Consider the following 64,232-nt stretch of genomic DNA (forward strand, 5'->3'; position numbering starts at 1 on the left):
TTAACCCTGATCAGAACAGTCTTAGTGGTCGTCTTTTCTTATAGTATAAATTGGGACTGATATAGATTTGTATGTAGAGCCTCAGTCATCAACTCTGCATAAGAAATGTGCAATTGATTGTGTAACAAGTACTTGATTTATCAAGTTGCCCAAGTAACTTTATGTCAGTATAGAATACATTCATATATTTCTGTTCAATTCCTGCAGCTAGCAGCAGGGCACCTTGACTTGCAACCACACAAAGTTCTTGAAGACACACAAAAAAACCAAACTTCCACAGAAGAAATCTAGGTTTCAGAAAAAGCATCAGTGCAATTGATTAATGAGAACAGCTGGAATCACATATTAGACCAAATTCTGCTGGACCAAACTCAGCATGAGGACAAATGAAATTCAAAGAGTGAGATCCACAGGTTTCACGGTTTAATAGCCAACCTCACCTTACACCTTCCCTTCAGGCCTAGTGCCAGACACCTGAGATGCTGCTACACAGGAACTGAGTCAGTTCACCTTCCACCTCCATGAACCAGTGGAGGACAAAGGCTAGACCCCCTGCAGGGCAGCCTGCACATAAACTGGATTTAGATTGTGGCTTGCATTACCTTATATAACCGACCCGACGCTTTCATGCTGAGGTAACCCTATGACAGGCTCCCATATCGTTTAGACTGGTTCTTCTCGAGCCTTTAAGAGGAGAGAGTGCTCTCATCAATAATTCAGAGCTGCTCTTTACCTGTGACAATAAATGACTTTCAGATCTGCTGCATCACTTCGCAGCACCGCGTTCCGTTAATTAGTCTCGATGATTTCCGGTAATCATTCAACTAACTCAAATCTTTTCAGTGTCAGAAGCTGCTGTTAATTAGCTGAGGCAGAGAGTAAAGGAGGAAAAGCTCTGACTCTTCTTCTCTACTAACGGAATTTATTTTTGAACGGAATTAAACAGCGAGAACTCACCTGGACGCGGACGCGGATGCTGACAGGTGCTGGTGGAAGCAGCTGCAGCTCTCACCTGATATATCAATCACCATCAGATAGGCACCTCCCTCCGGACAGCAGCATCATCCCCATCCCACACAAATGAGCTCGACCACAGGTGTTTTATGACCGCTGCACAGCCTTTCACAAACCTGCAGCCAGTTCCTCTGATGATGGCCATTTACCTACAAGATATTCAGAGGCCTGCAGCACAGTGGACTGCAGCTATTGGTGTGTGCATTTTACAAAAGACCTTCTGACCAACCATCAATCAGACACAGTACTCAGTCTGCTTCTGTTTAACCAATTCCATATAATACAAGTAAAAGAAAAGTTTTAGACATGTTATGATTCATATTCCTGCTCCAGGACCTTCAGTGACAACAGATTCATTCTGCAGTGAAACAACGATGAAGAACAAGCAGTTATTTGTTGAGCAGTAGAAAAACTGCTCAGACAGGACAACATCCAACATAGAGTGAAGAAAGGAGAGAAGTATAAAGGGTCATATCCTTTTTATGTGTTCAGATGCTCATATTTGTGTAAATAGCCCATGTGACACACAGAGACCCAAAGCTTTAGGTAATCTCGTTGTAAGATGTTGAAATGACAATAAAAAGTTTATCTCTTAAAGTTTCTCTCTAAGCCTGTGTTTGCACGCTTAAAGACAACAGCTGAGTGAGCATTTCAGTCTCAAGGCCAGATAAGAGGAATCATGAAATGTATTATCACTTTTTAACCTAAAATAATACAATCTTAATTCAGTGAAGCTCCAGAATAAAGCCTAACATATAGACTTTACACTTAATAACTACATCCTCTAGATTTACAATAATGAGAGCAGAGGGTGGAAAAGAGTGTTTGCATCTGCTGGTCCAGGCTGAAAAGAGAGTTGCAAGGCCAGACATGCAAGCTGTCAGACCAGTTGGACTGCACTTCTTTTTATTATTGAGTTGTTAGTCAGCCGTTGTAGATCAAAACAATGTTGAGTTTTGTTTTCGAGGTATAAATGAATGTCAAACCCTTTTATTTAAACATTTGTTATTAGTATAATATGTTTACTATGTAAACCATGCTTCAGCCTTCAGCCACAGTCTTACAATGATCACTGACAATGAGCTGTTTTATCATCAGGAGCTTTACAAAAACCCAAAAGGCCGAATGCAGCGCTGTGAAATTCTTTATTTACTGTAAGTGTCGTTTGAAAAACCCTGAGGTCATTCTCTTATGTTTCTGTCATACACTAGATTCACTGTTTGTCATCTGTGTTGGTTTTATTACATCCTTTGCTTATTGGGTGTGACTAATGCTTTCCGGCAACATCATTTGCAATTTAGTGAACGATTAAGTTGAAATGGCAGTGAAACTTATCTAGGAACACAAATAAAATGCAGGTCACTCAAGTGAATGCAAAACACAGGTGATTTACATGGGTATCTCCAGGTGGTCAGTATGCTTTATGGATATTTGCATGCTTCAAGTTAAACATTTGACTTGGTGCACAAAACTAAATGGTATTTGATATCTGATAGTCCTGCAGGAAAAACGCAACAGCAGCTATGAGATCATTGGGTGAGGCTCAAGTTGCTATTCATTAAAAGCACACAATCAAACATGCACTAAATACTCTATACATTCATCGTACCTTTGAAACCAAAGACCTTCTCTTGTCAGGGGACACAATTATTACAGTAGATACAGTGTGGAAAACTTTCTTTGACCAGACGAACCTGACCAGAACAAAAGAGAAACCAAAGCAACAATCTAAGATTAGTGATCAGAGTTACATTTCACATATGCAGAGGTGAGGAAATGTGCAGGCCCTCTACTCATTGTTAGTCATCATCTGTAAGTCACTCTCACACTTTCTATGACAAAATCCAAGTTCAAGGGTGTCATCTACTGGCCACAGACAAACTCTGCAGATTAACAAGCATCCCGACAACACGGAAAAGGGGACTTCTTCTTCGTTCTTACTTCTTTACACAACCCTGACAAAGAACTGCATGTAAAATTGAAAGAAGAGAAGTCATTTGGAAAACACATTCATCCTGTGACAAATCAGAACATAACCAGTTAATCTTTCTTTGATTCATACATTTTTCAGATACAGTACTTGTTGAGGCTTAATCACAGTGTTTTATTGTAATATTTGTTTGTACCAAATGTGCAGCGTGTAATGTGAAACGACTCTTTGTTTTAAACCATTTTCAGTTCATAGTTTTTCAGTTGTGGTTAAACTAAAGAACCAGATTCTTCCTCAGCAGTTAGGGAGGTCAGACCAGTATTAAAGGAGCTAATATGGGATTGTATGGGTGAGTACATAGCACAATAATAATAATAATAATAATAATAATAATAATAATAATAATAATAATAATAATAGTTATCCTGCCCCCTAGTGGCTCAGTGGTTTTATTGAAAAAATGTAAAAAATATGAGAAGAAAACTGTAACACTACTTAGACAAATATCACACATACATTTGGATAAAACAGATATTTGGTCAATGAAGGATTCAGAGAGTCTCTGTTCATACCTGTAAAAAGTGAATACAGGTGCAGTTGACTAAAACACAAGAAGGTCTGAATGAAGCAACTTCAGATAGTAGCACTGATACAATTACAGATGTGATGAGCAATAAAATCTTCTACGCACTTATTTTATCATATTAAGACATGCCACTCTTGTACCAGTCTTAATGACTTTTACTGTTCTGAGAATGTTCAATATTGTGTTTATGTGGAGGAAGGTGTTGCTTTATGTGGCCTGTGCGGCCTTTGACTTGGCTGTGGGACTTCAGATTTGGGATCTTCATGGTCTCATACCTCTAAAGGCCAAGGATGTAACAGCGAATGGTCTTTTCGCAACGTTGCACCTGTCACCACATCTTCCTGGCACCTTGCTTGTTATCCAGAGTGCAACACGGGAGACCTCATTTGAGACACTGCATTTGTGGCCTTTCAGTGCCTGTCAGCAGAGCACCTGGCCCGAGATGCTCAAAGGGAAAGCAGAGCAGATGGCATCAGTTTGGCCCTCAGGGATAACATGGCAGAATGCTATGGGCAGGGACGGATCGTGTTATCATCTGTCATCATAATGAGGAGCAGGCTTTTGCTCCCAACTTGGCACACAAAAGGTTGTCTGAGTTCAGGCCATTACTGAGACAATATTAACAGAATGTAAGCAACTGCAGAGTTTTTCTTTTCTGACCTTTTGGTCAAACTGCCACTAATGGGATCGGTCTCTGATTTGACAGGTTGTCATTATTCCCATTAGTTTCATTTATGGCTTCTTCTTCTTTGTTCACATTAGGTGTCACAGCGTCTGGAGTCTCATCCTCCCTGGGGTAGGCAATCACAGAAATGCCTCCCACAGATGAAGTTCTGTTCCTAAGACTTTGCGTCTCCTCACAGGTCATTGTTGGCTTGCCCAGAACACTTTTCAGCTGCAACCAGAAAAACGCCTGCTGGTTCACCTGCTGCGGCCACTCCAGGTATGTCTTAGTACTCAACATCTTCTTAAGTCTGCAGTACTTGCTGGGCAGGGAGCGAGGGTCAATGGGCTCCTTCACCACTAGGATAACATCACTGAAAGTCTTTCCCATTGCTTTCTGCTGGGCGAAGTACAGCTCATAGTTGCACCACTCGCTGTTAACAAAGCTTCGGGAGAGGACGAATATTACCTGAGAACAGAGACACAAAAAAAAGGTTGAAAACATGCACTATAATTGCACTTTACCTAGCCAAAAATAATCTCAGTGTCTTATGATCCTAATAGAGGCCCAAGTATGTACTGTAAGTTATAATTCTCCTTGAACCCTTTAAGACTCAATATGACACCATAAGACTGCAAATACTTCCGATTTCATTGACCAGTACCAAGAATCTTAGCGGGGCATTTTTAAAGAGGAAGTGCTGAGGGGGTAGATTAAAGACTTAATGTAACACTAGTGTTACAATAACACACCAGCTTAGTATATGTGATGCCACTTCCTCAAAAGCTGTCTGCCCAAACTAGCTTAGAGATTTCACTGAGTGCACTCCCTTTAAATGTTAATTGCAAAAAATGATGGCTTCCTAAGTTGGTACATTCTTCAGCAGTTGTGTATTTCAGAAACACTTTATTTTGGCAAGTAAAAGTCTAGAATTACACAACTACTGTACATTTTGGTACCTTTCGACTGCTTTCAATGTTTTCAATGATGTTATCGATGATCCACTTTCCTGGCATGAAATCCCTCTCGTGAATACACAGACGGTATGGGTTCCTGTTGTTCTCCAAACATGGCAAGAGCTGGTCCCTTACCCAGTCTGCATCAGAGTGGCTGTAGGATATGAAGGCATGATATGTAAAAGTCCCAGATTCCACTGCTGATTTTTCCTTGTGAGCTCTGTATTTGGCCCTGATTATCTGATATGTGGCCTTAGTGTACCATGGGAGGTCAAAAATATAGCAAATCAGCATTAATATCAATATCACTGCTGCGGTTGTTGCAACACAGATGATGATAACGAGTCTGATATCACAAGCCACTTTACCTGGGAAGTATTTAGACACAAATGTGTTGAGAAAGGCCTCTGGGTGGTAACATCTGTAGTTCTGAGGCCAGTCTGTGAGGTTAACCTTTCCTTTTGAAATTGTGTCCTCAATAAAAGCATGGAGCTCACAAGTGCAATGGTAAGGATTGTTCCCTGCACTCAGCTGAGACAGCTGAGGCATATCCTGGAAGGATGCCATGCTAACGAGGCCAAATGAATTCCCATCCAAGGCCAGTGACTGCAGTGATGGACTTTTCCACTTGGATGGGATGAACTTAATTTTATTCCCACTCAGCAGAAGCTTTTTCAGGTTGGTGGTTTTCTCAAAGTATGTGATGTCCAGCTGGTCCAGGTTGCAGTAGGACAGGTCCAAGTAGTGCACAGTGGTGGGCAGACAGTGGAGAGCTTCGCTTACAAATTGATTGTGATGAGCTATAACCCGAGTTATATTTTGGTGCCAAACACAGTTCTGACTGTTTATTGCAGATCCCAGTTGGTTGTTACTAAAATCTAACTCCTGCAGCTGCTTGAACTCCTTTGTTAGCAATGATAAAACTTTTAAACTGGTCAGGTCATTTGTGCTTGTGTTGAAGGTACGAAGATTTGGCATGCTGCCCTTATAATTACAGAGCTGGTTGAAGATGAACTCATCCTTTAGTCGATTATTGGAGACATCCAGAAACTCTACACCTTCCATTTCAACCCAAGCATCACAAGGCACCGAGTTGAAGTACACATTCTGAATAGACAGTTCCCTAATTTTGTTAAACCAGGTGAAGCGCCAGTCAAATCGCAGCACATCAGGATTGCTGATATACCTGCAGAAAATAGAGAGAGTCTGTAAATAGTGATAGTCCAAAAATAAGAAACTCTTAAATTCAAAGTCAAACTATAGTTACAGGGAAGTTTATTTTGTTTGTGCAAGACTCCAAACATTCTTGGAGTTTCATCATGTTTGAGATTACTCACCAAAGATCCAACTTATTCAGTGCCAGGTCTGTGATGCTGGAACCTGCTCCGCTGTCAACAAAGGTGGGTGAACGAGCAAAGTCAATGTACTGTAGTCTCAACATTTTGATGGGGGCGATCTGTAAGTTCATCAAAGCCATTCTAAGGAGATTCTCATTGAATTTACCTCTGTGAAAGGTGAGCTGAGAGGCAGTAATGTATTTTAAACCCTCAAAGATGTCTTCCTTCCCCATGTAGTACGTAAATTCAAAAAGGTTGCGGAACTGGATGAAACTAAAGGTCTTGTTGGCAAGATCACGCAGCATGTAAAGGAGAGCATTTGGCAACTGATCTATGGCCATGTCAAAGCCCATCTGCATCGTCTGAATGACTTCTAAACTTCCAGGCTCATAGTAACTTAGATTTGAGGAACATTTAATGGCAAAACTTTGTAACTTCATGTTTTTCAGTGGCTGAAAATCTGCTTTCTTTAGACCCATCACCAGAGGGCCCCCCATAGACAGAAGCTGGAGTTTGAGAAATTTGGAGAAGCTATCAGCCAAAGTGGCATGTTTGTAAAGGTTGTTGGACATATAGAGCTTTTTAAGATTCAGGAGGGGAGTCAGAGCTGTGGCAGGAATTTCTTGCAGGGAGTTATTGAAGATGTCAAGATGTTCCAGCAGAGCGTTGTTTTTAAAGGCATTATTGTCAATGTGTGAAATGTTGTTGTATTGCAGCTGAAGGATGCGAAGCTGTGGGAGGTGCGCAAAGTCATCAACATGGACAGCTTGAAGTCTGTTGTAGGAGAAATCTATCTGTTCCAGTGTAGATGGAAATTGCCTCCGTGGGACACTGTAGAGCTGTCTTCCCAGGCAGTCTGCAGAGCGGCCAAAGTTGTAGATATGACATGGTCGTTCCTCAGTGATGGGGGGTGATGATGGAGTCGGGGACGTGAGCGCTCGAGAAAGTAGAACGCATAAATTAATCAACTTCCAAATCATCTTGATAGATCTGTGAACAAACAGGAATAAGATAGATTACCTTAAAGCATTTTCTTTACGCATAGATGCATAATTCTTTAAATTGAATCATATATACAGAACAAAAATAAACTGTAACATTCATTTATACAATAAGGAAGAAAATAAGTCTTTTCCGGTCAGATAAAGAAACCCCAAGAGGGAGGTAGCAAATCTTAATCTCAGCCGCTACAAGAGCTTTGATAAATTTTTCCATCATTCCCAATCAAATCATAAATGTTCCTCAGTGCTGGAAAACACTGACAGTCTGCAGGATAAGTGGATCTTGCAGGACAGACAATAGCCGACTGACTACACACATCACTCCACAATCATTACGTGCACTCAGGCAGCAAATCTGCAGTGAGAAAGACATCAAAGCTCATCCACATTAAACAGACACTTTCATTGCTCTTCCACCATACAATAAGATTTACAGCATGAAGCGTGGTACGCTATGCTACACTCACCCACTGGATCAGCTTCCTGCTTAAAGCTGTTATTGCAGACGCTTTCTGATTCCCACTTATCTCAACCTTTATTTATATTGCTGGTCCAATGGCACACACTGTGTAGACCCTTACAGGACTGAGCCATCCCTCATTTATCACCCATGTTAAACAAACTGACTCAGGTTTATCTGGTCTATAAGTGACGTGACTTGAATGACTTGAATTTTGCATTTCTGCAAAGACATATACTTCTATACTACCTATTTCTGGGTAGTATAAGATGTTTCTCCTCTAATTTTAGCTTATTAATGGTCATTACAGTGTATAGTCTGTTAATTACTAAGAGCTTGAAAAACCACACAGTGTTCATAAAGTAAAGCAAGAATATAATTTTTAGTTTTACTCAGAAATATAACTTAATAACTTTACAGTAGCTACTGTACAATAACACTGAGATAGATGGTAGTTCAACAGTGGTCTTTTTATAATGTTGTATTGACAATAAGGATATGTGCCACCACAGATCATTAAGGGAACCAGAAACACTCTTTATCTGTCTTATCTGGTCAACAGTGGACAGCTGTTCCTGGAAATGGACAGTAGATCAATAATATTGACACAGTGAAACAGTGAAACTGTTGTAAAATGATGTAGATTAATACAACCTGGCAAAAACAGAGATATGGGAACCAACCGTGTTTTGTATTCACCCGATGTGCTTAACCACATTTGATAACTTCAGCACCTCATAATGGACATTGTAGGGAAATTGTTGAGTGACTGACAGTTTTTAATAACAAGTTGGAACTTAACAAAGTTAAGTTACATGTCACGCTCTCCCTCTCTCCTTCTATGTTTCTTCTCAACTGTCAATCTATCCAAAAAGGGCTAAAAAACATGGCTGGGACAGAGCACTTTCACTGCACACGTCTAATATTAAAATAATAAAATATTCATGCTGGGTGTGTGTGAAGCCTGTCTGCTAGTATCTTATTTTTATTTAAATCTCAAATGTAAGACCCCACAGTGCCGTAACAGTGATGTTGCAGGTTTGCTGTGTGGAACACTGCACAATATTTGTGTAATAAAATGGAAACAGTCTGTGTCAGATTCTGTTATATCAGTTTTAAAGAGGCTATAAAGGCTAAAAAACAACAGCAGCAGTCTATTCAGTAAATGCCCATACGTTATATGTTTAAAAATCAGGTGAGGAAGCCCTCTAGCAGCCAGAGAGGTAATGACCCCTGGCCTTCCAGAGCAAAGGAATAAATAGTGTAATGTTGTTAATAAGCTACCAAGTCCATGGAGGGAGAAGAGAGATGAAAGCAGCAAAGTTAGAGACAAACGCTGGTCACCTGTTTCCTCCTGACAGTTTAGGTTTCTACCCCTGAAGGCATATGTGTGCCTACACCTGAAAAAAACATTGACCCTAAGGCAGAGACAGTTACATGTGTTTTTATAGGAAGGAAAAAGATGTTTTTGTTGTTTAATTTAGAGAAGCCCAGTAATTAACTGTCAAGTGGTTTTAATTTGGCACATTTAAGAAAATCTATTAACATAAAATCAGCTGTCTTGTGTACATTTTGTGTTATGTTGTGGTAAGTCAAATGTTGGATAACATATAAATGTACCCACAATTAAAATTAATACTTTTTCCACTAGCACTATGAGGTTTTTATTGTTTATTCTCAATAAAAGATCAGAATATTATTGTGTTATTATTTTAGGCACATGCTATTTGTTGATGGTCTTGACTAAGATTAGGATCAGATCATGTTTTATGACAATTCAATGCAGAAAACCACAAAATTCCAAAAGGTTCACTTACTTTTTTTTTGTCTCTGTACTTGTGCAAAGAAATTCTATTTAGTGTTCTACTGTATCTGTGTCAAAGTGTCCAACCATTGATTAAAGATAACATTATCACATTAACAAACACAGTGAAGAAGAAGATCACGTCTCTGCAGCATGGGAATTTTTTATCCACCATCGATCCGGTGACTTTTTTGTCAACCGTCTGTTGAAACAACCTTGGCTAAATATAAAATACTTTCAGCCAAAAGTGGATTTAATTCTCTTGATTCAAGTGAAAAATCCTGAAAGCTCTCAGGTGAATTCCTCACTTGCATGAGGTAAGTGAAGTCAGTCAAACCTGTGTGTTCCTACCCTACAAACCTCTAGAGTTTTCAGTTCATGACCTCCACCTAGTTTGACATTAACCTGCCTGGTTTCTAGCGTCCGTCACAGAGAATGCAGTGGTTGTATTTATGTTCCGCTTAAGCTTGTGAAAACCTCCCTGTTCTGCAGTGTGCAGCCTTATCTGTGAAAGGAATGTGCTCAAATAAGCTGACATTGCTGCAGGCTGTGCTCTGTTCAGAACAGTTGAGTACAATTTCCTTCTGCTTCATAGATGAAGCTTTGCAATCACTTCAGTGTCAACACACATTAAATTAATGGGTTTTCACTGGTTATACAATCAAAAACACCAACCCTTTCAGCTCACATGCACAATGTGAGGCTTTCTCTTACTGTAGGTCAATATTTTTCACGTGCAGACTAGCCAACAACCAGGTTCATATAACAGGAGCGGGAAAGAAAACTGGGGACAGAGAAAGAGGAAAAATATTTGTTTAGCTTTCACAAATGCGTTTTTTTTAAGCTTACGTGAAGCTCTGACATCTTTTTTATGTAACACTGATAATGTTTGCATCATTAAACAAATGTGTTGCGAGAGAGCAATCTCAAAACGTAACTAAAATCATTAGCAGGCCAGCTCCTGAAGCAAACAGAAAGTATTTGGTCTTTGTAAACAGTTTGTGTTGGGATGGAGCAAATGTGATGCACCGGTAGCTCTAAAAGGAATGCTGTCGAAGTGGGACTTGGGTCATGATTTGAAATCATGCTAAGGTGAGGCAATAAGTTTCACAGCAAAAATATCTTATTCAAAAAACAAACACACAACAACCCCCCCTTAATGCTGGGAAGTGTAACTGCAATAAAATGATGCATCAAATGAGGGCAGTGACACACCAAGCCGACGGCTGGTATCTGCTCCGCTGCCACTGATCAGAACCCCATCATTCAGAAGATGTACACCCTGCTGGTGAGACACACCAAAGTAATCCTGGACTTCTGTACACATTTAAATTGACGGGGCTCTGTTATTGTGCTTGATGTTCACCCAGCAGTCAATAGTTGGTGGCAAACAGCACTTTCATTAGCATGTATTGGTAGCTCTGTGCCAAGCGCCCCTGTGCAGCACATTCGTCTGGCAGCAGTTGTTTTACTGATGAGCGCTCTTTACTCAGGTTTAATGATGCTCCGTGTTTACGTACTACGCACAAACACAGCTGCATGTGTGCTTGAGTTGTGAACACGCTGCTAGGCGGATATATTCATCATGTCAAGTGACAGATACTCTACGAGATGTGGTTGTTTTTCTATTTTTTTTTTTTTTACTGGACTGATGCCTTATAAAGACAAAGAGCAGTAATGACTAACTAAAGGTAAAATAAAATAGCTGTTGAGCCAGACAGCAGCTCATTCAAGTCCAGTGACATTTAACCATGCAGGTAATTGTGTTTATCCGTATTGTGCAATAGCCCGTTCAGTGGTTTCTGCTTCCACCCCCACATAGAGCATGAAATTTAATTTCTACTGCTAAAATAATTTTTCAACTGTCAGTGGTTTTTGAATGACAGAAAACTGTGTGCATCACATTGAGTTTAACTTTTGGGAATGAGAACAAACAGCAGAGGAAAGATAGTGTGTAGCTTCCTGAGGCTCTGGTCAACATGTTTCCTCACATCCCAAATTAACCTTTTGTCTTGTTTAATTTGTCAAAACAGAAAAAGCATAGGTGTGACTACACAACCAGCATTCCAGTCAGAATAAGTCACTGTCACTGTCAATGTCTCATGGCAATAAGATAGAAACCGACTGCTTCATTAATACATTTGGCCACAGATCGTCTATGTCTTCATCTGACATAACAGAATTAATAACACCATTAAATTCAGTTTAGATGTGTCAGAATGAGGACTGTTATGTTATATTCTGACTCATTGTTACAGCGTCCTGCACTTACATGGAACAGAGCCATCACTTTATTGTCATTAGTTACACCCAGGCATTTCCTGTCATAGCCACTCAAAATACCCACTGTGTGAAAGGTTGAGTGTATTAGACCTGTGAGGAGAATTCAGTTAATGTCAAATGTCTTTGACTCAGCTCTGCAATAACAATTTGGTTGCTTTAATGCAGTTATAAAAGTACAGTAGTGAAAGGTTTAAAATGTATATCTGGCAAAGGATGTGGGAAAATGTTTTCTTTACAACTAACAACTGTTGGACCAAAGTAATGGTGTTAAAAATTTTCAAGCCAGTGAATCAAACGAGCTTCCCCAGGAACTGAAAGATAGGGAAGGTTAAAAAAAGCATTTAAGGTATTATTTCAAATAGCTGCTGTTCCAACATAAATAAAAGCAGTAAAACACGCAGACAAATGAGCATGTGCAAAATAAAACTGTCTGGAAGACACCTGAGAGTGTAAAACAGCAGCAGGTATCCAGTGTCTTCAGTAATCAAAGAAATCCCCAGGAAGCCACCAGAGCCATGGTTACAACTTCTGCTCACTTGCAGTAACAACCTGCAGCTTGTAACCCTCTAAAAAGAACAGACACGGTATCTGTGCCTCACAGCGGAGTAGAGGAAATACTACAGACATTATCAACCAGGCGGCACCGACACCAGCAGCTGCTCAACACTGCCTGAAATGAGCTGATTTAGCATCGGTGCTGATTTAGCAGGTGCCAACAATTAAGCAGGGTGATTGCCTGGGGAGATGGATGTCTGGATGGATGAGTTGGTTGTCAGAACTGTTTCAATTATTATCAACAAACCCCGTTAAAAGAACAAAACAAAAAGACTGAATTGATCCTACTAAAAACTTTTGCCTTAAACATCAAAATGCCTCAGGGCAACAGAACGTTGACAGAATCCAAAAACTCTGACCTACATTATTTGTTGTAAAGAAGAACTCCACCACTGAATGCTGTGATTTAAATATACAGTAGTTATCTTCACACAGACGAAAGGTACAGTGGGATGTTCATTTGTGGTTTTGTTTTTCCACTGAACCATTGATTAAAACAAGACTAGGGTAATGTGGTCCCTGTGGAGGAGTGGTAGAACAGTTCCTTTATTTAAAAAGACATTTGGTGGAAGAGGTTTTACAGAAGTGACAGAGAGGTACTAACTTTTTTTTTTTTAACTGTCTCCTACAGTCCTAACCCTAAACAGCAATTATGTTTTACAGGGAACGTGTTCTCTGACTGAATTGTGTTCTGAAGCAACAGATTTTATTAAATAAATGATTATATCACTGGAGTCATGAGGAGGTCTGTTGGTTGGTGTGTGATTGTGGTGGCAGGCATACAAATAATGTTTGTCACACCTGTGTTTAACTCCAGAGTCTCACCTGTGGCAGGTTTAGGCAGCCACAGACCACAATCTTTCCCTAACCTTTACCAAGTAAAATGTAGTAACACTGCAGTCAGACAAACTGTAAGATGTACTACAATATTGGACACTATGGCACACTGTGAATGAGAAAGTAAAGTGCTTTGAGTCCACACCTTTTACTATTTGTGCATTAGCTGTGGAAAACCCAGATCAGTCACATCTTCCGTTATATGCTCTCTGGAATGTTTTCCTCTTGCTGATGGAGCAGATGCTTTTTGTCCATCTCCTGGCAACTCATAATCAGTTAGAGACTTCTGGAATGAAACACCTTCTCTTGTGGTTGCTATTCGGGTTGTTTGCTCTTCAATTTGATTTGCATTTCAAAAGTGTGAGATGTAAGGTAGATTTTTTTTTATTTAACCCAACAATTAAAAGTTAAATTTCTGTATGTTTTTCTTATCTGCAGATATCAGTTACAAAGGTGAATGTCTCATGCTTAGCAGATCTAACATCCTAGAGGAAAACTGTCTAGAGCAAGATAAGCTGGCTCAGGAACTAGAGGAGCAACAGAAAGGAGGGTATTACCCAGCTCCTCTCTGATTGGCTCAGTCTGACAATGGATTGACTTACACGACAATCAGATTCACCTGAGCAGGAAATGTGGCTGTGTCTTTAAAATGCCTGTTTGGTTTGTAGAGCTCAGTCAGCGCAGAGTGCAGCTCTTTGCTTTCACTAGTGTCTCAACTTTTAATAAAACGTTCTGATTATTGAGTTTTCAGTCAAACAAAAGTGGTGAACACACTCAGACTAATGTGGCAACTAAACTAGTTTCTGAAGTTGCTCTTAATCGTCACTGTTATTATCTAAAATCTCCTGCTGTTTTCTCTGCTTCCTGTCAGACAGGTACGCTGTCCAAGACAAGTTTTTGACGGGAGATGATTTTAGATGGAAAGGATTTTCTGTCAAGAACACAGTTGTCAGCAAAGACTGGAAACTTGTCATGTTGACCTACTTCAGTACTTGTACTTGTTACTTGTTTGTTTTTTTTTTTGTTTTTTTTTTAATTTCACCTTTGAATAAATGAGCTTAAAAATAAAGCTCCAAATGCTATTTTGTTTAAATTCTCAAAGCATTAATTCCTTTAAAACAACTGGATGACAGACATCTGTGTGATTTAATTGACACAGATATTGTATCTTGGCCACGTGTTTAGCAATCCAGAAGGATTGCTAAACATAATAAAACCTTTTGGCCATGATGACGAATGACGCCTCAGCTTGTGGACAGTCGGATTTATCTGATGTATCCAATAACGGAGTGCAAGTGCTTTTACCACAGCTGTATTTAAAGTCCTCACTACGTCCAATAGATGAAAATAACAAAACAAAAAGACAAGTTTGAGACAGACCTGAGAGACAGAAACATATCAACTCACCTTGAAATCAGTGGTCAGACTCGGCTTCTGTTCCTCAGTTTGATTTTCCACAATACATTTGAACCTGTGCTGCTGGCTGCACGCTCGCTGAGAAGTGATTCAACAGTGTGTGAGTTGGTCTGTAGCAACCCTCTCGGCTCGCTTCTCACTTTCTCTCCTCCTCTCACTCTCTCCTGTGTGCATTGCTCAGGAATGTGCAAAGTACCAGTGAGACAGGATATTTTTTTCTTTCTCAGACGCTAACAACACTTTTGTTTTTTTTATCTGCCTTGCCTCGGCTGGAAAAACAACTTCTAGGCAACAGGGAGGAAAAATGTCATGCATTCAGTAATGTCAATTCTTAACAGCCACTGGAAACCATTATCCCTGCTTTGCAGTAAATTCTGGATTCAGTCTGGTTTTGAAATTTGAATTTGTGCATCCAAGTTGATATGCAGGGAATGAACAGTGGTGTTGCAACTACAGAGATTTAAAAAAATAAAAAAAAAATCTGAACACTAAACATGTATTCAAATGTGGTAAACTGTGGCTGAAAAAATGAAAAAAGAGAATAACTGATGACATCTAATGTTGTTGCTCTTTCTTTTTAGCACCAACATACAGTAATCTCAGTCCTAACAGTCAGTGAGGAACAAAAGCATCTACTTAACATTTCCAAATGGGGTTTAAAGATTTGCTGAATGTGGAAGAGTTGACTGAAAATTTGAGGAAGTGCGATTGTGCACTTCAGTGCATGGGTTGGTCTGATCTGAGAACATAGTCTGTTGAAAATAAGCACTGAGCATTTGGACGAACTGAGCTTGTTTAAGACTCGAGCTCCAGGTCAGGACATTGCTCTTATATTAATGGGTTGGGTTGGGTCCAGGGCCTCGAGGTCACTGCACATGCTTGAGAAATTAATTTGTTCTGTAAAAAATCAATGGTATGTCTGGATCTTTCCAACTTGTATAAAGTTACCATTAGAAAACAAAGTGTAGTAAGTCTGTACCAGGTTCTGGGAATGTGCACAACTCTGGCCTCTCCCATCTTGCAGCTCCTTCAGTGTGAGGTTTAGTCAGTCCCATTTCTAGTAGCATGTACCCATCTGTCTTGGATGATCAGCTGCACTTTTTTTTTTTTTTTGGTAATGTTAGTTCAAGCTGTCACCTCAGACAGCCTGCGTCTCTGTGAGAGGTTAATCTAGTTCACTTAGATAAACTACTAGACTGTCATCCGGTCTGTGGCATAGCTGAATTGGTTAAATCAGGTTCTGGATTCACAAACTTTATGGTTATTGGAGACAATTCATAATTGGTTTTAGTAACTTTATATCAAAAATATGAACAATCATGGGCTGAATTCTTATCAGCCCTGTCAGCTGAACTTTACCCTGTGTATTATCTGCAAAATACCTTCCCATAACCTAACCTCAGGATTAACATCAAGATACTGTATCATAGGGTAACACTGAGACGGGAAGAGAGCATGCAGTGAAGGTGGAAGGTACAATGTCCCATTTGTACTCGTCAGCAGTTACAGGTAGCAGTGACTCAGCCTTACCAACAGCCTTCATCAAGTGATGACTGAAGAAACTATTTGGAGTAGTAGGAGTCCAGTTTCCATGAAGCAGCTCCCAGACATCCTCTCCCGGATGATTCTTCACTGTTTCCCTAAATGAGAATGTGTGGAAGCCACTTTTCGTTTTACATTTTATGAAGTGTACTGGCATTTACCAGTAGGTGATGGGCCCTGTTAAAGGTGGGGGAAATCCTTAGGGCCTAAAGTGTGTGAGAACCAACACATAAAACACAGTGTCAACTGTTTTCATAGTAACTGTCACAGTATGTGGTAGAAGGTCCTATAGTTTGATCTAATCTAAAACGCTCACTAGAGTAAAGGACAGTTTTACTGTAATGTTTTGAAACTGCAAACTACTTTGTTTGATCCAATACCATTCGACTACTGTAGTATTGGTCTATAATGTTTTGAGATATGACATCTGGAACAATTACAATATAATATTTTTCCTAGCTACTGCTTGAAGGTTGTTTGTGTCTGTTTTGCTGCCACCGAGAAGACTCATGCATGGATGTCTTCTCTGGCTGTGTATACACACTTGTTTGCATGTGTGTATGCTCCTGATAACTGCAGAATAATGAATGTGTCAAACCAACTGCAAAAAAGGATTTGTATTTAATGCCTTCTTGTGCTAATGTGTGCCTAATTTCAGTTGGAAAATAAGCAAAGAGGAGGTGGGCAGAAAATAGTTGGAACTGTGAGCCTGCTGTGTAAAACAAAGCCACGTCCTTACGACGCATCATAAAAGCACTTTGTTCTTGGGATTAGGAATGGACTGATTTGTGCAAAGTGCTGATTTTGTCTCTAAAAGAAAACCTGTGAATGAGATGAAGCTTAATTTCTCAGAAAGTTGCCTGTGGTGATATTGAGGATTTTCTTTAGAGTGGTGCATGAGGAAGGACAGTGATTCATTAAAACAGTAATGGGGAGCATGAATGTGTGGATTTCACTGCAAAGTGTCCATTAAATGTGCAGAATCTCAAAAACATTAGCATCATAAATGCAGCATATAAGAAAACTCGACAATGATGTAGAAGTCCAAAGTTTTTCACAGGAAATCTGATGAACACATAGAATGAACTCTGAAAACCAACAATATTCATAGTAAATGTGCTGTTAAGGATCTCGTCAGGAGAATGTTCTGTGTTTCCAAACATCCTACAATGTAGTTTTGCTGTTTAGCAAGAAAACTACTTCTGGGTAAAAGCAGAACTGAGCCTAAACTTTTGTGGCCATGCCAGCAGCTTTTTGGGTCTGTACTTGTGCAACACGTCCGCAGTGGAAATGGGTAGCATGAAACTGACAATTTGTGGTGGTGCTGGATCATGGACCTCTCATCATCAGAGGTCCATGAATGTAAATTCTAACACATGTTTAAACTAAACACCACTATGTGCGGTGTCATAGTTTCTCTTTTACTTTCTGACTCATCATCTTCAGACGTTCATTCCTAGAAAATGCTGCGTTTATATTGACATTGAGGCGTGGGGAACTACCTCTGATTCAGCGCTGCTTCACCCTCTGTGTACTTGTGTCTGCCTGTTGTGCTCATTCACTTAGTCATAGGTTTTTGTCAGCTTCTTATTATGCTGTGATGATCTGGAAACGTACCACGCTGACTGGTTGGAACCTGTTTTGCTTGGTTTCCTTTTTTTTGGGCGGAAAACACAGGTCATTTTCTCCACTGACCAGATGAAGTGAGAGTTAGCCTTTGTAGGGGAGGGGCTGTACTAAATGAGTTCACTTCAACAGTAGTTGAAGAGGTAGAGTTTCAGCCAGTACAGACTGGATTTAAGAGTCATGTCAGAGAATTTTAGATGGCTTTGAGGGAGGCAGAGCAGTCATCTACCAATTGTGGGATCAGTGGTTTGATTCCCAGCTCCTCCTGTCCTCCTGTGCCTGAATGAGAGGTGAATGAGCAACAGCGTAGAAGCTCTATATAAGTGAAACCTGCTTGTGTTGCCTTTTTGACAGTGTCAACCATTTTGTGATCTGGTGTTTAGATTCACATATTATTCATTTACCGGTAATTAATTTTGAAAGGGCACTGTTGTCTCAAACACAGTTTACTTCAAAATTAGACACATCAGAAGTTAAATGTACTAAAAAGATAAAAAATGGTTTTATAATAAATATCATTTGTTATTTCTTAATGTCTCATAGACAGGTCTCAACTATAAAACAGTTCATTAAAACAGCCTCAGTTAATTCATCTAATTTGTGGTGTAGAAAGAGATCCTTTAATCTGCTCATTATGTTTCAATTACAAAACTAAACCCTTTACATGAACATAAAAGCCATGAAATAATAAATTAAATGTTCAATTTCTATGGGATATGCCTCCCCACAATTTACACATGAATGTGAAATGTTATCTATTAATTAATAATTGTAGGAATATAGAATGTTGAAATATTTTCAAATATAAATGTAATAATTTTAGTGAAAGTATGAGGTAAAAAAATTGTTAAAGCAAGGATTATAGTGTATTAATGGGTATTACAAAGGTTTTCAGCACACATTTATGCATTTTATGTGACTGCAATAAGCTCTAAATAAAGGGATTCAGTGTCATGGTAATTCAAGTAATAGTGAGACAATCAATTCTTTATTTATACTTTTATTAATTTTCACTGCACATGTTCAGGGAAACACATGTGAATATGAATTTGTTACATGAATATCTATTGCACTATAGATATTGTTTAAAAATACATGTTATGGGATGGCATTAAACTGGCATGACACCAATATAAATCTTTTTTTTTTTTTTTTTTTTTTTTTTAAATAATAGTTTGTTGTATGTTACTTTTAAAATTAGTTATATCAAGACACAGAATTATGGGCACACATCATGTACAGTAATTGACACTTACAACCCCAGAGCGAACAAAACAGCAACCCGCTTCTCAATGTCATTTATAGCAGATGGTGTGATCCACCAAAATGGTTTCCTGAAGGCAAATCAAGCGCTTGCTTTGAAGGAGATTAGCCTTTATCAGACTGGCTGACGAATGGGAGTCAGTGATAACTGAATTTCAATAGGGCAGCCATGTGATTAACCGTATCAAAGCAGGGACTTGAACAGGCTGGATATGTGGTTTGAAGACAGCAAATGTTATACGTCTTCAGTACGTTAGCTGAGAAAGTATGGATATTAAAACAAAGCCCTGTTGAGTTGAGGATGATGGCTGGGTGAAAAGCAGAATAATGAAGGTCTGACTCCACCTGCCTGAGGAGCAGCACTGCTTCTCATTAAGGGAGGAAAATGGAATCCGCTCTTCACAGACAAATCAAATCACCAACCAGTTTAATACTCTCTAGATTTCTCCTGGTGAGAAAACTATGTAACAAACCAAATCCAAAATATGGCCTAGACCTATATGTGTTCATAGCACGTACTGGAAAAATGACAAAGCATAAAATTCCAGCATACAAGCTAAAGTTGTTTCAATGTTGTTTTGATTGGCATTAATACAGTGTATGCAAATGTGGAAAAAAGTATATACAAAAACTGTGTTCAAATTTTCAGTACTGTATTTGTCCCATATTTAGTTTGTACACATGTCGAACTATTCATAATTAAACTTCATAATTAAAGCTGCAGTATGTAACTTTTTTTTTTTTTTTTTTTACTACTAGATTTGCTCCTTAGCTTATCTCAATGTGCAGAGGTGCTGTCAAACTCTCTGACATAGACTCACTGAACAGTTCGGCAGCTCTGCGGATATATTCACCTCTAAACGTTTTTGAGGTTAGGCGATGCCACAGATTTTGATGCCCTGGGTGGATTCATTTCAAGACTAGCTTCATTTAAAAAAGTTGCATATTGTAGCTTTAATTTCAATATTTCAATATAAAGTAAAATCCTCATACTTAACAGGGTGGGGGGGTCTAATTAGTCCTGAATATCATGGATCAATCTAAGTTCCCCAAACTACAGTTCTCTGAATCTAATCACATCCACACACACTGAACATCTAGCCGTAGTTACATTATAAAGGTTATACAGGAAAATGCCACAGAGCATGTCTATGTACTTCAAACTAGCTTCTGCCAAATGTCTCTGGCAGCGTGGCATTTGTTAACAGCCTCTATTAAATGTTTACCAGCACTTGGCTGGTGGCTGGTGTTAATTTCCCACCCTGGTGGTGACACAGAGATGATTAATATGCATGTTAGAGCTGCAATAGGTTTTGTTTGTGGAGAAGACCAATGTTGTACGCACGCTCTGGGCTTCTCTGGCACCACACAACATGTGAGGTAAGGAGCCAGGGATTTTGCAAATGAACATAAGAGGAAACAATAAGTGTCAGGCGGATGAGGTGGCTCAACATAGCTTTGTTTTTCTTTTTTCAGTCTTTTTTTCATTTTTTGCACAGTGACCAGCCCGCGTCAGTGCAATGCAGAAGGCGAGCAGATCCCCGAGCAGCAACACACAACCACTGTCTCGAGATTTTCCCAGCTGAGAACATGCTCGCTGATCATATCCATGATGGTGTAAAATAAATTCTTTAATACCAGGCATGACGGGCCAACTGCATTGTCTAATTAGCTATTAATGACATTTCCGCCACTGTGGAAGGCGCAGCATGGGCAGATTTATGTAACATTACTGAATGATTATTCTAAAAGCTCTGGAGAACAAGCTAATCTGCTGCATAATTCATCACAGCACAAGGCTACTTCTTCAGTCAGCTGATCAGTATTCATACAGTTTGGCATAGTTTTTGAAATGTCACTGCAGCTACATTCACATTCACAACTCTTCCCTTTTACAATCTGTTTAAAATATCTGTTCTTAATAAATCTATGGTGATCTGAGGACAGGTTAAAGAGCGATGCAGCATGATCAATCATCATATGTTTTTGGTGAAACCTAAAACCGAAGTTCTCGCTGGTGGTTGTGGTTACTGCTGTACATCAGTGAAGAATCATGTTGGAATCTGTCAAGCCTTTTGTTTCACAGCATAAATACACAAGTATGCAAACATAACCATTTTCTTGTCTATTTGCACTGATGTCCTCTGGCAAACAGGCAAAGTAGTTAATGCATACATATCACATTCTAACTATGGCATAAAAATCCAAACCATCAATACAAACTGTCACATACGTAGGCAGCCATGGTAGAAAACTCAATCTGCAGAGCAATAAAATACAGAACATACTTCACAGATCTAAATACAAGCCTTATTTTTTTTGTCCTGGCAAACTATGAAATGCAAGTCTACTATGCGGTTCCATATAGCTTTATCTGCCCTTATCATAATGCAAGTATGTGTTTAATAAAATGTGTATAGCACAACACCTTGTTCACATCTTTACACATTGTCAGCTTGACAGAAATTGGATGTCATGTGTTGCTGTCCGCTATATGTTTTTATTAGTTGGGATTTTCTGCTAATGTCATGCCACCAACTTACCCAGAACGTGCTAAAAGATCACAGCTTGCAACCATCATTTCTCCACAATAAATAACATATCAGGAAATATCCTAAATCAGCTTTCGTGTAGCTTTAGAGAGATGGGTTTAATTATTTTAGTTCTATGCTCGTTGAAAGATTCTGAGGGCGGCTTGCTCCTTATTGCTAACATTAAGTAACTTTTTTCCGAGATAGTTGTGGGCGATACTGTGTTTTCAAAAGTGTGTAAGTGCGAGTCTTTTGCTCTGATGCTCTGGGGAGGAGAAAAGACATGGCATGTAAAAAGAAAAACAACGGACAAAGCTGTGAACAAGGCGTAATAACGATGCTCGATACCGTCTGATAAAAAGATGCAAGAAACTGCCTCGTCTGAGGAGGAGGTGCTGAGCCACAGTGATGTTCAAGAATGAGCTCTTGCCCATCCACCTACTTCCTGTCAAAAAATTGACACTTCCTCCCAACGATGTTGTAAGACTCAGCCGCACTAATTATAGCGCCAACCGATTCTGCAGTATTCTGCCTCGACTGCAAAATTGTGCTTAGGAGTTTATGTCCCAGAAGTGTTAAGGCTTTTTAAATTTCAATACCAGACATTTTTTTCTAAGTACTAATGAGCTACACCAATAAAGTTTAATAGGATGAATGATAATGTACAGTAGGAGCGGTATTAAAGGTTTACATATTCACAAATAAGCACAATCAAGTCAATTTTAAAATAGGGAAGGAAATGGTAAAAAGAATTGGCCTGGTATTGGTGTTTCTTTTAGCCCAACTCATAGGATATGTTTATTTTTTTGAGTCAGAAAGGAAAGGTTCGCAAAGCACCCGATTATGGTTGAATTAAGTTTAAACTCGCAAGGCATGTCAATTCATGGACAGTAACTCCTAGGTACTTTAGTTTAAATAAAATAACATAGCTAGATTAGAGCATTTCCCAGCTCTAATCTTTTAAGAAAGCTGCAGCTGCAGACATCTGGCTTTAGGCAAAACATATAAAACTGAATCTGTTATTTACTGATAGTTTATGGACTCTCCAAAAATTGATTGATTGAAAAAGGTTAATTGGCACAGTACAACCCAACCATGTCCTTTAATGCTCTGCGAACCTAACCTCCTAACACTGGCTTTCCTGTTACTAGGAACCAGTAAGGATGAGGGGTTAGCATTAGCATCAGCTGCAGTTAATGGAGCCACAGCGTTGCCATGGCAAGCAGGAGTGATGGCCCCAAGGTGGAGGCCAGGGAGGCAGCCAGGAGCCTGCCGTCGTTTACCAGCCTGAAGGAGATAACCTCTACCTTAAAACCGTCTTCAGTGGCCATGCAGCGGAAGATGCCTTCCTTGAGGGGCGTATCAACAACAGGCCCCAGGACACAGAAGTCCCCGGAGAAGATGCAGGGGTATTTCTTAACACAGTTATCCTTCTCCCAGCGGTAGGTGGCATGGAAGGAGCGCACAGGGCAAGGGAGAAAGACAGTGGTGTTGGACTGCACCACCACTTCTTTGGGGGAAGTTCGACGCTGCTTCAGAGCTGTAGGGACAGAAATACACTCACAATAACCGTGCTTTAGTTTCTTATGCATCACACAGTACCATTAAGGTGCTGATCAGCTGCGTTTGTCTATTTGTTACGTAGAAGTAGAATGTCAATGTAAACTGTCCTGATATAGCAGCAACCACAGAGGCATCATTTGTGCTTTTAGGTGAAACATTAAGAGATGTTTGATTTCAGGATTAATTTTCATACTGTTTACATTAACTTAAAATAAAGCAGTGGTTCCAAACTCAGTCCTCAAAACAACAAGAAGGGCAGGGGTGCCTGAGGACTCTAGTTTTCAACCCACTGAAATAGAGAATAATGTGGAATAAGCGATGAGACTAGTATTCCTTTGCTCTGAGACATCAGTATAAAGGTTAAAACACATGGCTTTAATCGTCTCCCAGTATCACTGTACATTCTTGGGAAAATTAACTAAAACTTCAGACTCGCTGACACAAGCACAAATGAATGTTAAAATCAGATCACTTAAGGAGATAGCCTTCCCTTCAGAGGGGGGTAATTGTCATGATTAGTGGAGGTTATGACTGGGTTCTGAATTTTGAAGCAGGGCAAGTCATAACATAAAAAATAACACGTCTCCCTGCGGGTTGTTGGACTCAATTATGTCATCTTTTTACTGTTGCTGCTTAGAAAGGTTCCTATTCTGGTTTAATTAAGATACAGAGAGAGTGGGAGAGAGCAGATAAAGGCTCACCAGCAGCTTCCCCACAAACCGAGGAGTTTGAATGGTCCAGATTCTGAATGAGTGCCCTGTTGGAAAATAATAGAGGAGAAATTAGCAGCATTAAATAGTCTCTCAAATGACTTATGAGCCTCCACATCAACCTACTGTTACTCACAAATTAAAACATGCAGAGACAAATGATTCAACAATGTCAGGGTGAGAAAATGAGTCATAAGCTTATTACAGTACATGATGAATTTTCTTATTCTTTCTTAAAATTAGAACCAGAGCAATTTACTAACTGAGAAATGCCATCAAAGTTGTTGATATTAGCTCCATGCATCTCGTGATCACCATGATTTCCATCATCAGTCACAACCCAAGGCGTGATTACTTTAATTGCAGATTTCTACTTTGAATTTGACTGTAATGATGCTGAGTTTAAAAGTGCCGCCTCTCATCTTGTCAGCTCATGTAAAAACAGCCAACAGCTCTGCAGCAGTGACATCACATCTAATCATACCCAGATGAGACGTTGTATCCAGGCGGGATGGCAATACACTTCCTCCTGGCCTTGTCCCAACCGCAATACGGATCCCGGGAAAGGATGCACTCCCTGCATGTGTCACCATAGCGACTGCAGTCAGCCAGCGGCAATCGCTGGACCTCCATCGCTGTACCAACATACAGGTGTCCCTAAAGAGGAAAAGATGCAATACAGTGTGTGACTCAATATTACAGTAATTGAAATTAGCCTGTGTTGTTATTAAAAACTGATTGACTGAGCTCCTGACACAGCTTTCAAACAACAGTAAATAATATCGTCATGACAGGAAGATATGTAATACTTTATAAAGACAGGTTATAAGATGTTGGGTATCAAATAGTCTTATTCATTTAAATAAGCATATTTATTCATCTATTTATTAACATAGCATAATTCTTAATGCTGTAGATAATGACAAATCAACTTGTAATTCATAAAGCACGAGAAATATTTTATTTTCAGATATTTTTTCTTTAGGGAAAATGTACCTTTAAATTTAGTTCATTAAGCAGAATATACTATGGAAACAACTTTTTTTTATGGTCATAGAAATGAATAGTTTCATGTTCAGCTCTCTAACTATGAACAAATGCTAAATATTCTAGTATTTCTTCTCCTGTTTTTCCTTTTGAGACGACAGCTTGGTCACTTCATGGCTACCTACAAAGATAAACAGCTACAGCGTACTTAATCTTTCTTACACATCTGAAGAGGGACCTGCAGCTTTCCCTAGCACTGTGTCAGTGCTGACAACCCTATTATTTATAGTGAAAGCAGGAATGTAGCTGAACTCTCCATCCACCACAGCTTCGCCTTGATACCTTCTGGGAGTCGATGGCCATGTTTAGAACAGGACCCTCATTGTGAAACAGAGAGTACTGAGATATGATGAAGACTCCCTCACTGGTGTGAAGAACCTTGAGAACTTTGCCTTGTTCTGCAGAAATAAAGAAAGAAGACAGTGTAAACCGAGCGAGAACATGGATCACAGGTCTGCAGTCTTCTAATCTCCTGGGTGCACACATGTGCACACAAAATAATGCACATTCTGTGTCAAATATCAACATTTGTGGATACTAGTTCTCTCTTTTGCCTGAGCTGCAGCCCTTGTTGTGCTGCCCAATGTGTGTTTTATAAATGTGGATTTGACTTAGATAGTTTCCACTCTTAAGGGAGGCTAGAAAGCCGAAGGCAAAACAAGAAAATGGAAAGCGAAAATGTGTAAGTGTACTTTTTTAACCTTGATGGATTGAGCCAAAAACCACAGTGCTGGCTGCAATAATACAATCAAGATTGTTTGTTACTTCCCGGTAGGAAGAAGTGAAGAAATTGAGCTCTGTATAACTCTGTGAACGTGTTCAACAGAGTTAATGAAGGAGCTCTCTAGATCAATTCTGCAGAATTACAGAACGTAAATGTCCTACAACTTTTATTCCAGCTTTGGCTGTTTTCTTTTCCACAGCCAGACTGTGGGGGTCAGAGTGCGTTTGACATGCAAACATATGGAAAATGATGGAAAATTAATGAACTAAGTTGGATCATGTACTCATGTATTGTATCCACTGACCATATTCCCATAGTATAAAATCTATTTTAGAAACTGGGAAAGTAAGAAAATGCTCTGTGGCCTTAATCTTCAGGGGATAGAAAATTCCCACCCTATTGCATATCTCAATGTCATGCTTCAGTTGATAGTTTGCACTATTAAAAGCAGCAAATTGATCATTGTGCTCCAGTTTTTTCTCTTTAACTTGGCATTGAAAGTCCATCTCTTATTAATTAAGATCACTGGACTATCCAGTAGTGAGTGAGAAGCAGAAGGATGAGATTATTGACAGTTTGGAAGTTATAAACACAGGAATCCTTCCCATTCTTACCTTGCCTCGCACATGTGCATGAATCAACCATAAGAGCCCCAGCAACTCTTTAAATCAAACACTGGAACAGGAGGTTAAGAGGGTTCTCTGGGCCCCACTGTAGATTAGTCCAACCTCATATCAGCCACAGTATCATTGCATTATCCAGACTAGACTCACAGGTAGGTTTAATTGGGGTTATAGTTTTATGTCAAACTTTAAATCTTTACAGCGGTTTATTTCTCTGAAAGCAGAGCAGCTCTTCTATTCCACTAGCATGACTACTATAAATTAATAAACTGCAGTGCCCTCATAGACCAGCTCACTGGATCCTTCTAGTTCTGACTATGTTTTGGTCAGGAAAAAAAAAAACTGTGAGCTTCCTGTTTATTGAAGAAACAACTCTAGCAGTCTTACAAACCTGCTGAAATTGAACAAGAACCTTTTCTTAGCTGCACAGTCCATAATGTTGTGTTGCATGCAGCATTGGAAATGGAAGGGTCATTACTGTAGCTGTGACCCAGCACTCAGTTTTAGGCCAGTACACGACCAGACAGCTACAGTCAGTGCAGCATGGCTCTGACAGAACAATATTTCTCCACTTTCTTTGTTTCTTCTTATTACTTTGTGTTGCATTCCAAATAACGACAGGCTCCATGCAGGAAGTACAGCACTTTGGTCCATTGCGGTAATTTTTAGGTGCTTTATAAACAAAGTTGGACTGGATTTGTCACATCTGCATTATTTGACCCCCCTCCCACTGTGAAAATGTGATTACAGTGACATCTTCATCTCAAATCTTTATTTCCTGAATGTTCCCTCCATGAGGCACCTTTTCATTTGTAACTAGGCTGCCAGGTTCGTGCTGTCACTTCTTTTGTTTGGAAACTGCTTTGTCTGTTTTTCAGAACTGTCTCATCTTTTTTTCCCTCTGTAGCCAAAGATAACACTTCTCATATCATTCTTTTATCCTGTCTATAGCTATTTTTGGATGTTTTATCAAAACAGTGTATCAGCACAAAGATAGCAGCACAACGTTCTGAGGGGACAGAAAGGTGACGGAGCTGAGCTCATACTGTACAGCAGCTGCAGAATGAATCCGTTTTTTTGTTTTATGTATGTGGGGAGTGTTTGCTGAGCACACATATTCCTTTACAGTAAACATCTGCTCCTGCCTCTTTACATTTTGAATCAGGGAGACGGCATTGAACATGGGATGAGATGAGAACATCCATCCATCTAAAAGGTTCCACACACTTGGTGTGTAAAGCCCTGAATGCTGGACAGAGTGCTGTCATTCAGTATACACATTTCTAACTGGGCTACAGATTTAATGTTGCCTCCTTTGGATAACAAGCCATTTCCCTTTTCTCTAAGGTGCAACCTCTACACATTAACACTGAAATACAGTCATTCACTTACCCAACTCATATTTATCCCTGTTGGGCGCCACCTTATTGGGCCCCTCTAACCTTTCAGCTATGACCACCTCGAATGTCACACTGCTTGAAAAGAAAATAGCTTCTGATCTCAAACATAAACTTGAAACAAGGGTATGTCTCTGACATTTCTTCCATCCCTGAGGGAAGCTTTCTGCTTTATTGCCTCCATGACTGAAATGTTTCAAGCACTTTTTCTTCTTTTGGTGGTCAATCTGTCAGGAAGTTACTGAAGGGAAGGATAGCTTTCACTGCTGCCTGTTCGTTTATTCCATTTCCTCATAGACTTAATGCTGCAGGTTCTCCTGTGGTTCTCCTGTGGTTCTCCTGTGAGGCCTACAACCTTTAATACCCCGCTTTGCTGCTTTTTTTTTTCTAAACAACTCTTTAGAGCCCTGACACAACATGCTCACAGTCAGATGTCTTTATTGACCTAAAGTTGCTGACTGTAGATGTTGTAACATATCCTGAACTGTTGGTTTTGGTAGTCGCTTCCCTGCAGACATTTGACCATCTGTTTAACTGTTTAAAAAGTAACGAATGACTTGTGGTTCATCCGTTTCTCTTTTATCTTGCACAAGAATACAGGCTACTGAAGCTGAATCAGAGCATCTTTTCAGTTTAATTAGCCATTGTCATTAGTAGAGTAACTTTTAATACACACTTTAAGCCAGAGATTCTCAACTTGCATGTTAGCATCCCGACATTAGCACATACCAGCACTCTGCCGCACTACATCCTTGCATGGGCACTAGATTCACAGAAATCTTGCTCAGTAGCTGTTGTCTACACATTACTGACAGAAATAATTTCTTTTTATAACTGCTTGCAGTGAATTTCCCTTATCTAGATAACAAAAATTGAAGTAGTTGGTTATTATATATTATATTATTTTTCCTGGCTGATGATCAAAAGACAGAGAAACTCTGTCAAATTCTGCAGCGTTCTGTCAACATGTCTTATAGCAGCATGTCTTATAGACTTCCACTATAAGACTAGTTAAATGGGTTTAAAGCTTAAAAAACATGGTAGGCTATTAACTAATTAGGACCCATAAATTGCATGGCACTCTCGCGTCAGTTTATTCTAGGTCAACAATTTAAAGTGCATTCCTTTAGCCTCCAGTACATCACTTTGCCAGATAACTGTGACCAGAATAAACAAGATGAGCCTCTGTGGGTGGGGACTTTAGATGAGAGGAAGTTGGATGAGTAATGTTCTTTACTTTCATAGCAGCCACCATTAAGGTGTCCTTGAGCATGTCACCCACAGTCTAGTCACTCTACTTGAGCTTTTAAATGTTGAGCAGCCAAAGAGTCTCTGCTCAGCTCAATATGTAGCAAAGAAGATGCACATTTGGAGACCAGCAAAGTCTCCAAATGTCCATATAGACAGAAAGCTATTAGTGATGGTGGAGTTTTATATCCAGCAGCAAAGCAAAGAGCCCTACAGAGTGCCACATGATCACCGATCAATTAGAATCAACTGACACACTGGCACAATTATTTATTGGTTAATGACCCTGACGAATAAAAAATTCCGCTTTTATAGAATTACTGCGGAGTTGAGTTGACTTGTGGGTAATGTAGACGTGAGCTCATCCGCTTCGTAGATACGTATTGTTTGAGCACTCAGTGATATTTTCCTTCCAGGGCTCTCAGACTAATATCAACCAGTGCACAAAGATTAACTGTGTGGTTTGTGCCTCCAAGTTCATCTGTGTGAAGGGAATTTATTGGAAGGGAAGACTAATGTCCTAGGGCTGCCCAAGATGCATCTCCTTGGATTGTGCTGTATCTGGTCTCGAGGTGGACACTGTCTGGCAACTTCTATACCTCTGATTGGATTCATTGCTACGATCCATCAAGACAAGTTGTCTCTGTTTCACTCACCAAAGAGGAGAGCTTCTTTCTTGTAATCAGTTATGCAGATTAATGAGCTCGCCTTGTTACAAGCCTGTGAATATTTACAGCTCGTGCTCTGAAGTGAAGGTGATGCAGTTTTGAACAGGAGAAATAAGCAATACAAACAGATTCAAGCCAGTATTCTGTCTAAGAACTACAACTAGCACATGACCTTTTACATGTCAATATCTGTTCTTTACAACGTGAGAAAATAAAAACCAGGAAACATCCAGTCAGTGAGGAACACGCAGATCTCCAGTACAACCTGTTCCTTTGGCCTCACACTGCTCCAGTTTCTTTTTAGGCCACCACAGACATCTGTGGCTGTTCATAACTCTCCATCCTCTGCTTCCTCTTACTGACACAGTTAAAGCCACAATGAGAGGCCATCATCCTGTGTTTTTTTAACACTACATTGTTTTTATGTGCTAAAAATAGAACCAACCCAGAAACGCCTGATGAATGACGAGCACACATCCACCGCAGCAACAACAGAACTGTGCTCGGGAAAGATGACACTCGCTCATCTTTTGGTGAACTTCAGATTGGTGAGACTCTCATACACACACCAACATATGACTTGTGATGGTTGCCATAGTGATCTCCCTGAGGCACAAGGCAATTTTTGGAGTAACTGCTATGGGCAATAGCAGCGCCTCAGTATTGCGGCTTTGATCGAAGAGAAATCGTCTTGTGAAGATTGACAATCGTTTGAATAGATTTTGAGCATAATGGATTTTGACCTTGTGTCAGTTTTTATCACTTCCTACTATTCTACGTTTAAATTTAGGAATTTAAGCATATCTGTCAGCGAGACATGTTGCTGTTTGCTCTGAATAAGACCAGTAATTATGCCTGTGATATATAAACTTGTTTTTTATCTTGCACATATGTTGTGTTGCTGATCTGCTAGAGTTTGATGTAGTTAAAGTTGTTATTGTGACTATTATCATTATTTTACTCACCAACTTAATTGTTAATCACAAGGTTTAGGTGAAGCATCGCTGTACATGCACACACACCTGTTCCGAGGTACAGGACGCTGTAATGTTCATCGTTGACAGCCAGCACTATGTCCGCCACAGTGTGTGTGATCTGGTCATCCGTGGGGAGGTCAAGTGGAGCCACGCCAACTGGCCGGATCACATCTTCAATTTCTGGGTGGTATCTGATCACCCCCAGGTTTTTGATGTCGTTCTGAGCTCCCAGTGATGAGTTTTTGCGGACACACTGTGAAGAGATGTGATGTAATCAATTCTGACCAGGTTGATGACTTGAATAAACAAAATGTCCTTGGACAAAGGCTTCAAAAATAGCTTCTTCTTTATGAGTGCATGCCTTTCAAAATAGCACTTCAATCTTTTCGCCTTTGAAAGAACGGCTGACTCATTCAATTTCAGATTTGTTCTAAGTGCTGTTTTCTTCTCATTGTTCTGATGAAAAAACAAACAACAAATTGCTGTTGCGTTCTCTTACCATCCCAGGGCGAGGGCCTATGAATGAACTGCTGTAGCCCTTTAGTTTAGATGTGGAGAAGGCCTGGTCAATATCTTCAATGGAGTAGGCACAGATCACTGTTCTTCCCCTGAATAAAGGCAGAGAAAGGAGTAACTGCATCCTCAATAACACGTGGGGGACACAGCTAGAAATCCTCTGCTACAGTGCTTCACTGGCCTAAAACACTAAATACTGTGCTGATAATCCCTGACTTGTTCTAGTGCAGTGGTTCCCTACATTATTACGTTATTATTTGGTGTTTACACAGAAACCAAAGCAAATTTTAAAGGCCAATTCCCCCAAGTTGATATGAAGTTAAAAATGTTACAGCTTGAGTGTGTAGATCTCACAGTAAATATCTGGAGACAAGTGGGAAAAGGAGACAAACAGGAAGCAGCAAAATATGTTTAGCTGCTTTCCTGGTAAACTTTCTGACCCCTTACAGAGTTCCCAGAGTGGATCATCTCTCCTACCCACTGGTTCAGTGTGACACAGACTAAATGTTTCCACCAACAGCTGATGAATGCTGCTAGTGGCACTGAAAATTAAATTCCCTTTCTCCATGTGTGTGACAAAGCAAATTGTTCAGGTGTCTTATGTTTGGTAGAAGACAAAGCAATAAAAATAAACAGTTATTTGTTGTTGCTAAATTGTACTTTGCTAATTTAGTCATGCTGCCTCTAACCATTCTAGTCATTTTACTCAATGAGGCTAATGTGTTGCTAATTCATCCAACTCATTTAGGATGAGTTATAAGTTGTTTGCACACTACTGTGTGTTGGGTTCTTGCAGGCTTTAAATGAAATGATCTTGCGTATACAGTAGGTAAAGCATTATGTAAGAGCAGAGAGGAAATGAATGAGAATCCTCTTTGCATTCCTGTCTTTTTAGTTTTTGCTGTGAACAAAGCTGATTATTGCATCTGGCAAATACTTGATAACGTCACTTGCAGCTGTCCATGTAGATGAAAACTAAATAGCATATGTTTTATACAGGGTAAAAGCTTGTGACTTGTGTTTTGTAATTAAAATGTGCAAAATATATCAAATGTAAAATTTGACAGAATAAGACAGAATCAGTGTTTCTAGGTGTAATCTAATAGAAACAAATGCATTGTCGTTGTGCAACATGCTGCAGAAAACTGCACACCAATCTGTTCTGTATTCGTATTATCAGATGTCTGACGGCTGGTATCTTTCAAACTTTGTGACCAATTATTTGGTGGATTCCTGTTATGACAGAAAACTGCCGTTACAGCTAAATCAAACAGAAACTTACACTGACAAGACTTTCTTTCAAAATCTGATATGAGAAACTTTTGTGTGGGGGTGTGTGTGTGTGTGTAGTTCATGTGTCAGGAGGTGCTGCTGGTATGTGGTGTGCACTGCTGTGTGGGTGGAGTGTCAGTGTTATTCTTTAGTTTTCAGCCAATTACAGTGTGGAGTTATTACATACAGGTGTTTCAGCTCACCATGCGTTGGAAAACAGGCCGTACATGACCCCCCGCTTGTCCTGCGCAGTGAGCACCACAGCCTGCTTCATGTTGTTGTACTGCTGCTGAGTGTTGCCTGAGCCACACATCACCCGGGCCTTCATAAAGGTGGTCCATGAGTGCTCCAACAGGGATTTAATGCCCCCTTCATCCACCTGAAGGTACGATACAGTACATGTCAACTGTTCATTTTGAAACCTACTGTCACCTGAAATAAAAATGAGACATCTTCATCATCTGCAGACACTGATACAAGATGTTAGAACAAAGCTAGTCGAAGGTTTGTTATAGTGTATGTGCTCTTCATTTCAAAACACACAAGGACAAGGTCAGTCCAACTCCGACCTGTCAAAGCACAGCAAAGAACAAAGAGTACCGCTTTTCATTCTCCCAGCAAGCATTGCTTTATTCCTTTAATTAGCTATTCAAAAAACTGGAAAGGTGTTTCTTTATCTGTAATTACGGAGGTAAGCAATCAGTTACACAGTTATATTTGACAGTTGATTAGAAACACTTGCTCACTGAAAGTAGCACTATAGCACCATACATTTTGGCTCAAGACATTTTAGGATTGTGTCAATGGGAAGGTCAAGAGCACTTTTAATTTAACTCAAAGACAAGAACAATTGGGACTTTTTACCGTGCAGATTCGACCTATGCGAGCCCGGTACGGCTCCTCGTCCACTCTGGCTGTCTTGTTGATCTCACTGAAGAAGAAGTAGATCTCCTCCTTGAACTTTTGCATAGATGGGATTATGGCTGCACCAGCAAACTGTGGATCTGGTAATGAGATTAAAACATGTCTACTGTGATATCAACATTTAGTTTATCCTTAAGGTGTTTTTTAATGTCTATCTGCTAGCGTAGTCTTACCAGATGATGACATCACCTTCCTAAAGAAATACTGCTAATAATAAACTGTACATAAAAAGTGAGTGAGACTAAATGGCTGATCTGTGTTAATGCTGCTAAAAAACACGACCCTAACCATAAAAACGGGGACAGTGAAGACACCTACATGTTATTTTTTCCACTATTATTTTTTCAATAATAGTAGATGATTTACAGAGAGTACCACCCACCATCTCCATGTTCATTAGGCTAACCCTTTACGGTTTCTGCGTGACTCCACTCTTCCTACTCACTCAGCAGCCAAACGTTCTCTGTCTTCAGGAGTTTCTGGGATCCAAACGTACGTCGAATTGAGCCAGCGTGACTTCCCACCGACGACATAGCAGAATACAGACTTCCATCTGAGACAGAAAAAATACAGAAAGCAGAAAAATGGTGAACAGCAGGTAAAGAAAAAGAGTAGGTAGGTGTGAGTTTGATGGATGAGTACAAGGTTCAGAGAGAGAGGAAGAAAGATTGGAGCAGAGCAGAAGGGGTTTGAATGAATCTGGAGGAGAGGAAGACACAGAGAGAAAACATTAAACACAGAGGGAGAGAGTGAAGACAGACGAAAGGAGGCCCGGGAGGCCAAAGACAGAATAAAAAACAGTGGAGGAAAAAACCTCTAAGAGCAAAGAAGACATCAAGGCTCAGTCGCTGACTGCACCAACGAGCAGCCACGAAACACTGTGTTCTTAAAACTCCACTTAGAGCTTTTTCTCCATAGCAACGCTGAGGGGAAGCATTTGAAATGATGGCAGTAACATCTTAATTAGGCCTGATCGTTATTAGAATGCTGCTCAACTCGAGCAGAGGATCGGCTCGTTGCCTCAACAATCGATCCCCATCTGGAAGAGCATCCCGCAGCGCAAACTAACCTCGCACTAATTTCTGAGTGGCTCTACCAGCAATCCATCAGCATTAGATGGTTTAACAAACAGACTATTTGTCCATCGCTAATCACGCTCTGTGACGACTGAAAGGTCGGTTTCATTTGAAGCGTCTCTATTCACTTAACGTGACCCTGCACTGCTCGATAAGCCCACAATTAAGAGTTCCATCCCCCCGTGGAGAGGAGCAAGGCTCGAAAGTAACTTAATAAATAGCTTGAAAAAGCAAATGCCATCAGCAGACACAAGGATTCATGTACCAAACCAGTCAGTCAGTGGTCTGTGCATCCACATGTTGACTATTGTGAGCTATATATGTGTGTAACTCGATACTGGGGGAGTAATAGAGGTAAACATAACCTGCAGGGCCAATAGGTGCAGGATCCTATTTTAAAGTATTTATTTGATCAGAACCAGCAGGACTTTTTCTTTTATTTTACTGGGTGTCATTCCAAAACAATTTAGTTACCATTGTACTGTCATCCCAGCTTTTCTCTTTAGCAACAAGGAGTCTTAAAAAAAATCATTGTGCCTGCACTCTTTCTGTGGGTGCAGTCAGTTGCAGAAAATCCCCATTTTAGAAACCTTTTGCATGTATTCTCTTCCATGTGAATGCACATTGGCAAATGGCTGTTTGGCACCGAGGGCGGCGTGATCCCCTGGTGATGTTACACTTGACAAATTACATGTATAATGTGAGTCAAATAAAAATAATTCCCACTCTCTGACCATCCTCAGGTCATACAGACCCTGTGTTCCTGCTTCGTATTTCCTTATTTTGTGTATTGTACATGCTGTACACACTCAGGGTAATGATTTAAACTTGTTTGTGCAGTTGTAGAACAAAGCTTTAAGACAGATAAGGACTTTGATTCAATTGTGGAGTGAATGGGATTATTCGCTCCATAGCCTTCACTTAAGTGAAGTTTCTTTTATTGTGAAATTGATTCTCACACAGATCATGTGTTTGTAACTCAGAAATGAACCTCCTGAGATAAATTCTTGAAGAAATGATGTGATGCACAAATGTAAAACACAAACTCATCATTTACTGAAATTAAAGAAAAAGAAACCTACTTTTCATTTTAGCTCCTGCTCCAGACAGAGTATATATTTTAGTTAACTGCTACATGATTTATTAAAAGCTGCTAACATGGCTATCTTGTGGAGGATTGGCTCTTTAAAATATCGTCAGGTACTTTGGATAAAAGCATTTACTCATTTGCATGTTATGAATAGATAGTGATATGAGAGCCAGATCGCTCCTGGGAGCCTGGGAAGCGTCTGTCTGCTGCTCCGAAAGCAAATGAGAGAGTTGATATAAAGAGTTTGTTCCCAAATAAGATGCATCTGAAAAAAGTGACACCTTTGACAAAATGGAGGTTCTTAAAATTGTGACTACTTTGAGTGGCTCTGTGCCTTTTAGGACTGCAAAATGTTGTTCCTATTTCAATTCATTTAAGTGGACTCATCCGAGTCAGAGACCTTCCTTGTGGTTTGGCACAAGCAAACTACTTTTTGTCCAACTTGATATTTAAACATAAAGTTCACAAAAATCGATTACAAAGCACTAATGCTGACTCAAATGATTTCAATTTGTGTTTTTTAAAAAGATATTACCATGGTTAAAGTTTGTTTTTAGTACAAAATTGACTTAGCAGGAGAAACGTGATCCTATCTCCAGATGCTGATCATGTCATTCATGAGCAACATAATGTTTTTCTGAGTTTCTATTTTCTCCCAGAAAATAACACCTGGTTGTTCTCATGCAAGAAGACGTGCACTTTTCCTTTTGCATTTGTTACCTGCAGACAAGCTAATGGACCTCTGGGAAGGGTAGGGTGGTGAGATCTCAGAGGCCGACGCTATCTGCCCGTTGCCTTGGACATCAGTCAGCACAGTGTCATTAACCTAGACAGGGAGGAAGGAGACATTTGAGCCTGGAGGAAGTCTAGAATTTTAAATCCAGTTTATCACAAGCCTGTGGCCCATATTATTACATTACTAAACATTATATTTTTCTATCCCAAATGCTATGTGTTGTTTCAACATTTCAGAGCAGGCACATCTTTCTTATTGAAGGAAAACACACTTCATGGTAATAAATGGCTTTTAGCATTCATCAAACCTTTTCAAAAAATAGACTTAATATTTTTATGAGATATTCTGATGCAAGGTGAAGCCAGAGCAGGAGAGAGTCAAAACACTAATGGTGACTGCACAATAATATCTAAACAGCATTTTCAGGAGTGTTCTTGAAGAAACTCTTACCAGCATCCAGCACCTAGGGCTTCCTGCATTTGTCCCACATACTACGAAGGTGTTGTTTACTTTTTGTATGACTGTGATGAAATTATCACACTCCAGCTGTGGGAGAAAAACAACATGAGCGAGACAGAAAGAGAAGGACAAAGGCAGAAAATGACACAGAAGCAAGAGGGTAAGGCAGGAAAACACACAGATTGGATAAGGGATTAGAGATGCAGAGAGACACAGAGGCAAAAGATGGAAAAAAGGAAAAACAGTGTATGTGAAACAGTGATTAGAGAGAAAGAGATGGCACAAAGGGAGAAAGAAAACAAGAGAATAACCGAGGGATTGAGGAAAAACAAACAGAGGGAGAGAGGAAGGTGGAATAGAGGAACAGAGAAACAAAACAGATTACGAGAGAGAAGGCGGACTGCTGCGAGAGAGAGATTTAAGAACAACTGGAGGTGATCCATGCTCTGGATGTATTTGGCAGAGAGCACACAGGAGGTTTAACCCTGCAGTACAGCGCAGCAGCACTCCATATGCATCACTTATTCATAAGTACAGAAAACGAACTTCTGTCCCCGAGATCTTACTGACACGAGGACAAAAATGAATCCCGAGAACAAACTCAAGGGGTGAATTTTGGTTTCAGGTGGCACCGGTGTTCGTGTTGAGTCAAGTTTGCTGAAGTGCAGCATTAACAAAAACTGTGGCAGGTACGTTTTAGAAAGCAACAAAACCACATTGAAGCAAACATGAGACAGAGTAGAAGTACATCACTACATCCAAAAAGAGGGCCAGAGATTGTGTAAATGTGTGTAGGTCGATATGTAGGTGGAGCGGTAGGCGGGTGGGTGGGCTGAGAGGCTTTTTTAATATGTGTATGTTCCTACTTTGTATACCTCTGTTCTTTTGAGAAGTTGCATAGTTTGATCATTGAGACAATATTTCTTGATATTTACACTTTCTACTTGTACAGATGACGTCTGGTTGTTCTTTGTCTCTTACTGTCTCGCTCAGTAGCTTCATTTCTAATCCTGATTTCAGTGGGGTTTTTTTTTATTAATTTATTTTATTAACAATATTTCCTCATTGTATTAATAGAGAATGTAAACCAGTTGCAGTTCCTTACAAAAGTTTAGTTTAGCAGTTTGGTTGCATGGGAACATAATTTCAGTGTTACACAGTTGTTGCATAATTACCATGGCAGCTAGAGATCACCTAGCAATCCAATCTTACTATGTAATTTCTGCTTGCCCACACTACAGAATCTCTTTCATAGATGATGCTCTCAGGTGCACAGCTATTATTACAAAGCAAGCAATTTGATTAAATAAAGCACTTTAATAACTTGTGAGAGACTTATTTAAAGCATGTTCAAAATCAAAGCAGGAGATTACAGTTCCCAGAACTCGAAAGGAGATCTCCACCTTGTGCCCCAATATGTACTGCAAACCCCAAATGAAGAGAAATCGCTTGAGTACTTGTCTCACACTTTCTAAAGCACCTGCAGAGGACATTATAAAACTCTTTTTATTGGCTCCTTCTTTGGACTAAATTGTTCTGCAAGCGTAGGAGTGTCCCTTTAGTAAACCTCTGTGTACTTAATCCCAACCTGAATGAGTCCTGTTGAGAGCTGTTGTCGGAGTTATTGAAGCTGAGGATGTGCACAGTTAAGGATTTAGGATCAGCTGAGATATCTCTGCTCAGCTTTTGATATATATGTGTGCTCTGGACAAACTGAAGCTGTAGATAGACTGTCAACAACACTGTGGACTATAAAATAAAATTGATCAAATTAGTTGCGCTACCTATACCGTTAACCTCCTATCTCCATCGCACCCCAGTGGTAATTCTCGGCTGTCTAACCCTGAAGGCTATTTCCTCCTGTCCTTCATTCCCCTTCCAAGCACCATTGACTTTATTGAAAAGATTTACTGCATCACTCAGAATGTTCTCATTTCCTACCATCTGCCACCGGCAGACTCTTTGGAATCTTTAGCTCTGTTTGTGCAGAAAGCCGCTGCTCTCCTAATGTTGTGCCATAACTAAAGTAATCATTTCACATGTATACACACAACCTTGGCAAAGTTGAGCTTAGATATGATTGGCAAAGATTTTTAAATAGTAATTTTTGGCCAAACAAAAGCAGTGATTGATTTGTAAAAATGCAGTGAAGTCCTAATTACAACATGCTCACAACTGCCACGACAGATATGCGTTGACATGCTGCTTTTCCAGACAGTTTATTTGCCTGGCAGACTTTACTGGACTGTAGACTGACGCGTTTTGTGGGTCTCTGATGCAACGCCCTGGTCTTTGATCTGAAAAGAAAAAGCTTTCAAAGCACTGATGTTACTTTCAAGCAAAGTGTTGCTTTTTTGTGACTCAGAGTCATGCTATCATCAACTGCCATTTCAACTAGTTGTACCCAGACTTGTCATTTCAAGATGGCAGAGTCACGTCTAGTCAGCTTCCCCAGCATGTAGTATCATCACAACACAAAAGCCCTTACAGATACTATTGTTTGACTGGATTTGGTAAAAATCCAAAGAAGATGTAATTTCCTGTCACCATTTTGTGGAGAATAAATCAATAAGTGACAATAAGTCATCCCTAAGAAACTAAAGACTAAAGACTAAAACGATCCTTTCCCAGCAGCAAACTGTTGTTTTCACTCTGATCATCCAGAAGCATCTGTGAAGATTCAGGAAAGACTTTCACAGTTTGAATGAATGTTGTCAAATATCAGATTTAGAAATGGTATGGACGTAGATCTGGCATAATTGTATGTACAACATCAGACATGCAACATGGAGAAGTAGTACTATAAGTGTTAAGATTTCCTTGATTTAAGGTAGTCATGTTTGAAGTTCTAGCTATTAAATACAAAATCTGACCATGACTATAATTACTAATTCCCTGCAATCATACATGAGCATAAAAATAACATAGAAAACATCCATTCATACAGTAGAGTGCTTTTTTTTAATTATTATTTAGATTTCTTTATTTTGACAAGCAGCATATTAAGCAGTACTGTATCCTGAACGTCTCAACAGCATTCACTCAGCTGAAGCTTTTTTATTGTAGTAATCTCCTTCCCTCCTCTCAGTCTCTCTGTGGAATGTCATGTAATAATTCAGTGCAATCATGAGCAGCTCACTCATCTGTGCATTGTTTGGTCTGTTTGTTTTGAGTTAAAGATATCTCCTGTGTCATTTTATATCATCTGCATAAATTAGCATTCCTATGTCTTTTTCATTATTCTTCCATCAAAATTAAACTCATCTGAACAACTGAATGAAAACTGAACAATATAGCACTAACCTCATCGCAGTGCAACTACTGATGATGATGGTGATGGTGATGAGAAACAGGATGATTGTGATGATACACCCATGGAGAAGCGGAATGGTTTACAGCACTGATGGAGGTGCTGACTGGGACAATGTGTTCCTACCTCGAGTGGTGCAGCCTTTGCCTTGCAGGTATCAATTGCAGTCTGATCAGATGCCACTGGGATCTGTGGGAGGAAGAACTGTTTAGTTGATGCCAAGTCCTTTCATATTGCTCTGTTTCAGCATGAGAACAGTGACCCTGCTGCAGCTGTTTAAAGCGCAACCCTCACAGAAAACATCCACCCTGTCTCGCCAACACCAGTCTCGTTCAACGACTTTTTCTCACCTTACATTTGCATTTCGTGTTCTTTTCTTAATTCCCCTCAACCTGCCTTCACAAGTCCCACATTTTCCTGCTTTTACATGAATCTGGGCAATAATGAGTTACAGTATGAACAAGCTGAATAAAAGTATGATTTGAACATTGTGCTCTTCTGTTAAACAAGCCGCATTCTTGTATCTCAATAGCAAAAAAGATCAGCAAGTGCACTGACCCATTAATAATACTGTTCTCCCTCTACAATTGTCCAGTCTGAAAAAAGACAGCCTCATGCTTTCATTCTGTAGGCGGACAACAAGATTCAGTGTTTACTCCTGCAGCTTTTTAGAACTGAAAATTGTTCTTCAATTGTTATGCTCCACTAGAAATAACTTAACCCGACGAAATGATTCTACTGTCTCGATAATAAAAACAAATCAAATACAAAAATCCTCCATCGCATTCAAACACATCACCTATTGCTGTTTTTCCACCTGTTTTTCGTTTCCAATGAAGAGAACTCAACACCAAGCTTGCAATCATTCTGCAAATAAGACACACAGTCATATTTGCATGAAACACCAAGCTTACAGTCTCTTCAATTTGTTAGGCTAGTCACAGTTCTGACACTGTAGCCCACACACTGTGTAATCTTGGGCCTATGTTAACATTATTAGCTCCGTGAATTATGTTTTCTCTCCTCGCAGAGGGAGAGATAAGTGTTGCTTGATTAATGTATGCATGACCCAACTTCTTCAGCCTTCACTGGCTCTCAGCTGTTAAACTGGGTCAGCGGCAGGCCGTCCATCCCATCGCGCTCTCTGCCCTCTCTGGCTCTCTGTGTCAACCTCACTGGAGACAGGAACTATATTTGTTTCCATCCCTCACAAACAGCACAGAGGAAGATCTGCTATGTTTCTAAATGAACCAAAACATGTTATCATCCCATGGTGCCAGATAATGACGCTTTTCAAGGCATCAAATACGCTGGTATCTCGTACCAACACTCTTGGTACCCTTTGATGTTGCTCATTCATGACCTGGGGGTTCCAGTGTTTGACACCATGGGAACCATGGCTGCTGATGACAGCAATCACGATAACATGCAACTTTAATCACTTTAACAGTGGTTAAAGTTAAAGTTAACTGGACTTCCTGCATGCTGTTACACCATCCCATCTCCTCCCTATGTGGATCTTTGGTCATTGGTCTTGGTGTCTAACACTGACACAACTGGGTTATTATTGTATGTGACTGACATGCTAAAGGGTGTCAATCAGCTGGACTGGACAGGGCGGCATTATCTGTCACCCTGGGAATGAGAATGGACTGGAACTGCTCTATAAAAATGTTATTTTGGCTAAAACAAGTGAAATGACATCGCAGGGGGCAGGACACCAGTGGAGAACTGGGTCAATGGATAAATAGCTGTTTGTTAGTAAAGAGCCAGGCTGTTTTCTCTCAGCTTCATAACACACAGCGAGCAGCAAAGAGTCACATTTCATTCAGTTTTCCAACCAGCTTTACAGCGCCTGTCTAAAAATCAAAACGCAGCATCAGCTTGTAATTCTGCACTGTAATAAATGACTTCACTCTTTAACCTGTTGGTCCCAAACGCCTATTTTACCAACCAGCCTATATTTTCTGTACAAATATCACTTTGAAATAACACTTTTGTTGACTGACTAGCTGCCAAAGTGGGTTTTGAAGTGGACTGACTTCAAACTTGGCAGTAGTTAGTAAATTATCTTTTACAACTTGTCAGTGCTTGGAAGTAGAGTTGGGTCCCTAAGGGGTTGGAAATGAATTCCCAGATGAAATTAAAATTGACCTTAACTGTGTGTAACCAAGTCCATTGCTCACTGAACTTGTGCTGAGTTAAGACATGTTCTTGGCAGCGATGAGATATTTTTGTAGGTAAAAGTACAACAAATAACACCAGGATAGCTGAATAATCTCCTTTAACTGGAATTTCTGGCGGGATGTAGCACATCAGGATGACCTTTAACACTGATATGGTCATTCATCATTAGAAGGTTTGTTTTTGCACAAGTTTGTGAGCTTAAATCAATTTGCCATTAAGACAGACTGGAGCAGAGAGAATTCATTGTCGTCCTATTTTAAAAAAAATCTAAAGTAAAGTGTACCTACCGGGACTTCACGGACCCCTCTGTCAGTGAATGTCAGCACATACAGCATCGCCTGGCCGCCCACATACAGCGTGTTAGTCCCTTCCTGATGGTACATGCTGATGTAGTTTTCAGGTTTGTTGAAGTGAAACCTGGAGGGCTCTGAGGGTCAGAACACAATATATTAAAGCATGGTATTCTTAAAATGCATGTTTGTATTTGTGGAAATGTAAAAAATCTGCCCTGTTGTAAAGTTTAATTTGTAATTAAACCAACTTCATTTAATTTAGGTGAGAAACAAAACAGCACCAGCCTCCTCAGATACTTGTAAATAAGACTGAGAGAGAGAAGAATACATACAATTACGTATGTTACGATAAGGAATCAATAACATTTAAAACTAAAGCATATATACAATGTACTGTGATAAACAAATGCATAAAGTTGAGGTCAACAATGATAAAACTTCAGTACATGAAAGGAAAACTGAGTTTCAGGAAGTTATTTGAAAAGATAATCCAGGCTTAGCCAGACTAAGCTCCATCAAGACTAGACGCCCTGATAGCAAAAAGCCAAACCTCCCGTTTTTTAATCTACATTCAATCTGTCGTCAGTAGAGGAGCCAGCTCCAGGAGTCCTGGCTATGAACTGGTTTCATTTACCAAAACTCTTGCTCCAACATCACTGTCCTTTGTGGTTGTAGATTAAAGAGGATGGCATTACAGAAACGTGGCTTGAGTGTTAGAGGAAAAGGGCATTTGGTGGGAGCACAAATATCACTGAAATAATCATGTGGGCAAATCCCATCACAGATGCTTGGTTGAATTACACTCCAGACACCTCCAGCAGGCTCAAAAGAACATTTGGACATCTCTGAATCACCCGTCCAATCAGGCTCACACTTACCTACACTGCTACTGTGCTGAAATTAGAAATACATTAAATCACTGCTACTATTTAAAAAATCTGGCTACATGCAGAACATGTACTTATGAGAACATAGATTGCATTCATTTGAACAATGAATGCAATCTAATCAGTGTATTAGTTTATGAAATAACGTTTCCAGGCTTAACAGTAATTTATTTTTTAATTGCGTTTTGCCCTCATTATTCAGTATTTAGCGTTCTTTCAGACCAACCAGCCAGGCTTCTTCCAACACAACACAGCAAAATAACAATCTGAATAGAAGAACATACTGCAAACTGTGTACCAGGTCATTTCAAAGCTTTAGCTTCCATGTATGATGTTTATTTAAGTTATTTCATGAGTAGCACACAAAATTAATAATTAACTGCCGACTGATGGCGTGTTTTGCTCTTGATGTTTCAATATAACCATCCCTGACATAAAAAAGACATCCAGTCTGACAGCAATGCCAGGATGAAGTGCTGGTGATCACTGATACAGGTTGCTAGCCAACCATCTACGTTTCTATGGAAACAAGGACCTCTCTTATTGGAGGGACTCTAATTGATGAAGCTTATCCTCTTCAAGGAAGTGAGGAATGTACAAGAAAGGCCAATGTGGCTGGTGACTAATGTGAGAACGTGTGTCTTCCATTTTATTGTTTCACAGTGGAACACCCAGTAGCTGCACTGCGCACTGACACACTCCCATGAATATTTGCTTTGGAAGTTATGTAGCGGATGTTGACAGCTTCCCAGCCTCTGCTGATTCAGTCAACGGAGACGAGGTAATCTCCTGTTAGACAGACTCATATCAAGTGTAAAGACAGTCAAAGCAAAAGCGGAATAGAAAATAGTGGTTGCCATTTTCTTCATGAGACGAGGTTGTTTTTGTTTTGAGCCTGGTCTTTTCTTTGCTACATACACACTTTCACAGAACACTCAGCCACTACCCTCTTGGCCTGCTCCTGGTCCTCGGCCGCTCTTTCAGCTCCTCCCAGTCCTTTGTCTATTTTTCCAACCCACTCCACTCACTTACTCACCTGCTTTGCGTCAGCTTGTCAAGGACTCTATAAGCCTGCTGGCCTTGGACTCTTGCAGCCAGATTGCCTCTGTTGACCCTGGCTTTACCCTCCCTAGATATGTTGGTCATTTAATTTGGACTCTTTTGCCTAAAGTCTGGTCAGTTTCGTGTTTACTTGTTATTGTCATTCACTATCTTGTGGCCTCTAGGTTTTGCCATATTGGTTTCGGACTCTTTATTTTGCTCTTGGTCGTGGTCAATCGTGCGTATGTCACTCGGTTTCTTGTTTAATTTATGCAGCCCTGCATGCTCCCCCATATTTTCTGTTGTTAATCTCCTGGTTGCCTGTTCTGATCTTGTGTCTACCCTTGATTACCTCCATTAAAAACGTCATCTTTCTGAACTGTGGTTCTCTCATGTTTCCACTTAGGTTCTCTTTGAATAAATGAGACAGTTTTCTCCAAACCATCAGCTACTGATGACTTTGTTATTAGTTTAGTGTGAGGTGTGAAAGTCCTTTGACAATGCTATCACAGTCACTTTTGCGTCCACAGCATTGGTAAAGTGTTTTTTTATAGTTGAGTTCTGTCAGTCAGTTAAGGTCAGGAAGAAATTGTAGGCTGGCTTCAAAAATAAAACTATACATAATCACACCTTTCAAAAAAGTCTGTTCCTGACAGCTATGACAGATCTGGAGCACTTGTAAGTTCTGTTCATACCTAAGATTTGAAATACAAGAACACTGGTGAATGCTGCAACTCCTCTTAAATCCAGAAGAACAAGAACAAGCCTGATTGTATGAATGGTTGTTGCATGAGGATCAATGTGAGTAAGAGATGTTACACAGAAACTTACACACTCATCAAAGCACATCTAAAATAGGCTAAATAAGCTTCCCCTCCTTTTTTATTACTGAACATCATATTCGACCGTCCTACTTCCTTAAACCACCAAAAGCAGGAGAAACAGGAAGTACAGTCCTTGTTTCGTGTCTTTCTTTACAGTTTCATGAGGGTCAGACACAACATGTACAATTTGAAATGCTATATTCTGTAGGTAATTTGAATTCCTAACTTCTCGTTTGTGCTCCTCGGTGGAGTGTGAGCTTCTCTGTTACGCTTTCCTTTGACATTTAATCTTTGTTGCTATGTAGAAAGCTTGAGTTTTCAAAAGGTCAGCTTTTCCGGAACCAAGAAAAACAGCCTTGTTTTCAAGCCTTTTTTTTTTTTAAGGCTTCATTAATCTCAAGGGTTGCAGCGTTCCTGTTCCTTCTTTGAAGCACCCTTAAATGAAGATAAAACATTTTTCAATTAATGAGTCACTTTTAATGAAAATAATTAAAAAATAATTGCAATAAGAAACAAGCCAATTAGAGAAAAGCACAGCTGTTATTTGTGGAAACAGTTTCTTCCTTTACATGAATAAAACACGGAGAATAGTAGAAGAGACAGTGGAGAGAAAGTCTAACAGTGTTTAATCTTGGAACTTTTCTGTTTGACATAACTAATTCTTACAACAGCTGCTATTTTTTTCTTTTTACAGACTCTTTCGCTGCAGTGTTGTTTTGTAGATGGGACGAACTGGCTGAACTTTGCAAAATGTTCTGATGTGTCGGATGCAGCTGTAGTTGTTTATATTCTTTATATTTGTCTCTGGCAGTTTGTGTAGTGGCTGGATGGTGAAGTGTAGCGGTAAGATTGACGCCCGGCAGGTGGGAGAGGTTTGAACCTGCTCCTGCAGGGCTCCTTAGGCAACACCTCCTCACGCTTACTCTGCCTTTGCCTTGTACCTTGTAAGTCGCTTTGGATAAAAGCTTCTACTAAATGTAAATGTCTCTGGGTCTGATTCACTCGTTCGACCTACTTCTTCTACCTTGATGTGCTTTTCACTCTCAGGCATGCACATTCACATGTTCACCTAATGTATAGTAAAGAGAGGCACAGTCAATTTTCTCACCCCACTAACTATGTAATCCAAGTACCTTTAAGAAATGAAAGTGAATCATAAACATCCACACTTTGATCAATATCGCTCCCATTTTGGGAGCGTTTCATTAACTAAGACACATCTACTGAAATTGAAATTATAATGCTGCATTAATTAGAATCTGTATTATATAAAAAATAAATTGTAAAATTTAAGAGAGAATTGCCCCCCCCACTCTACTGTGAGGGTATTTTTAGCAAATTTTAGCAGCTTTCAGCCTCCTGTTTTGGTTTTTGGTAACATGATAAGACTGAGGACACAAACAAAACTAAAAGCAAAGTAAATCCGATATTTAGCTTCATCACATGGGTAGAAACATGACACCAAATGAATGTTAATGTCATATGTCTGCTAGATGTATAACTGGGCAACTGTTTACTAATCTGTTAAAGAGAAATATATTGTTCAACATTCATCATATTCATTTTGGCTATGACCATAAAATAGTTGAATGCTGCTTTAATGTTACTATTTTTCTGTGTAGCATTTTATTTTCCATGTGTTATTAGAGTCCAGCCTCTTTGTGATAGTCTACAGAATAAGTGGTATAGCTAATGGATGGATATACAGTACATAGGTTTTTACTCATTTTTCAGTTCACCTTGGTAAAACTAATCCAGTCTAGTGTAGATACAAACTAAAATAACCCAACCTCTGTGTGACGGTTTTTGAGAGCTATTGATCCAACTTTGGCTGTAGTTCTCTGAATCAATAAGGGTAGACGACTCAAACAGTTTTCAAAGTGAAAATGGTAACCTTCGTGAAGTTAGAATTTATCGTACTTCACCCTCTTAGTTGCTTGTTTGAGAGCGGATGAATTTGCATTTTTTGATGACATCTTGTTCCCAGTGAGTGCACTTATTGCAAGAGCTTTCCACAAGAGTGTTGCTAAATGAATGCAATTTAATGCAATCCCTGTCCCCCTAAAACGGCTTCAGTCGTCACAGAATGACTCATTTTAACTGTTAAACCCCTCAAATGCATCCTTTAAATAGCTAAATCAACTTTACATAGTAAGGTTAAGACCTGACAGACGTATATGGAAAACATGTACAACTGTTTGATCAAGCACCAGTGGAGAAGGAAAAACTCCAACAAACCATTTAACCCAAATCCTAAAACCAGGTTGTAGCCCTCAACAGTTCCTGAAGGTGTAAGAACCAGCCAAATGACCTCATTTGGAAAAAACGTGCAGGACACTTCGCCGTCTGGACTCCTCGGAGCTGTTAGTGGTGCTGAACCAGTGCCAGCTCCTAGAGATGGTTAGACTTCACTCTCCAACTGCATCTTTGACGAATAACCTTCTACCTTCTACCTGAACACTGTGTGTGTGTGTGTGTGTGTGTGTGTGAGGGCTCTGACAACAGATATTTATATCTAACTCTGGAATTTCATAATGACTTTGATTGATATGACGCGCACGTCATTTGGTGCGTTTTGTACTGCGCTCATCCGCGGGGAGGGGGGAGGAGGGGAGGGATACAGATACAGATAACTTGACACACAGGCCCCCTCTCTATTGATTGCTGAATACATTATATGGCTGTGTGAGGTGTAAAAAGGCGTGACTGGAATAAATAAATAGGAGTCGCTTTGGAATATTCCATCCATTGCCCCCCCCCCCCCCCCCCCCCCCCCCTTTTCTCTCTCTGTCTGTTTGAATACTGACACATGTTTAAATGCGTTTATGGCGGCTGCTGCTATAAAGCCACCCTCTCCTTTCCCGGAGTAGGACTCCTTTGCTGCAGTGTGAAGCAGCTGGCGTGTCCCGCATTGCAGTTCCGCAAGGACGCGGAGCTCCAATGACTGTGTCAACCTCCACACAGTCATATTTCACAGTAATGATGCTTTGCTTTGCAGGCGGATGTTCAAAGGCTACATCCTCACGGTGTGTTTAGGTCGAACAGGCGCCATGTTCCTCCAGAAACACAGAGCAGAAGGCTCGGTGCGCCTGGATGTGGAGGGACCTGTCACCACTGAGAGCTTGGGTACCCTGACCTAACTGACAAGCGAGCAGCAGGCGGCTGTGCATTTAAAGACACATGGTGGACTTGATAAGAGCAAACAGAGAGGTAAAAAAGAAACCCACAAAAACAATGAGTACTGGTCCCGAGTTACACAAATCTGATCCGGATCATTCACTTCTGTGCGTTTGTGCACAGTTCAGCTCAGTTAACTTGGAAATTTAAGAGGACAAATAAACCCAGTGGTTAAGAAATCACTCGTCAGGATTTCTTCTGAACACTGAGACATTGCAGCATCATTAGTTCCTCCAGATGCTGCTGCTGGTAACTTAAAGCTCGAGAACGTGCGTGCGGGGCCCGGATGGTGTGGAGCGTAATTTACTACTTGGTCAGAGGAGGGGGGGTGATGTTAAGAGATGAATCCAGGGTGAGCATCGATGGCTTCACTGCTACTGTTTGTGCATCTTTTGTAAAGAGCAGCATCGGTTGGTGAGAAAAAGAGAAAATGAAGCAGCTACATCACCTCACGGCTTCACTCATTCATCCATTCACACGTTCATTCACTGCCTGCTACATGCATAACATGGACTGATAAAACACGTCCAGCGACACAGAAAATCGGCTGAATGACTTGAGATGTGTAAAAACACAGCAGCTTCCTACCGTGCACAACAAATTTCAGCCGAGGTGACTTTCCGGCGATCACGGTGACGAACAGCGACAGAAGGATGAACGAATTCATCTTGGTTGAAGCTTTGCAGAGTGCACGAGCTCTGTGCAGTTATTCAGCCAAACGAAACGTTTCCCCAAACCTCTCTTCTTCCTTTAGTCCCTCTCCGAGCTGCTGCGTCCCAGATCTGTGCCACCTACTGGTCCCGGTCCTCTCTCGTCCGTGTGTTTCGCCGGTTCAGTTGAGAGAAGTCGGGGTATGAGGCTCCACCTCGGAAAGGCACAGGGGGAGTGAAGCCTTTCAGCGGGGGCGCAGGAATGAATAGTACAATTGCAAAGAAATTACCTCCAAACACAAATCACGTTTGCTTTACAATCACAGACGAGTGGAAAGACGCAGCAGACCTGTTGCCATAGAGAGCGAGGATTTAAGAGAGGTGTGTTTATCTGGCAGCACCTTTAAAACCCTCATCTCACCACCTCCTGCTGTTTGAACAGTGGGGGTCACAACTAGTGTAAGGTCCAAGTGACACCTTTTAGAAAACATTAGATTTCTGATGCTGAACTCAAACCAAAGACACCAGGAGCTGATGTATGAGCCTGGAAGCCATTCTCAGGGACAGGTCATGTTTACACACACACACCCCCTCACACAGCATCCAGCAACGTTATTGCCTGAGCAGCTGCTTCTACTGTAATGTTTAATCAATATGTGTCAATAGAGGCTGAATAGAAATGAATCAGCAGTTTGGCTCTGCTGTGTTTGCATTTGTTGCAAGTTAATTGACTGAAATGTGAAAAATTGAGCCACTCTAAATGGTGAAAGCCTGATGTGTCTCCCATTTAAAGTGTCATCGGAGTTTCTATGAGATGTTTGTGAGCAGAGCTCCTTACAGAGAAGAATCAGCGTGAGGCTATACTGAAAAAAGAGGAGCGGTATTCCTACAGTTGATCCATTGAGAAAGCATCATGTGGCACACGCAGGCGGGTCTTTAGTAGGAACAAACCTGTAACAACCCCTTCACCAGGAGGGCAATATCCCTTTTTGAACACCTGTCAAATGCCTCAATCCTCCCTCAGTGCTAAATCAAGACCTTTGAGTTGAGCCCGGGGTGTCGGTCCTTACTTAAAATGGAACAGCAGGTTTATTTCAGTGGTTTCACTCATTCAAACACAATCATTTCACATCAGCCATGAAAAGCTCCTGTTTCTCTGATAATGAGGGGTATTGAGCCCAGAAATGAAAAGGTGTACCTCAGTGTTTACCATGAACATGCCTACGACTTGTTTGAAAGTGGAAGATCAGTGGCTACAGTCACTCAGTCCCATCACTTATCTCATTGTCCACACTCTCTCTCTTTCCCACACTTGTTGCCAGGGTAACATCAATCTAACATCACTTAAATGATGATGAAACCTCTTTTTGTTTGAAATTTAATGTCTCTTGCACATAGTATGACCTCAATCAGTAGTGATGTCATTTTGTCTTATGATGTGCAACCCTGAGGTGTGAAGACTTCAACCACTAGATGGAAGCAAAAGCGGGATTTTCACTCTTGGTTTCATCAGTTGAAGTCAGTGATTTGCTCTTCGATCATTACAGCACGACTCTCCTGTCTCCTCCAGCAGCTCAGTGTACTGATTAGCTGTCTCCGGTAGAAAGTTTATTAGTGAAAACACCCAGTTTGCTTTGTGCTCTTTAAGGTTACGATCTGAGGGGACAGAGAGGAAGATGGTTTAATTAGCCTAAGTAGTTTGAATCCAGTGCAGCAATTAATCACTATCATGAAGTCACTTTTTATTTTTCATCCAAAACTAATATAAAGACAAGTGTGAAAAGCAGATAACCTGCACCTCCAGCAGACAAGGTGGTTTTGCTGCCTTTTATCCATCTGGTCAATCTAAATTAATTAAAAATCAATATTTTTTTTGTATGATTATAATAATGATGTAATAGAAAGCACCAACATTATCAGTTACAAACCGATTTAATGAAGCTTTAATCAAACCCACACAGAGCTAATTCAAAATCCATGTTTTCATATATCAGTAATATGTTTCAGTAATGTAGTGCATAAAATGCTGGTGAAGGTTCTTGTGCAACCTGGATTTTAAAAAGCTGAGAAAACAAGTGTTTTATAGATTTAAAAGCACCAAAAGGTAAAACTTGGGCGATATCAATAAAATCGACCAATCTCACATTAAAACTGGTAAAATATATAACTAATAACCACAAAGACAAATTAGCACAATTCCAGCTACAGCCTGATTAGATAGAAGACTTTAAATTAAAACACAGCATCACAGAAGAAAGTTAAACTTTCATATAATGAAGTTGGAAATAAATCAATTAGCAAGTGGATAGCACTAGTGTGTGTGTGTGTGTGTGTGTGTGTGTGTGTGTGTGTGTGTGTGTGTGTGTGTGTGTGTGTGTGTGTGTGTGTCTTTCTGATGAATTTCAGACTTTCCTCTTCAATCCAAACCCAATCAAGCTAAAGGCATCTCGAGATGATCAATACTGTGTTTGATGTAGTTAACAAAACTAAATACTAAAATTGGAACCTGCTTGAGTTTCTTTAAATCATTGTTTTCATTCAGGTATTGAAGCTTAAATTAACACTGGAAACACCAAATTGATGGAAAAAGGATGAATTGTGACCTTGTCAGCTTTCAGTATTGTTGGGACCCACAAGTACTAAGAATCTAGGACCACTAAGTCGTCTCATTATTTTACAATCCATCATTCTTGTTTTGGGAACTTCAGGGGAAATTCATATTCATAACTCTCTTGGTCTGTCTTAAATCCCCTCAGAGCCCTATTAGGGATTTCTCTGAACATCAACGTGCAGACTCACTCCTGATGCAGTCAGTAATATAATTCAGCATGTAACTTAAGCCAACCTTTGCTGTTTGCTGTAGATGGTCCAATCATTTAGACGTATTCCCTCAAAGCATTTCATTCTAACAGCGTAACTCAAATGACCACAACTTAAATATAAAAGGTTTTCTTCTTTGCTCGTCTACGTGAGAAGCCTGAAACTAACCTAACTGCACACATGAAGAGACTATAATGTTCTTGGTGGTGTGTGCATGCCGGTCATGATGGGGGGAGTGGCTTTCAAACACCACTTTAATCTGCCCCTTTGGCTTTCTGTCCAATGGGAGCAAATAGTTGTATTAAAATAGATAATATGACAGACCAAGCTGGGGCGGAGGATAGCACTCGCCAGACAGACCTATATAACAGATTGAGACATGCAGAGGTAATCCAAAAGGGTTTAAATCTCTGCTCATACACGTGATTATCAGTTTTTTTTTTCTTTATTTCTGGGTTATTTCGGGCAACAGCAGGAGACGGACAAAATGATCTGCTGTCCAGTGAATTCACTCACACTCACTGAGCACTGCAAGTCTCTTAACTGTATTAAGGCGAAGTGAAGGTAATTCATTACCCTCAAGTGTAATATTTTTATTTTAATGGGGAATCTGTGTAGAGAATAATATATAACAGGAGAGACAAGTACCGCAAGAAAACGTGTGAGATGTATTTGCATTTCAGCAGGGATACATAGCTCTGAGAGAAAACGGTATTCCTGCACACACTTCGTCTTCACTCAGAAACACAGAAGACATATCTGTGTGGCTATCTGCCAGCTGTCACTTTGCAACAGCCACTTTTTCCTCCAGTTCAAAACAAAAACTCTTCATAGTGGACTCGCAGCACAGAGATTAACAGTGCTTTGGTTATGCAAGAAAATGTGTCCTTCTCTTGCCAATTTCCCAACAATAGTAATTTCAGATGAAGATCCACTGAGAGATTGGTTTAAAGATGATTGGATTTGTGTTTTTTCTCCATTTGATATCATTCCAAATGATTTTACATTGAACAATTCAAGGAATTGCATACGCACAAGGCCGATTTGAATACAGGCATTTAATGACATGGAAAAAACCAACAACAGTCAACAAACCTGTCATTGCCGTAAATTTACATTTACATGTCATTTACATTTACACTTTTCCTGGTGTAATAAAGCATTGCTTTGTGCATACTGCACACAGTTAAGTTTATACACAAGAGTGGCATTTTTGAGTGACACTAATCCCCAGAACTAGATAAAATGATAGAATAAACCCTGTGCACGCAAATGCCCTTGACCTAAATATTTACAAGATAATGGTGATCAGGTGAGCATTCTCTCTGTCGATGGTGAGAATGTTACTGAGGCACATATTTGTCAGTGTTTTTGTGGGTAAAAAAAACTAAAAAATGGGATTTTTCAAGAAGAATCTTTAGATTAAACAAAGAGTCATCTAATGTAAGAGAAAGTACAAAAGAAAGAGAGATCCAGTTTGGACCTGACAAACGTGTTTTAAGTATGAAATGGGTAAAGGGTACATTCTATGTACATTATGTCATGTTACTGTACCAGTCTCTTTGCACTGCTACATAATCACTACCCAGAACAGAAAGCACATCTCCAGTTCAGCAAAGCTGAAACATACTACAAAACTCAAAAATCTCTAAAATGTAATCATAGTCAGAAATTATTTGGCTAGTCTATTCCATATATTGCAAGTCCTATAAGCGTTATAGTCACATGTTTATGTTAAAGTCTGCCAAGCAGTGTTTGATGGAGTTTGACATGATCTTCCAGGGGTGAACAGAAATAGCAACCCGAGTGTCAAGAGGGCAAATGTTTACTTGGTGTGAATTGGCAAGTGAAGACAAAAAGCTAAGCACAGTTGAACAATGTGGATGATTTAACAAGCACCTGATATGTTTTGACAAAGCACAAATAAGTGTGTAAAACTTCAACTGTCATCACATGTTAATCCCAAAATCTGTGAAAATGAAAACTACTTCCTAATTACATGCTATTAAAATTCAAATCTGTGCTAGGTAAATTGTAATTTGCTTATTCAGAGGACAAGTTGTTGAAAACAAATGCACAGCAACCATGAGACAGCTCTGCCTACAATCTGTTAACATCTTTCTATTCCAGGATCATGAGATATTCATTAGTTAGATAACACAGTCAAGTGGGTGCTGAGATGGAACTTTCAGCTCTAAAATTAGAAGAGGACTAGCACAAGCCCAACAAACTGGCACTAATTTGGCTTCTCAAGGGGCCTTTAAATCAAGGTCTCTGTCCTTGAATGTCCCAAAGGGTGGTTCATAGTGTTCAACAGCGCAGTCAATTTGAAGACCGCCTTCACCTTTTCCTTGGCTCTAAATCAGTTTCATGGTGAACCTGCCACCGTCACCTCCATCTCCTCCTCCTCCACCCATGGAAGACCGCGGAACAAAGTCAATAGTTGCTGTGTGTTTTATCTGACCTTTGCTCTGACTCCAAAAGAACATGAAGACAAAACAGATGGCCACTGAGCTGAGAAAAGACAAGAAACCCATGGTGGTGGCGATGATCAGTGTCTTTGCATCAAATGGATATGGCTTGGCCATTTGAGCTGAGGAGTTGGCAGCTTGGGAATTTGAAGGCTCTACCCAGCCCTCCTCTGAGAGGTAAGGGATAGTTCGGTTACGAGGGAGCCCCTTCACATATAGTCCGACAGTCAAGCTGTCATTGCCGGCTGCATTGCCCGCCAAGCACTGATATGTGCCACTGTCCTGAACTTGGGCATAGCGCACTTCTAGAGTGCCATTGGGTAAAACTCTGATTCGTCCTGTTGGAGAAACTACATTTTTATGAGATGAGATCCAGGAAATGGATGGAAATGGATCCCCATCGGCCTTACAAGAGAAGAGAACTGTAGTGCCCTCCTCTACCCTAGCCTCCTGTGGCCTTCGGTCCATAATGCGAGCAGGACGGCAGGTAAACAGCCTTGGAAGCTCCTTCTCAGAAAAGTCTCTGAATTCACGCTGTCTCACCGCATCCGGAGACGAACAAGTGGGCTGATGTCCATCAAAGTTCAAACGCAGTCTGCGGCGGACCACCCAGAGAAGCCGACAGTCACATGCTAGGGGATTCCTATCCAACCGCAACACCTGAAGGTTCCCCACAGAGTGGAAGACACTCTCCTCCAAAGTAGTAAGCTGATTGGATGTCACATTAAGCATGCGGAAATATGCCAACCCCCTGAAGGCCCCCGGTTCTATTCGTAGCAAGCTCCCTCCTGCTAGGTGTAACTCTTGAAGTCTTAGAAGGTCCCCTAGCAGATTACTCTGGATAACAGTGATGGGGTTGTAGGACAGGTCCAGAAAGCGCAGATAGACCAGGTGACGAAGTGCTGAGTAAGGAATCACACTTAGGTTGCAGTTTCTGATAACAAGTGAGGTCAAATTTAGGCCGATCAGGCTGTTGCTAGCCACAGTGTCTAATGATGGCCAGTTTGCAATCAGTAGACTGCGCAGACGGTGGAGCCGGCGGAAAGCATTGTTGGGCAGGGTAGAAATGGTGAGGCGTAGTATGCGTAGGCGAGTCAGGCTCTGAAGCTGGGACAATGCCTCAGTGGGAATAGAGGTCAGGTTGCTGCGGTCTAAGTTGAGCTCCTGTAGATTCTGCAGCCCAAAGAAAGCTCGCTGTGAGATGAACACCAAATCATTCTCCCCAGCTTCCAGTGTTTGCAGGTTAACCATTTCTTTGAAGGTGTAGTCCAGGAAGACCAGGATCTCATTTTGGCTCAAATCCAGAAAGCGCAGACTGGGAAGGCCAGAAAACACACCAACTGGAATGATCTTGAGACGGTTATTCTTAATGCAAAGGGTCCGGAGATTTTGAAGGCCCTGGAAAGCCTCTACCTCAATCATGGAGATTATATTATCACTAAGGTCCAACTCTTGAAGATGCAGGAGGCCTGAGAACTGGCGGCGCCCCACAGTCTTAATCTTATTGTGGGTTAAGTCCAAACGTCTGGCATCACTGGAAAAGCCGTCTGGCACTGAGTTCAAATGTTTGCCAGAGCAGATCACTTCTTTTGCCTCAGGTCGACAAACACAGCGTGGAGGACAACTTCCTGCAGATGCTCCCAGTCCAAACTGGAGCAGGATGCTCCACGCCCCCCATCGGACAACTGACTCCACATACATCTTACCCCCAGCCTGAGAATGGACACATAAGAATATTAGCACTGGTGATTGTGACAATTAATGCAGACAGGATACATGATAAATGCAATAGTTTAATTGAATGTATTTTTAAGAAATGTTATAGTGTTACATCTCAAACATGGGTCATACACACCGATTCAGTGTCAGAACGCAGATTTTCATAACCAGTGGCAGTCAATTTGGAATCAGACTTGAGTTAAGTCTTCTGTAGCGGTATGGTTCTGTCAGTAGCATGCTCTTCGGAGTGGCCTGGACAGAAAAGAGAAATAGAAAAATAAAGTTTAATTTAGCATCTAAACAGGAGACAGGAAAACTATTACTCATATCCATCTCATCAGCCCAGTGCTCCAACATTCAAGTACTCATGCAAATGAGGAGCCAAAACAAACCTTGGCAGATGAATTTAAAAAACAGTACAAACTTTTCTGAACGGGCTGTCCTGCCCTACATTTTAAATGAAGCATTTTTAACAGCTGACCTCGTGGATGACAGTGTAGGTGCCTTCCTATGCTTTTTTTCTACACTCATCATTTGATGTGTGAACATAACAAACAGTATCCAGCATGAAACAGATGTTGTGGCTGATAAGATCAGTCAACGTCTCTGTACCCCAGACAACAAAATCTCTACTTAAGTGATTATCAAAGAATACATATCACTTTTTATCGAGACATTTTATCCTTCCAAAAGCTGCAAGGGTACCATTAACAGCACTTAACACCCACTGAAGTATCCACATATGATCTGCTAAAGAAAAGAAGCAGCATTAGTGTATTCAAGCCTCTTGCATGATGTTCTGAAAGTGCAGATAAGGTCTCATTGGGACTGGAGCTTTGCCCCCCCGGACAAGTCATCTGGATTTAGTCATGCCAGCTAGGGTCAGAGAGCAGAGAGTGATTTGCCTTTCTCACTAATATGCATTCATATGCCAACTAATGACTGAAGTACAATATTTAAAAAAAAATGAAGAATATGACAACATGTAGACAAGTCAGGGCAGGTTTACAGATCACCTTCCTATTTTCTACTTGAGACTTCTTTTTTCTAATCTGATCAGTATATATATATCCGTGGTATAATCTATAGTACAGATTGTCTGTAGTTTTTTACACTTTAATCATTTTATCAGTACTGTATTTTTCTATGTAGAGCTGTATGATAATGACACTAAACACCTTAAGTTCAACTAAATCTATATAAGTTGTTATTTTCACAGGATTCTTTACAAAAGACATGTTATTGTTCTTTGTTCCAAAGAATGAAACTAATGTCAAACAAATAGCACAATCTTGATATGAATGAAAAATAGTCTAAATAACTGTCACTTATGAAATCACTCTGAAATAAGGACTGGTCAGATTAAAGTTGAAATTGCATTTATAATATTTTAGAGCAAAATACTGCGACCATTTAATACTTCTGAATATTAGAGACTCACAAATTAGATAACACATGGTTAAAACAATAGGCACGTGCCAATTAATTTGGCTCAAAACAGAAATTACACTTTGTTAATAATAATATTGTATAATGTGCAACATGCACACTGTTGAGGAAGGTCCAGAAAAATGTCCACTGACATCAAACACTGCACAGTGAAATATTACATAATTACATTATTCTGCCAGTGTCTGGCCTTGACAGGTGCTGAGAAAGTATGCAGAGTAAATTATGCATTTCATCTCCAACAACCTGCACTCAAATCTACTTTCATTAAAGGTTCTTCTTAAAGTAATACAAACAATGTCACAACGATCTCAACAGAAAGCTTAAAACTAAAAGGAAACGTACACCAAAGTTTCCTTTTATAGCATGCAGATATGTACCATGTACAGATAGAAATACAGCTAAAACCAAATGCTTTAAAGTCCCAAACTGAACCTGCAGCAGCAGCTTTTCACCCTCCACTATCAGATAGTTTCCGTCAGAGTGTGGACGCGCCTCGTCTGCAGCCTGTTGTCGACAGTCGACTAGAGCTGCACAGTCTTCGTCTCATCCCTGCTCTTATACTGGCTGGGTGGGAGCTCTGACTCACAACCCAACAACTGTGCTCTTAGATTCCCAGGACTCATGTTAGACCGATATAGGTGAATGCAGACACATCAAACAGAAAAACACAAAAAAAACTGGCCTTTTACCAAATCTTAGCCTTCAGCTGGCAATGATTGATTTTTGATTCTTCTTTTCAAGTTTATTCTGATTTAAAGGGCTGATGAAGAAAACACTTCCTTTAATGTGTATTATGAGTTTGTCTCACTGGTCTTTCAGACCTTTCTCCTGCTTGAATCAAATGTTGATCACTTGCAACAAATATAGTCTTGTGAACATTTAAGAGTCACTATTACCCCCTTATTTACATATCTTTGTGTAATACATGGGTGGGGCTTCCAATTTAAATGTGTTGATCCCCCACTGAGAGCCAACTTGTGAAAGACAGAGACTGGCAGGTGTGTGATCTCTCAGGCGGGTGGGCTGTCAGTTGCTGAGCTTTTCCAGCCAATCTGGGTTCAGGATTGTTCCTCCTGCGTCTCTGTGCACTTCATAGAGCTGTAGTCCAGCCAAAGGTCGCAACCCTGCAGACACGGCATGGACTGACTTATCCCACTTATCAAATAGGAAAATCAGGGAATAAATGCATTTGTAGTTTTGACATCTGTTTCTCACCCTGCATAGATCAAAGTCGCCAAAGTGTCGTGTTACTGTGTTAATTACAGTAACTATTTTCAATTACATACAGTCCCTTGTTGTTTCTATAACTGATGCTGGTTAAATTAAAGTGGACATAAGTCACTTAAAGAGCCATCAACACCCATGAAGAACATGTAATGCCTTTTGGAATATTCTGGTTCATGCCAGAAGAACAGGAATCTATTGTTTTAACTATTTTCTAAGAATGACCAGGGAACTTGCTGTAGTGGTATTTATATTACAGTGTCATGTCCAATATGAGCCATTGCTGCTATTCATAATTATGGAATAACAGGAAATTATAAAATGATGTACTAGATTTATTTAAAAAAGCTGTTAATGTCTCTAAATAAGCACACTAATGGCTTTTGTACATCTCTCATACATTTCCTAGAAGTCCATTGTTGTTTAATAATAATGTAGATCGTCTCACCATTTAGTTGGTTTTCTTGTAGTCAAAGTCTGGCTGAGTGATACGAAGCTGCCATTTAATGTTCCTACAAAATGCAAAAGTCAAAAACATCAATTCTCCTAAAGTGAAAGAGCGGTCGGCTCTTACCTAATAAACTGTCACAGCGCCAACATGCAAACAATACGAAAGCCAATCGGATGTATACTCTTTTAGACAAAGCCCCAGTATTGCTTAAGTCTTTGAAGTAAAATTCAGCTCCCCCGACTGAGCTCAGTTTGCCCTCTCTGCTCTGTCATTAGACAAAACTCATCAAGTCTCTCAGCTCGGGTCCTTATCGCCTTACATCAATCTGTGGCCAGTTGCCATTCAGTGTTAAAATTAGGACTTTCTCCAGTGCCTGAACACAGCTGCAGATTTAGTCATTACTTGGCTCCCCCACAGTTGTTTTATATTTCCCTGATTGTCGTGATTATTAAAGGATCATGTTCATAAAATGAATGTTTTGATATGGAGGCCGGTCACCAAAGTGCTTTTATCAGCATGTTTGCTGGTTATGGGGCTCACCAAAATACTCACTTCAGCAACTCGGCTCAGATGAAACGTGTTTAGTGTTCATCTAATCCACTAAACTGCTAACACGAGCCTTTCTGCTCAGGATCATATTCAACAATGTCTTACACTGGGAAATGATGCACATCATTATCTTGCTCTTACATGACCAGAAGCAGAGAGAAGGCAATTATTCTATAGCTTGAGCATTTCTTCTCACCTGCATTATGGCTTCATTAGCTTTGAGCTGTCTCTAAGTGGGCTCTTTTAAGTTGTACCTTATCTGCCATTCCTCCACGCTCACTATCTGCCTATTGCTTGGAGACCTGCAGCAGAACTGTGACAGTTAGTGTGCAGTTACTGAGATGAAGACCTGAGTTGAAAACTTCTTTTGCAACAGGTGCGTTCAACAAGAACATGACCTCACATTGGTCATGGGAGAATAGTCTTTGTTTCCTTCTGAGCCTGGATGCCCCAAGCATGAGTCTCCATGCCAAGCAGTCCATCTGACAGAGAATGCACATTCTGAGCCCGGCTGGGTTTTCTGACACTTGTCAAAGTGCTATTTTTAGCTTGTCACAGTAAGAAAGACAAGAGCCTGGCTCAAATCCCCAATTAGAGCGGCTGGAGGAGAACAACAGTGCAGGGATCACCGGGCGAGAGCTTGTGTTTTTACACTTTTGTTAGTGATTTTCTATGTAGGTGTTTGTGCTCGAACAGGTAAAGTGTGTATGTGGCGGTGATTTAAGTGTGTGTTTCTTTTTTTTAATGGGCTTCTGGCACCTGCTGCAGTGTGATGGCCCCTGAGACCTCCTGCATGCAAGCTGCAAATATTAAAAGGTTTGCTGGCAGAACATCAGCTGTCGGGTGCATAGCTTGAAAACAAAAGTCTCCTGGTCTTTCCCCTGTGGGTTTGTCAGGGGAAAGATTTGTAAACAAGTTCATGTTGGGAGCCGCATCTACAGTATGTTAAATAAAGAAAACGTTTGAAATGCAAGAGGAGGAATGTGAAAACTTTTCCTGTCACGAAAGGAGTTTGGGACAAAAATAAAATGAATCGAAAACAGATTAAGATTCCAGCATCGTGGTAAACAGCAACAGGGCAGCTAGGAACAAAAAAGAAAGATAATTAAAGCTACTAGTTAGACTCTATCTTATCTTTCTATAATGCAGGATGAACACAGCATTTAGTGTACAGACGCTGCATGTGACTCAGCACGGGTTGGAACAGAGTAGCAACAAAAAATAGCATCTGTCATGCTAATAGGCTAACTAACGGCACCCTTAAAGTAAAGTAAAAACTGGACAACATGTTCTTCTTCATCTCTGTCTACCAAACGTATGTTCAGATGTAAATTAACCACACAGATCGAAAGGTAAAAACACTGCAGACTACTGACTGACCAGAGAGAAGCATTACTACCTCAGCCACATTCGTCTAGTTATTGTCTTTCATCTTTCTGCCTTTAGGCTGCTCTGAAACAGAATCTGTCTCCTTGCTGTTATTTGCCGTTCCCCAATGTTACTGTGTGAGTCAGCAGTTTCACAGGTTTCGTGCAACCAGGTACACTGTGGGGCAACTGAATTTGCAGTGGATAAAGTATCTGGTCCTAAAAGTGAAGTTGAGGTGGTGCCATGCAGTGGAAAAATACTCTTAGAGCTGCACATCGAACTGTTCACACTGCACCATCTCCACCACCAACTGTCTGAGAACCCAGTTTGATACTCACCAATAAGGACTGAAAGTGTGCAGCTGTTAGAAAACAGAGGGGGACGACAAAAGTAGAAGGTCGAAGGAAGTTGGGGAAGTCATTCCATAATTTATATGGATATACAGTATTTTGTATTTACCGGTAAATACGTCAGATACAAACACAATATGCAGCCAAGTACAGTGAGTGAACAATGATGCAGATAATATAACTTTTGTCGACATCCACTTAAGGTGAAAAGCAACTATATCAAGACCTAAATCAACCCTGTCTCCTAAAAATGATGGTCATGACTACGATGAGTAGATCAGACTTATTTGGAGCAGAAATTACACTTAAAAACACTTCATTTACATTTAACCAAAACTACCTTATCCTTATCCAACCTTTATCAGTTATTTAGTTGTCTGTATGTTTTGGGAGTCAGTACATTACCAAGTAACAGTTTAGAAGTCTGTAAATAGAATTTCTAGCAGACAGGTTACTTACTTAATTGTAATAAGGCAAAATGTGAATTTATGACTGTGACAGTGAGATTATGTTCATGCAATTTAGTAACTCAGATGTACTACTATACACTGCATGTGTAAAACAAGAGTGTTTGCATGTGAAAAAGCAAACACACAGACAGATGCATTAAAAAGGGGCTTGTTAGCGTATTTACACCCATGTAAAGTGTGCTGGAAGTGGGTCACAGTGATCCACTCACATCGGCCTTGCTCCAGACTGCATGTTGGGTGCCGCACTCTGTTGTAATTCTTCATTCTGATGAGGAGAGAGTTAAGACTCTGTGCGACGTCACACAAAGTGCACTGTCTGCAATATTAATAATAGCACAAATAAATGAGGGAAGGGAATTAGTCTCAGTGCAGCGCCTATGCCATGTGACAAATTAGGTCGTCTCAGCTAGCAGAAATGATGCACTGGATCCATCCCCGTACATCAGAGGGATGATGGGAGGTCATGCATTTAAAAGGAGCTGACTGGTGATACAGGGACTTTTACCTGGAACAGGTCAGAGGTCAAAAAATAATCTAATCCAGGGCAACAACCTACAAGAATTACATACTTTTAAGTAGAAAATCTAACCACTGCCAAATGCTCCTCGGTGGGAAAATATGTACTTTGATTCTTTGTAAGCATAAAAGCATTAGCATTGTGTTCAAATGTTCAATTTGGAAAAGACACTAGGAGAAGAGACCCTGTCACCTAACCTTCCTAACCATAACCACAGATGAATGATGTGATGCCACTGTCCAACCTTAAACACCTCCTTGTGAATCTGCTGCTGTTAAAAATCATGTGCCTTCAATTATTAAGTGAAAAACTAATTTGGAATTAAACAGAATCCTGCCGGCAAAACAAATATGCTGCTGCAGTTTTATACAAACACAAGGTTGTAAGAAGAAGGGTAGAGTTCATTTTTCAGATCACTGAATGAAGCAGTGCAGTGAAATAAGGAGGGTAACAAGGAGGAAAATAAAGCTATAATGAGAAATGGAGAAAAAGCAATAAAGAGATCATGAAAAAGTGAAAATTGAAATAAAGAAAGCAAGAAGACAAAACGGTGAAAAACTAATGAGGTGTAAAAAGAGGAACAGGGACAATAAGGAGAAAAAATAGGAAGAAACATTAAGGGGCAAAAGAATTTCGAACAAACACTCATTGTTCTACAAGTTTTCAAACGTACGGGTTAAGAGGAATCAAGCTGAGCTGATCTGTTGAAAACAAAAGAAAGAAATCACTGCTGCAATTTCACAGAAAAGCGATCAAGTCTATAATCTCCTCTCACTAGTGTGCAGGTGGAGCTTTCCTCCCTGGCACACTTCTGAGCCCGGCCTGCTAATCTGAGGCGACCAATCCACAAACCCACCTGGTTTCCTGTGCCTGAGTCAGCCAGAGAGGCACAAAGACAAAAAAGTGGGCAGGAAAATCACTTAGAGTGACATCAATGCTGGATGAGTGGGAGGCGTTTGGCTCCTGTACCTGGCAGGTCACATACTCCACAGGAAACATATAAATGTCTATTTCTTTATATACAGCTCTCCTTCTTATATTTGTAAAGTCATGAATTTATGTCATTTTAAACCTACTTTAATTTTTAAGGTATTTTATGTGACTGTATAAGTAGGCCAGTTATCTAGAAATACTACATAAGGGACAGAGGTCCCAGATACTTTAACCTCTATTGAAATGTTTACACCGTGAAGGTGACCTGATGACGTTTTGGAGCCACGACCAAACATTTGCTACGTTTAATTATTTTTCATCTGGGACGGCCCAAAACTGGTATACCTGCTATCAAATCTGTTTTCTTGAGAGCTTAAGATCTGTACATAATGATTTCAAGATCTGCGGATGCACCAACAGAATATGTTGCACCATCCTTAGACCCTCGATTTGTATGATCAGAATCTCTTAACGAGTCGGGTGGTATAACTTTCACATCACTTCTGCCTTACACAACTGCAAGTAGAAAGTTCTAACACAGACTGTTTCAAGGCTTTGAACAAGTCACCAATGCTTCGTTATATCTGCTGCTAACAGTGTTGACTATCTGCCTTTTGATAGAAAGTTAGTGATGCATGTGAAGAGAAATGTTTCATTGTAAGCACCTCGAGCCACCATTATTTCTGATTGGCCCTTCCAAGGCA

General features: G+C 40.2%; 3 protein-coding genes and 1 long non-coding RNA gene across 5 annotated transcripts in view; 1 reads left to right on the forward strand and 3 right to left on the reverse strand.

Annotated features, from left to right (window-relative positions):
- The window catches only part of tlr18 (toll-like receptor 18), a 16,628-nt gene extending 1,676 nt beyond the window's left edge, over window positions 1-14,952 (reverse strand). Inside the window, exons 1-5 of the mRNA XM_026370085.1 lie at window positions 14,835-14,952; window positions 6,488-7,477; window positions 5,154-6,336; window positions 4,204-4,662; window positions 3,690-3,807 (exon numbers count right to left, since the gene is read on the reverse strand). Coding sequence (XP_026225870.1) covers window positions 3,690-3,807; window positions 4,204-4,662; window positions 5,154-6,336; window positions 6,488-7,467 — 2,740 coding nt within the window. The 5' untranslated portion in view covers window positions 7,468-7,477; window positions 14,835-14,952. The remainder of the gene's footprint in view (window positions 1-3,689; window positions 3,808-4,203; window positions 4,663-5,153; window positions 6,337-6,487; window positions 7,478-14,834) is intronic.
- Window positions 14,953-15,626: 674 nt separating this feature from the next.
- LOC113169395 lies at window positions 15,627-30,853 on the forward strand. Its single transcript, XR_003299556.1, has 3 exons — window positions 15,627-15,656; window positions 30,224-30,333; window positions 30,773-30,853. It is a non-coding gene; the product is annotated as an uncharacterized LOC113169395 (long non-coding RNA).
- On the reverse strand, window positions 18,996-49,420 carry si:ch211-113g11.6 (Sema and PSI domain-containing protein). 2 transcript variants are annotated; one of them, XM_026370764.1, is made up of 14 exons: window positions 49,143-49,420; window positions 42,620-42,759; window positions 40,272-40,334; window positions 36,827-36,922; window positions 36,361-36,466; window positions 33,920-34,027; window positions 33,415-33,554; window positions 32,754-32,929; window positions 31,262-31,370; window positions 30,808-31,015; window positions 25,408-25,523; window positions 24,563-24,735; window positions 24,070-24,125; window positions 18,996-23,345 (listed from the first exon to the last, which is right to left on the reverse strand). In XM_026370764.1, the coding sequence occupies exons 1-14, from the start codon at window positions 49,219-49,221 to the stop codon at window positions 22,999-23,001; spliced, it is 1,917 nt and encodes a 638-aa protein (XP_026226549.1). In that variant the 5' UTR covers window positions 49,222-49,420; the 3' UTR covers window positions 18,996-22,998. The 2 variants fall into 2 exon arrangements, with proteins under 2 accessions (XP_026226549.1, XP_026226550.1); XM_026370765.1 differs by lacking the exons at window positions 40,272-40,334; window positions 42,620-42,759; window positions 49,143-49,420 and adding an exon at window positions 40,139-40,256.
- A 3,679-nt stretch (window positions 49,421-53,099) lies between these two features.
- lingo4b (leucine rich repeat and Ig domain containing 4b) lies at window positions 53,100-58,249 on the reverse strand. Its single transcript, XM_026370767.1, has 3 exons — window positions 58,099-58,249; window positions 56,351-56,466; window positions 53,100-56,208 (listed from the first exon to the last, which is right to left on the reverse strand). Exon 3 carries the CDS (start codon window positions 56,194-56,196, stop codon window positions 54,382-54,384), a length of 1,815 nt encoding a protein of 604 aa, XP_026226552.1. The 5' UTR covers window positions 56,197-56,208; window positions 56,351-56,466; window positions 58,099-58,249; the 3' UTR covers window positions 53,100-54,381.
- Between the last annotated feature and the right edge of the window lie 5,983 nt (window positions 58,250-64,232).

This window comes from Anabas testudineus, chromosome 16 (genome assembly GCF_900324465.2).
Source record: "Anabas testudineus chromosome 16, fAnaTes1.2, whole genome shotgun sequence".
Lineage (NCBI taxonomy): Eukaryota > Metazoa > Chordata > Actinopteri > Anabantiformes > Anabantidae > Anabas > Anabas testudineus.

Bases quoted from the DNA above. Each gene is read 5' to 3' on its own strand.
- lingo4b (XM_026370767.1), bottom strand. From the start codon at position 56,196: ATGTATGTGGAGTCAGTTGTCCGATGGGGGGCGTGGAGCATCCTGCTC.
- si:ch211-113g11.6 (XM_026370764.1), bottom strand. From the start codon at position 49,221: ATGAATTCGTTCATCCTTCTGTCGCTGTTCGTCACCGTGATCGCCGGA. The intron at 32,930-33,414 runs GTAAAAAGTCCC...TCGTACCTTCAG, and splicing joins GCATAGGTCGAATCTGCACG to GTGGATGAAGGGGGCATTAA. The intron at 31,371-32,753 runs GTGAGCTGAAAC...GCCTTTATTCAG, and splicing joins GGCCTGTTTTCCAACGCATG to GGGAAGAACAGTGATCTGTG.